The sequence below is a fragment of the Centruroides vittatus genome, unplaced genomic scaffold, assembly GCF_030686945.1.
Source record: "Centruroides vittatus isolate TY-2023 unplaced genomic scaffold, ASM3068694v2 contig_461, whole genome shotgun sequence".
NCBI classification, from domain to species: domain Eukaryota; kingdom Metazoa; phylum Arthropoda; class Arachnida; order Scorpiones; family Buthidae; genus Centruroides; species Centruroides vittatus.
Genome location: NW_027122257.1, coordinates 2,050,293 through 2,122,381, shown reverse-complemented (window position 1 = coordinate 2,122,381; position 72,089 = coordinate 2,050,293). Strand labels below are relative to the sequence as shown.

Sequence of the window (72,089 nt, the reverse complement as noted above, 5' to 3'; positions counted from 1 at the left end):
TACAACGTAAAGTATATATCTACAAATACTGTGAAGTTTTTTGAGACAGAAATGCTCTTCGTTGTGTGATAACGCCGGGAGGTAGGACGGAGTCGTACCTCCTTTTTTTTTCGGCGAACAGGTCGGCAAGACCCACCCCACTGTCGCGGATGGCTAAAATTTAATGATATCCCGACTTGTCGGGATTGGGTAAGTATTGGTCAGGTCGAGTGGAGGAAGCGTGTGGGTTCGTCGATAAGGTTAAGGCGATATTCGAAATAACGGAACCATGGTGAAAACAAATAACGATTTATTTAGACAGATAAACAAAATACAGAAAATAGATCTACTCTAACGCGTCCGGTTCCTAACCGCGGGGGAGAGAGAGAGTTTACAAATTTCGGGGTCATACCTCTTCCTAGGATGTATCGGCTGGAGTAATCGGCTGGAGTAATCGCTGGTAATGATAAGCAGGAGGATCGGTCGTTCTCCGGTCGTTGAGGTTGGCAGGAGGATTGGTCGTGGCGGCTCGTCTCCGGCGGGCTTCGGAATCCTCGGATTTCGGCCTTCGATTCTCGATTCGGATCAGACGGGACGTGCGTCTTATTCGGACTTTCAGCGACCCCGTTATCAGCCTTTTCCCCCTTATATACTACGTTACATTATCTTCGATCACCAATCGCGATAGTTGGTGAATCGCTGATGATTCGATCTCCGTGACTAAAAGTTTGGATCCGGAGAGAAAGGAAGTGCTTTCCGGCGGCGGAAGGCTGAACATCCTTTGAATTTCGACCTTTTCTACAATTTCCCACGAGGGGGTTTGAACAAAAAAAAAAAAGATTTTGGGCCGGGTTAAACCCGGTCCTCACAGTTGCATGACACCACGGATATCAGCGCGATAGTCTGATTCATTCCACACATGACACATGTTTGAGTCAATTGTGGAAATTGTCGTGTTAATGCAATTCCCTGGTTTGTTGAAAGTGAGTGTTAATGGCGACATACAGACGTGATTTTTTACTTAGCTTCACAAGAAGAAATCACAGAGCGTCAGATGGGGGGATCTGGCAGGCCATGACATCAGAGCGTTATCGTTTGCTGCCACGTTCGATCCATCTCTGCGGGAGTGTTTGGCTGAGGTACTCTCTCCTGTTGGTAAGTGGACTTATTGATGTCAGCCTGTAGTCGAGGCATGAGCCACTGCTTCAACTTATCGAGCCTGTGACTATAACTCTTATGGACAAGAAGAAGAAGGCCCACCAGTGGCCGAGTAGATAAAACAACCGAACACTGGTAGATGGTCGTGCGTTGGCGCCAGGTCAACGAGCTGGCTACGTGGAATTTTTCCGGTTTTCTTTATGTTCTTAACACGTAAATAGGGACCAGTTTCCTTTAGAATGTCTTTCTCTTGAGACATATCCCCCTTCGACAGACCACCGACGTGTCCGTTGCCATATACAAATAAACTAATCCACGAAGAATATAGGCCATGCACTTTGGCCAGTAACACTGCATAGAAAATGTATAGTTTCGGCGAATCTGTCGTAAGGCTTTATTTCGTGGAATTACAGGACACAAAATGTTTTCTCCTCCCGGACACCACCACGCTGCATTGCACTCTTCTAACGGCGAAGTGTGGAACCAGTGATGTGCGAGAATATTTGTATAAAAACTTTTGCACACAATACAGCTAGGAGACGGTCAACCGGACGATTCACAATGGGCGACAGAAATTTAAAAATTTTTGAACGCTTAACAAGCATACGATTTAGCGGACATTTTTTTTTCTTTTTTGTAAATATTGGCAAAATACAGTATACGTATATAGATACGGTTTTTTTTAACTCTTTCTGCCCTGTGGGCACTAAGAGGGTCTCTTTTAGAAGGCCCATTATGGGTTCGGCCAGGCCCACAATGGGGCGACCGGGTGGTGAGGGACGGGGCCCGACATATCCGAACGGACCACCCCCCGAAAAATTCCTGGGGATTATTCGACCCGATCGGATGCGATCCCGGGTCCCCAGAGCGGTAGTCTGCCACCTTGACCGCTCGGCCATCCGGCCGTAGTATATATATAGATACGGTTAAGACCTGTAAGTTATATTTCCTACTTAGAAAAAGAAAACGTTTTGGAACAACGTACTGCACTGTAGCATAGTTAATTATTGTATAACAAAGCAGATAAAAGGAAAGTAGTTCTTCGAAAACAGTCTTTCAGACTTTTATACTTTCAATTGTAAAAGCTTTTTCTAATATTATTGTTAATTGTCTACTTGGACTTTACTTATTAATAGGACTTTTTATAAGTCCTATTAATAAGTAAAGTCCAAGTAGACAATTAACAATAATATTTTATACTTTTAGTTTAAATATACTGCCAACTTCGGGTTTTGAACAATTCGGTGCATGGACAAAATTTTGAACTTATATTTGTCCAGGCTGCCGAACAAGATACTCGATAAGAGTCGGCCACACGCGGTCAACTCTCTATACTTCCTATTAGGGTTTCTCAAACGAAATTCCGGTTGTTTTTATAACCCGGGAAATCCCGCAAATTTCTTAAAAATTCACTTTTTTCTTATTTTATGTTAAGGCTGAGGAAATTTTGCAAATAGAAAGTATAATTAATTCATAAACTGTCAGAATACATTTGTATTTATTAATTTTAAACATACTTATTAGTTTTTTTTCTTTTCAATTTTTGCTCGTTATGGCACGTCACAAATGGTCAATAATCAATACGTAGCTTATCTGTGGCAGGACTCAAAATCCTTTACCAGTAATATCTGGAATAATTGTGCTTATGCTGTCTTAATTTTTAACCATGCCCAGTAGCTTCAATCGAGGGGGTGCACGTGACGTCACATGACTCCGCTTACTTATACAGGCGCCATATTGATTGCTGATTTCAAGTTACCCTGCTTGATCACTTTACTATGTCAACGTGGAAGAAAGGAATTTTACTGGCTTTGCAGCCGATTTAAAAGGTAATGATTTGATAAAATATAAAGAAAAAACTTCTTTTATTGAATTGGATCCATAAGAAATGAAACAAACGGATTTTTCATCCAACGATTTAACCACGTGGCCAACTATAGAACATGGAGACAGTAAATTATTTGGTTTTAACAACTAACGCTGTCACACTGGATTAGATGAAGGCATACAAATCACTCGATTCTCATAATTATATGACAAGCGAATTTATTCCTTGTGATATTTTATTCGTAATGATTTAATTTTGCTTGTAGGAAAGGTACGTATCTTCGTATGAGACTTTCCATTACTCATAACATAATTGCGTTAATATAAAGATGAATGTAATTGTATATTTAGTCACATTTTAAGTTAAGTTGTATTTATAATTACCATTAAATGTTTTTTCTTTTGCCAATATGGTTTTGTGTTGGGCAAGTCTCTAACAACCTATTACTAAGATTAGATTAAATTAATTAGCCTAATAAATATGGCTATAATAAATTGGAGGGCTTATCATATCAGGGACTGACTGGAGAAAAGTAGACTAAATTTTTACAAAAATTAGCCTTTAATTAACCACAATCAAATTTTAATTAGAATGCATTTCGGGCACAAAAACTTATTTGCTTATATACACCCATACAGTATAAACACAAATATCTATCAAGACCAGCATAACATAAATAGCAATTCCAGACTGGAATTCCATTCTGGAATTGGCTGATCAGGAGTTTTTGTGTAAAGAAGTTTCCAAATAATTTACTGTGTCTCCGTGTTCTATAGTTGGCCACGTGGTTAAATCGATGGATGAAAAGTCCATTTGTTTCATTTCTTATGGATCCAATTCAATAAAAAAAGTTTTCTCTTTATATTTTATCAAATCATTACCTTTTGAATCGGCTGCAATGGCAGTAAAATTCCTTTCTTCCACGTTGACGTAATAAAGTGATCAAGCAGGGTAACGTGAAATCAGCAACCAATATGGCGATGATTGTTTTGTTGGGCAGAGGCGATGACGTTATATCACGTGACTGCACCCCCTCTATAAATGCGTAACGACAAGTTGTGCAAATGTTGTTGTTGTATGCAGTTTTCAGCAAACTTTAATAAATTTTTTCTATTTGTGAAAATTTCTACGTAATTCAAAGGTAATTTTTAATATAAATCTTACAAAGCATTATTAATATGATTTTGGAGGTTACAGAACGTATTAAATTACTTTAAAAAGCGAAAAATAATTATATCATTTGATTTCATGATATTTTGTATATCTTAAAAATAATTAATTTTGTCCCGGGATTTCCCGGAATCCCGGGAAAACAGTTCACTTTTATCCCGGAATTCCGGGACAAGAAAAAGACCGGGAAATGAGAAACCCTACTTCCTATGTTAAAGAAAGTCGACGACCCGACCAATCAACGACGGGGACAACCGATTCGGAAGTTAGTGGCACCGAGATCGTCCGCGCCATTAGACGTCACCACATTGATGACTTTGCTATTTAAATTAGATTTCGATGCGTATGCGGAAAAGATGCTATTTCCGTTTTTCGGTACGCGCCGAAGTTTATTCTAAATCAATTTAATTAGTACAAACAGCGTTAATCGACATTCACGTATTATAAATGGCACCCAAGAATTCGTATTTAAATATGCTTACTTTAATAAATTTTTGTTATTTAATTTAAAGTAATAATAATTACATTTAAAAATAATAAAGTAATAATTAATTAATTAATTCAAATTAAAATCAAATGAATTGAAACACAATATTTCGGAATGTGTGGGTAAAGTACTTCTGTGTCTTCATTGATTTGGTTATATTTCATCCAGACAGTCGGAATAGTGTGTCTATTTATAGCACTTTGTGATATGATTGTTTCGGTTTCGGTTTCGGTTGGCGGTGAGGGAACATTTTACTTTTAATATATATATATATATATATATAGAAGAGATATATATATATGAAGAATATAGATATTATATTGCATTTCTAGGTGTTTTCATGCAAAAAATACAGCTAAACAGGTAAAACAGGCTTTGTTTTGGGGATCGGGAACAGATTAATTTATTTTATATTCTTTCATATGGGAAGTTTTGTTTCGGTTTTAAAACAAGTCGGTTTTTGAACAATCTTTAGGAACGAATTATGTTCGAAAACCAAGCTTTTACTGTATGTACAAATATATTTGTTAATTACAAAATCGTTCTTTTACTCGTTTCATATACGATATTATTTAAATTTTTTTGGTAGTAGATCAATAGAAAAAAAAATGGTGATTTTAATAAAGAAAACAATAAAAATTTTACATTTTGTTTATTACTGATCCTTATCTTGTCGCCTGGATGTTGACAATAGTTCAGATAACCATCGCGGTATTTCCACGAAATTGTTTTCAAAAATAGAGATGACCAGAATGAATATTACAAATGTAGGACATACCGCTAGACCACATTTGGAATAGAAAAGTACTCCATACATACATTGTAAAAATTAATTAACTACAGTATGCCAAAATAATTTTTGTGTATTAAATTCCACAATTTAAATTTCAGCGCACGGAACCGAAGTAGGTCGTGCAAATTCAGTTTTTATTTATATTTTGAAATATTACAATTTCTGAAAGTTTCTAAATTTTCTTAAAGACTAATTCGTGATGACGAAACGTCGGCAATTACATCGTTGGCATTATTCTCAACACTTCTTTGTAGACGTAATCAGGTGCATCCTTTCCGATCAAGAAGTCGAATGCGCACATGTGGGCAGACTGACTTGGTAAGACTCAACCAGATTTTTCAGATTCATACTAAGGAGAGTCACATCCAAGGGATCTGCCAGAAAGTCGTTTAATCCGTGAAAAAGCCAGACGGGAGTTACAATATTCCGTAAATTGTACTCCGGTGGGGTGGTCTATAACAGAAAACACTTGTATCGATGGAAAGGATGACGGATATATATTCTCAATTAACAGAGAAAAGAAATTTTATCTTACCCTATTGTAGTTTTTCATGTTTTCGGTTATTCCATGATCTTACTTCGGTGATTCCATGATCATACGATCATTCTGAAAATCATACGATTCTGAAAATTTCCGGAATTCACCATCTAAAAATAATATATATATATATTATAGTCGAATTTCTTGTCACTTAGATTCTCCAACCTCTTCCCTCCTCCTCGATTCTTTCAACTTCAATCTCACCTGAGCGAAATGCATGACGTTTTGGGTGGAAGTTCCGGCGGGAAAATGCGCAGTGTAGACTTCCAGACGAGTCAGAAAGACACGTCTCGTTATTCTTTACTTTATTTTTGTGTGAAGAATTGTCCCCAAGTTTACCTTATTTAATTGAGAAGTGTTCAATCCACCGATTAGCAATGCGACGTTTTCGCACAAGAATTGTAATTCTCGGTTGCCACAGAAAAAGCGAGCCAACAATTTCATGGGCAAGTCCTTGGGCAAAAACTCGTCAAATTTAAAAAAACTGGAACAAGGGCTGAAAGAAACTTTTATAGAAATTAAATAGAAGAAGTCTTTATGAATTTTTCGTCGCCACTCACGTCTAATATGGGAGCGAAAGGAGCCAAATAACGGATGGGACTGGTGATGTAACCCACCGTGGCAACGGGTCCAAGAGCCACGACGACTTTTATCTGCAAAAAAGGTAGAAGTTACAACGTAAACGTATCCTCCCGACGTTTTCCTCACCTTATCGTATTCTGGTCTTTCCGAAAGAAGAGCAAACGCCACCGTGGTGCCTTCGGAATGCCCCACGTAATATAATTGACTTTGATTGGTGACGTTCAGAACGAAGTCAATCATGGCGGAAGATCGTACTTGGCAGATTCGTCGAAACTGAAAAGAAGGAAGTCGTCCGATTTCTGTCCCCACAGGGAACCAACTTACTTGAGTCCTAATCTGACCTGAATTGCCAGAATTCTTTGTCTCGTGGCGAGTACTTGACGTATATCCTGGAGTAAGTGTTTCCTCTTTGGTTTCCCAACCACACATCGTAACCGGCATCGGCTAAGATAAAACCTGAAGTAAATAATAAGTGTAAAAACCGAAATACGGATTTGACATTTTTTTTAAAAAAGCAGAACCAACAAAATGGAAGTGTCGTTTAAGTTTCATACAGATAAGAAGGCGCGAGTTTAACAATGATAGAATAAAATAAGTTGTATAATACGTGTATAAACAACGATATCAGATGAAAGTTAATAGTTTTGTTTTTGCTCTGCTTAAAATCATCGTGTCGAAATCACTTACCTAGACTATTATTAGGAAAATTCATCACCCAATCTGCGGAAGAAGAGAGGAGTCCGTGTTGAAGGAACACCACCAGACGAGTTTTCGAGGACGGTTCCGGATCGGATCGTCCTCGGGGTATTCTCTGAACACCCAAAATGTATCCGTCTTCGGTTTGGACCCAATATTCTTCGACAGGGTAACCTTTGCTGGTTATGAGTTGGCTCTACAAAACATCAACGTAAACAAATGAAGAAATTCAATCGAACATTCGGAAAATGGTGACTCACGACATTTCTATTAGAATCCGGATCCACTTTAACTCCAGGCAGTAGGTTAGAAGAGTTAAAAGGAAAAGCTGGAACGAAACACAAGAAGAATACACAGACGATGTAATATGGCTTGTCGATAATCAGGCTTAACCAGGTAATCTCGTCAGTCGTTTAAACGACAATAACGGTAGCATGTCAATTTTCTATTATTATACTTTAATAATAATTCCTTTACTTGTTTGACGTAATATCCTATTCTGCGCATTACTATAATAATAGTAAAGCGCAGAATAGGATATTACGTCAAACAAAAGTAAAGGAATCAATGTTTATAAAGAGAAAATCGCAGAGATAATAGAAACGAGATAATATTTAAACAGTTCCCAAGATGGCGATGTTTCAAACAGCTATAAAATGGGAAGTTTATCCAGTTCCCAAGATAGCCAATGCAAATAAAAGCTTATTTTGTCGTTAAACTGTTGATAATACCGCCATGCGGAGCTAAACGTGTTCGTTTCGTTTCTTGACGATCCCGTTTAGCTGTTTAGCAACGACGTTGTTGTGTGGACAGTGCGATTCTACGCTTTTGTAAAATTGAGTTTGGGTTTCTCATGTAAATGTTCAGGTTTTGAAATGCGTGGTTGACGATGAAAGAAGTTTCGAGATAAAAACATTCTTTGTATACGTTACTCATATTTTTTGTTTGTATTCCTAACACATGTCTGAGAAAATTAAATACTGTGGGCCATTCGGAAACTTACAAAAATATTTAAAAGAGTCCTTCTGTTCTTTCTATTTGGAAATCATACGTCGTTTTACTTCTCCAAAAACGAACACATAATTGTCTATTTGTTAGACAAACGAATCGAAACAGACGTTTGAAAAGTAAAGTTAATTCAATTTCAATTCTCGCTAATTTACGAGTGTAGTTTCCAGTGGCGAAGCGCCTCACAGGCTTTTGAGGCTATGCCTACTGTACTCAATTGTTAAACTTCATTACATAAATGAAAATTTTAAGTAAGCATAACAGATAAATGGACAAAACTCGCAAATTCTGGCCATAGAAGGCAGGCATCTAAGACGTGAGGCTAATCTTCGATAACCTCATGTTTGACGTGCAATTTTATACGCATGCAGAGTTTTCGATATTTTGTGGTCCAAACTAATCTAATAAAGCCCAGAATCGGATGAATCAGAACTTTATAATTATTATTAGTCTACTAATACAATGTAATCAAGACAGCATTTGGCATAGTAAAGTATTTACTGAATGCATTTTAAAAGTTTTTCGCCGTTATTTCTATTAATTCGCATATAATTTATAAAAAAAATTATTATGTTTTTTATATTATATATTATTTGATTAGTGAATATGTATATGATGCGATTTAAAAAACAAGTATAATTAAGTATACGCTGAACCTGGCAGAATATTTGTACAGATGTTGTTTTCACGCAACTGGAAATTCTTTATGTCGTATTACTCCTATTTGTTCATCAGTTCACATGCTGTTGTTTATTCTATCTCTAAGAATAACATTTCAGAGGTCTCTGACAATTTAACAGCACTGATTTTAACGTGATCAAAATTAAACATTTTTAATTAAAAATTTAGGTTATTCAAAGGTCTAAAGTTATTCAAAAAGGTTTTCTTGGTTTTATCAGAGAAGAAGAATTTATACCAAGAATACTCAGAACAGAAAAACTCGATCATTTATTTATCAAATAATCAAACTATGAATTTCGGGTAATTTTTTCGTAGGCCCTACATCGTGAATTAATTGATGGTGTAGAAACTCGAAGAAATTCCCAAAATTAATAAATAATTATATGGATATAAGATTTGTGTTATTGTCCTTATTTTCCATTTAAGTCTTTTAGAACGGTTTATTAACGCTATGATTATTTGGCTTGGCCAAAGCAAAACAGATATTTGTCCAGTAGGACCTTAGAATAAGGCCTTAGAAGCCAACACCTTAGAATAAAGCCTGTATAGATGTGCATTTCGAAACAGATTCGTGCTCTAGCCACTGCGTAAGATCTAATTGCAAGATACGACTCGTGATGCTCTACGGGGTAGGTATGTCGTCATCTGGCTAGAACTTCTCACCGTAGCTAAGTCTGCAGTGTGAGAAGTGACTTTCCGAGTGTCGCGTGATATTCCGTTACATTCGACTCTTCTCACGCAACTAAAATCTGGAAAAATACCCGTGGTAGAACTTTTTGCACCCATTTGGCATATAGGCCTAAAGGTGTTTATGGCACATAGGCCTAAAGGTATTTATGGCACAGCTAAGCCGTTTCACAGATATAGTAGCTCAAAGTGGCACTTGATCTATGCTAGTGTTTCTCAACCTCTAACGAATCGTCGCCCCCTTCAATAAAACGGTTACGTAGTATCACCCTTTGTTCGGCGTTAGCCTCGGTCCTCAAATTCGTATTGCATTAAATAGACTAGTGACTAGTATAATGTTATTTGTTTAATTATTGTGCGATATAACGAATAAATTATCTAATTATGTTTAATATAATGTTTTACTATATCTCCCAGAAAATTGTTTTTAGCCCCCCAAAATATAAATTATTACTAATCGCCTCCCAACATGGAAAATCGCCCCCGTTGAGAAACACTGGTCTACGCATACTACCACAGATAGTGGCGCTTTTGGAGAGAGTTTCGTGACACCGGGTAACACGTGCTACTTCCTTGTGGATTCTGCTACTTTAAAAAAATTCCGTGCTACTTTTAGAGTATCTGACCTGGAAACTATGGCAATCGAGCGGACTTGCGAATTAGTTGATATTCGATTTGAACTTACGATAGTGAGTTGAGTAGATGGTAACGTCACCAAATGTCGTTGGGCAACTCACACGACAGACTAAAGCCCCTGAACTTATTTTACTAGTTATTTAATGAAGCTTTGACTTTTTGCAATTAAATAAATCAGAAAATGAAATCGTGAAATGCTCAATAATTTATAAAATGCCTCTCTAGACTCGATTCATTCTTTCGTTAGTCGTTTGGAGACTTCCACTCAAAATTGAAATTTCAGAAATTTTAAATTATTTTTAACAATTTGAGGTAAAAGAAACAAGCAAAACAAAAGTAATCCGTGCTGCGATGAGACACACGAACTACAGGACTTTGACAGAAACATTTTCTACCATGCACGGGAATAATTTAAGTACTTTTCACTAGATGGCGTAATGTGCAAGGGCTGCGTGCAGTGGGTACATATATACAGTGTAGCCATATTCCTTCCACTTTCGTATTGTTACCTACGTTCATTAACTTATTTTGTTCATTAATTAATAACAAAACGAGTATGCATTATGACGTATGCACGTATCTAATAAATTTCACTAAACATTTTCAGGTGTTTCAGGAAAACGGTTATAACTTTTTAAATTATTTGATTTTGCATTTGTAACAGAACTGTATATTATTGATGTGTTTTGTCACGTTGCTTCAATAAATAAGAATAAAATCGCGTATTTGTTACATAGCAGTTTATGGCCAATTATTAATTTCTAATGACACGTTAGGTTCGGAAACAGTGTCATAATGACGAATATATAATTTCCTTCCTTCCCGGAACGTCAGTCAAAATTTTATATTCAATATTAAATTTATTTGTTAAGTTTTTACGTTTTTTAATTAATAAAAATTTTTTTCTTGTTTATTGCTTGTTTTTGTATAAAGTAACGCTTTTATTTGTTTGTTTTCGTCACTGTCTGCAGTCTTTCAAAATTTTTTTAAAATTTGCTGATTTATCTAGAAAGTATAAAATAAATAATGATGTACACAAATTTCGGTAAAAGCGCGTGTTCCTATGTCGTTACGAAACAAAACCTATCGTGACGACATAGCAGTTTCTACAATCTTCCTAAGACGTATTCGCGTATCAAATAAATTTTAATTGATTTCCATCATTTTAAAACGCCAGTTTAGTGAATAAATTTATTTTATATCGTTGTTATATTGTTTAGCTCATTTTAAATTAAATTTAAATATATTAAAGTAATAAATGATTAAATTTAATAATAACAATGTCTTCAGTATAAAAATATAAATATTAACGGTAATTAAAATAACGTAACTTTCGGTTTGCACCAGACATTCGTATATAGTTAGTCGGGACCTCCTTCCCCTGTGCTTTCTATATCTTGCCTTGGTGTTCATCTGTCTAACTTCCTTCTCGAGATTCAGGGTAGACAGACAGATGGACAACAGCGGGAATTTATAGGTATACAATTTTTTCAAATTGCAGCCCAATAAATAACTTGTTATCGTATTTAGTTTCAGTATCCATTAAAAGAATGACAAACTTGTATTTAATTAAATTTACATTTTAAATCGCATCTTAAGAGCATGTTTGTACAGATACGCACCGTATTTTTACGTGTGTTATTTTGAGAAAATTCCTATTAGGCTATTCCTATTAGGCTATTCCTATTTGTTTATCGGAGTTTATGTTCATACCTAATTTATTCTACTTCAAAACTAAAATTTCCAAGGCCGGCCACACTACAACAATACAGATTTTAACGTGATGGAAATTAGATAATTCCCGTAAAGTAATTAAAGATTAATTTTGAATTTATTTATGTTTTTGTAGTAAAACTAATTACGGGGGAGAAAAACAAAACAAGTGGTTAAAATTAGAATATTTAAAGATTTTCTGAAGTCTCTCGGTACCTCATTAACAAGTAAATGCCTCAATTTGACTTCAGTCCATTCTATGAATCGACTTTCGATAAGAGCTTTAACTGAAATACAGTATTTTTTTTAGAATTTTTGTAAAAGTAATTATTAGCGATGAATTCATCCCAATAAACAATAATCTGTCATTTGATCATGCAAATTAAATTTTTTCCCTTTCCGTGTTGCAGAGAAGCAGAAAAATGAGGCGTGTGTGCAAAGTGTGCAATGAGGATATTACTGAAGCTCTGATTTATTGCAGTTTAAAGAACAATAAAATAAAATTGTGAAATGAGCAGTAATTTTTTAAAAATGTTTCTCTATACTCAATCTTTTTCGTTAGTATTAAAACACAGTAAATGCTAACAAGTAAAATTTTCAGTAAGTCTGACCCGTGGCGAGATACGACACGTGACCGCCCTCTATCTCTCCATCTCCACGATCTTCCACCACCAATATTTAATATCATCAAAGCCTTTTATATACAAGCGACCGTGACAATTTTCGTTTCTTTATCTTCATCCGGTCCTGAAATATTAAGCGAAATAGACGCCAACACACACACGTACATATCCACGGAATTTTATTGGACTTTTTTGGATTCAGGAGGTCTGAAAACGTGGAGATTTACAAGAAACTCGGGGACGGTCAAGTTTGACACGATTCATTACTTTCATTTGTTACGTACACGTAACAGCCGGGAAAGTGAAAGTAAAGTCGCGTGTGTAGCAACCGGCAACGGGAATAGTAAAATTTCTAAGAGTGATTTAACTGTTATTCGATAGATGGCATAATGAGAGAGTAGTCATACAAGGAACGCTTTTCTATTGGCAGTTTGTGACCACGTGAACTTAAGACGCCATTATTCTTTCATACAATGTGTTAGCGAGGTGGGAACGAAAGCTTCGTGGATAAATTTTATCGTCTCCACGTTCGTTGTCTGCAAACAAATAAAAATTAATCAAAGGTTAGTGATATTAAGAATATGTGGTCAATATTCCGGATGGCGATGTAATATTTATTCGTAATCTTAAGTTTTTGAGTTTTATGCCAGTTGTTTTATAGGCCTACTGATATTTGTTGGTTAAGTAAGAAGTTAAATTAAACAATAAGTTTTATAACACTTTAATAATACTTAGAGTAAGTATGACCGGATGTGTCACTTTCGGATTTTGATTAATGTTACCTTAGGTTCCAAGATGGCGGCTCGTTTCTGATTCCAGCAAGGAAACAGTGGGAACGCACGTTTTCCTAAACCTGACCTATTCTAATAAATTACACTGTTTCCTTGCTGGAATCGGAGACGAGCCGCCATCTTGGAACCTAAGGTAACATTAACCCTGATGGTTGATGAAAGTTATTCCTGCAAGTCGTAAACTTTGGAAAACAAAAGTGAAAAGAGAAAACTAGAAAGCAACCGACAGTACTTATTTGTCAGGTATGTAAAGTATTAACAATTATTTGTTTATGTAAAATTTTTTATTTTATATTAGGATAATATATTCATTCATAAAACAGTCTAAATTGCTTAAAATTTAAATTAAAAAGATCAGTATACATAATTTTGAGTATTGATATAGTTTAATATTTATAATATGTGATATATTGATACAATACCAGACATGAAAGTCCCTAATTATACAAATTACTTTATTTTAATATAAGTATTGTAAATTACAGAAGATTTGTAATTTTTTACAACATAAAATATATAAAATAGAATTTGATATTGAAATGATGGGTGAATTGTAAATATATTTTAATTATACAGTATTTATCATAAACCATTTATAATAAATTATTAATTTAGTTTGATAAATAATAATAATAATATATAAGCATGATGTGTATTGTGCAGGAATTAAGTTGTTTTATGAATACATTTCACAGTAGAATGCATTTAATATTCTATAAACATATATATACATGCGTGTGTGTATATATATTATTTAATTGCATGGAACTTATAAAATAATTATTCAATAACATAAGTAAAAATTATCTTATAACAAGTAGTCTCATATTAGTAATATATCAATCTATTTCTTAGCAATAACATATATATATTACTAATATGAAATTCTTTACTTGTTATAACATAAGTAACATATATAAGTAAAAATTATGTTAAGGTTTGCAATTGAATAAGAACCATGACAACCAATTCCTTTAAAAGCCTGTAAAATTTCAAAAGATGATTCAAGTTCTGTTGAACAAGCATCAAGTTATGAACCAGCAACAAATAATTTTCAACATAATTCTACAACATTTCAGTTCTGAAAAATGCAAAGATAAAATAACTGATGAGTTAAAAAGCATAATATTCAAAAAGGATAAAATAATTTCTAAATTACACACTTAAATTAATCAATCTCCATAAAAGATTAGTTAGGAATAGAATACAAAAATTTAGTTTGCCAAAATGATAAGTTAACACAGCTGTACAAAACACACTTAAAGAGGATCAACTAGCCTACGTTTCTCAAAGATCAATGTGTTTTAAAAAATGGTCCAATGAAACAGTACATACAGCATTAGGATTGAGATTTAGCTGTGGTTCAAAATGTTATGGCAGCTTTGCAATCTGCTTTATCCATCTTTAAGAACTTTACGTAGACGACTGGAGAACTTAAAATTTGAAAGTGGAATAGTTTACAAAATGTTTGATTTTCTAAAAATAAAAGTCGATGGTATGGAAACAGATAAAGAAAAGCAATGTCCTTTAATTTTGGATGAAACGTCACTAAATCCATGCACTGATTATGACACAAGTACTAATACATATTATGGCGAGGTAACATTACCAAATCATACAGGCTTGGCGATTCATGTTAAGTGGTATATTTACAAACTGGAAATGGACTGTCGCGTGCTACTATATTATTATGCTAGCAACACAACAGACAGTTCTGTTTTAAAAACTATAATTCTTGATATAAAATTAAATGTAGTGAAGATGTGGAATTGTCAGTGCTAAAACATCTGACATAGATCTAAAATCAGGCAATGTGGAATGTCTTTGGCATTGTTAGTAGAAAATTTAGTAAATGTGTATATTTCTTACACCCTCATCGTTCAGAAAAAACCATTGAGTTTATTGCTGATCCAGTGTATCTTTTTAAAAATATTAAAAATGTGGATATTTTATGCCTTTTCGAATTTACAAAATGAAATGAAAATTTTATATTTGTTTAAATATATGTCTATATATATATATATATATATATATATATATATAAATGAGGATGTATGTATGTATGTTTGTTCGCCATACATGCCTAGGCCGTTCGACCAGATGCTACGAAACTCGGCAGTTACGTTGAAATGCTTCTAACTTACGACCATGTTGTAGGTCCCACCTCAAATTATTGATTGGATTTCGATATATCGATTAATTTCTGTCTACATTTGATTGCTGACTTTACACTTAGCGCCATCTATTAGAAAAAAATTTAAAATAATTAACTAAATATAATTCTTACCAAAAAGGATATAATTTTGAAAAATATGTATTATATGCACCAAATTACTACGACAATGATATATCGCGAAATAGACGCGCCATTACTCCACTACTGTAACATGTAGCACATTTCACTTGCCTGCGTGGAGCAGTGGCGTAGCGTAGTGGGGGCGGCAGGGGCGGCCCGCCCCGGGCGGCACTTATAGGGGGCGGCAAAATTTCACAATAAATAATAATATCTTGTAAAAATACCTAAATAAGGGGGCGGCGAAATTTTCCTCCGCCCCGGGCGACTGACACCCACGCTACGCCACTGGTTAAAACATGAATATCTACGTTACCCAAATTATCAAAACACATTCATGCGTCACTATTCATTTAATTTCATTAGATTTGGAAGTAGTTCAACGCAACGTTTATTCGTATAAATTTCTGCTGTGAAGTTTGACATCAGCATTCTGAGCAGCCTTGGTTACTCACCACATAATGGAAAATGTTTACTTAATCGTACCACCATGATCTTTCTCAAATTAATACAATACATTCTATGTTTCTGTTTTTACCTGAATAAAGCAATAGATTCAACACATTTACTGCTTTGTGTTTTAGCGTAATTGACAAAAAAACTGCTTGAAAAAAATTGTACTTAAAAACATTTCAAATTTCTGTCGGGTGTTCTTAGTCTGTGGAAAAATTATCTTTAGAACTTCGATAAAATTTTCACACATTAAGCCACAAAGCCACGTCAAGGCGACACCCATTTTGTGGTAGTTTTTTGATTTCCAGAAACTGACCCCGATTGCTCGACAGAATAACAATCGAGGAATAAAACTGGATATTCGTTGCTATTCGATTCATTCGGCAAACTAAAATAAACTACGAAAATTTAATTTTTATGTCATTTTCATCAAACTTTCCTATTAAAGGATGTGAAGTTTCAATACAGATTTTTCATATAAAAATCAATATAGCAACGAATAAAAAAATTACGTTCAAAATATAAATAACTACAAATTATAAAAATTGCATATAAAACATATACTAAAAAGTTATTATATTGTAACAAAGATGCTGTTCCTTAAAACCCCTTTGCTACCAATTTTTGTGTAGTGAAACTGTTTTTATACAGAAAAATAAATTAGAACGAAAAATATTACGATATTTATTGTGTATCGATTGAATGTTTCATGTAATCATAGCGCCAAATATTTAAGACACGTGTTATCTATCTATCGCGAGAATAGTTTTAAAGAGAAATAAACTTGTGTATCGATTGAATGTTTCATGTAATCATAGCGCCAAATATTTAAGACACGTGTTATCTATCTATCGTGAGAATAGTTTTAAAGAGAAATAAACTTGTGTATCGATTGAATGTTTCATGTAATCATAGCGCTATATATTTAAGATATATGTTATGTATTAGTATAGTTTTTAAAAAGTATATCGAGTGAATTTTATATAAAATTAGAATGTGAAATATTACTAAAATTTTAGCTTATATAATAATCGGAATAAGAAAAAACCTGGTTGTTACTTATCAAAATCCTTAAATTAAATATTACGATATTAAATTAAAAGAAGGTGTAAAAATCATGCTACTTATCGTGATTCTACCGTCTGGTGTCGGGAAGAAAATTGTCCAAGTTAAATTTTAATTTGAAAGTCGTTAATCTGAAAGTAATATTTTTGTAAAAATTTTTGTATTTTGCGTAAAAAATTATAATGTACATAAAATATATTAAGAGAACTAAGATTATTTATTTCAACTGATTCCTGTCTAAACTATTGCACATTTACCGCACCTTCATTTTAATAATTTGAGAGTTAATCTTAATTTGAACGAAAATAAGCTGGAATATAACAAAAATCTGTATATAAATCAATCTCGCTAATTTAATTCAGCAATAATTTGTATAAATATCTCAACTTGAAGACAAATATGTTTCGGGTCGATGCTCTATTAGAATTTATACTCAATATTAATTATATAAACAAAAACTAAGGATTACTTACGTCGGTGAGACTTGCCGAAACAGAATTCAGTTGAAAAACTTCTGAAAAGAAACAACAATAAAAATTAAATACAAACAATATGAAAAAGAAAAATTGTAAAGTATTGTTAGTTGAGTATTACTTCGCATCAAGCGCGTCACTTATTATGTCGAAATTTTTAAGATAAACTATTTAAGTCATTACTACAAATATTCAATAAGCTTTTAATTTCGTATAATTCAGATACGAGGGATTATCTGTGCGCGACATTTCAATTATGTTTACAGTTCGTAACGTCGTAAGGAATAGCGTAACGATAATTTTACGTCCCTTCTGTTAAAAAGTTGTAGGGAATGCACCGGTCAAAGGCGATAAAAGCGTAATTTTGTTTCAGAAAGTTACGAAATCACCGAAAACAAAAAAAAAGAAAGAAAAAATTGTTGGCGTCGGACTGTTCGGAGTTCGAAAGATTTCGGGAAATACGGGTAAAGTTCACACTACTATTTCCTCGGTCACACTACTATTTCGGTACTTAGTCACGGTGTTGATTTGCGCCCGTTTACAGGCGCAAATCAACACTGTGACTAAGTACCGAAATAGGTAAAAAAGGTTTCGAAATAGTAGTGTGACGGAATGTCGTCCTGCAACACACATCGTGGTACACACTGTGACTAAGTACCGAAATAGGTAAAAAAGGTTTCGAAATAGTAGTGTGACGGAATGTCATCCTGCAACACACATCGTGGTACACATATTGTCCGATAGAAAACATAAAGAGATCGTAATTGGAAGATAGTAATGAATTTGCGAGAAAATGTCAGTGTGAGTGGTGAATTCGTGGAAAAATCGTGTGCATTATAGAAAATTACAAAAATATCTATGAAATTTTGTTTCAAATATAAGTTACGTAGTTATATTGGAGGAGCTCAGAATTAGTGGCGTAGCCTAGTGGGGGCGGCAGGAGTTCCCCACCCCGGGCGGCACTTATAGGGGGCGGCAAAATTTCACAAGAAATAATATCTTGTAAAAATACCTAAATAAGGGGGCGGCGAAATTTTCCTCCGCCCCGGGCGGCTGACACCCACGCTACGCCACTGGCGTGGAGTGTAATAATGTTTTTGCCCTCGTACCGTACTGAACACCATACATTTACTGTTAGAAATAGAGTCGTATTGGTTATGTATCTTACAACGTTCGGGGAAAAATTTTTGAATTTAAATGACGGGATTCGCGGTACAAATTGGAAGTTCGTATATAGTTAGGGTCGATTTACACACAACAGTGACGTGCCGGTACATGGACCATAAACATCGACAAATATCACACACAGCCAATCAGAGTTTTATCTACGACACGTGATCTGTATTCTGTCAATCATACAAGTGTCGTACATGAAATTCTGATTGGCTATGTGTGATATTTATCGATGCTTACTGCACTGTGCAGGTACGTCACTGTTGTGTGTAAATCGACCCATAATCTGGTTTTCTTTCTCTTCCGATTTTTGTCAGGCCTCGACTTTTTTCTATCAAGCTCCGTTCTCCAGATTAAGAAAAGACCAGAGATAGATAGACAAAAGTGGGAATTTATAGCTTTACAGTTTTTCAAATTGCAGCACAATAAGTACTCTCCAGGAACCGATCAGAGAAAACCACTGAACACCGTTACTCGGTGGTGGGTTCGAGTATGGCCAACGAACTGACCACGTGGTGTTCTCTGGGTTTTCTTCGCGTTTAAACATAAATTTGGGCCAGCTTTACGTAAAATAAAAGTCTTCCCGTGATGCATTCCCCTCGGCAGATCAACGATCACTTTTGGTCGAATTACTTCGACTTCCTCAGCAGTCTCTTCTTTCTATAGACCAGCGGTATGCTGACATTCGAATAAGAAAATTACATAATACAAGGTTACCGTCGAGTACAAAATACGTTTTAAGCGGTTTTCGAGGGTGCCTAGTTTAAATATTTGGTCCATTATTTTGCGAACTTTGATTGGTTGGCAGATTACCGTTTGATATTCGGCTGTAAATGGTACAGTTCTTAGAGTTAACATTAGGAAATGTTATTATATCTAAAAAATTGAAGATATATTTTCAATTTTCGTCTACTCGACCATTGAATCTGCCATTTTTTACCATCCGAGTATCGTGATAAACGTAACAATGGTAGGCTGAAATAACCAAACTCTTCCTATGGTTTTCGTTTTAATGTTTGTTATATTATAGTATTTATTTATATAACTACGAAGGTTATCTTACGTAAGGGTTTATCGCACCGTGTGAACAATCTAACACGTTTTAAATATTCTTTATTCCTTTACTGTACTCAATTTTAAAAAAATTTTGAATGCCTGATAAGTACTTGGTTTGATAAACTTTTACGTAATATAATTTTTGTAAATATACATAAAAAAAACTATAATATGGCATAACATAAGGGTTAAAAGTACGAAATAATGTAATAATCTTAGTTTTGCTGCTGTTATTCTTTGCCCGAGCAACGCGGGGTCCACCTGCTAGTTATTTTTTTCCCTATCGTAAAAAGTAACTAAATCTACATAGATAGGATAAAAAGTGGTAGATAGGTGAGTAAAGTTAAAGTAATTTAATAAATTTTACACATTATTGTTGGGTATAAAATAGTTATAATAAGTTTTATAAATTTCTTGTTATAGATTATTATTATTGTAAACCTGCTGAAGAGGGCCTTAAGGTCCTAAACACAAAAACAGTGTGTACGGGTGAAAAATAAAGATTTTGTTGTTCTGAATAAGATCTCTATTTGCAAAAGATGAAACAACACCAGTATAATAAGTTCTATTAATCTACTAAGTCCAACGTAGAGAATGATATAATAAAAAATTTAGGACGGTAAAGAGATAGAGGCAAAAGAATTAAATAATAACTGCCGTTTTCAGTTTTTACTATTATTTTCTTCTGCCCGAATTTTCATTTAAATATGTGCTAGATTATTTTCATTTCTGAACTAAGTTTAATATGTGGCTGCGACTAAATAAGCAGTTTGGAAAAGACATGGCGGCAGCTATCTGTATGACCACTCTCTCAATTTAGGCTTTCTAGGTGACGGGGCTGTGGCCAGAGTCTCTTCCCGGGCTAGGCCATTATTCCTCGTTGAAAATTTTCTTGGCGATTCATCGATTCCCGGAGCCGTCTTTTCCGTTTTGTTTTATCTCCTAGCTTTTACTTGTCGCCAGAACGCCTTAGTAAGATTTGTTTGCGTTCTGTCCTGAAACAAGTTGAGTTGCCTCGGACGAAGTATTGGTTGGCTAATTGTTCAAGGAACTGAACGGATTTTGACAATTTGTTAAAACATGTTAACAGTGTTTGTTTATTAAAGTTAAATAATTTTGATAATTATATTTTGAAGTTGAATCATGGTATACTATTAATTCTTATTGTGAGTGGTATAAGAGTTTGAACAAACCCTTTTTTGATTGTTCTATTTATAATAGTAATTTTTCTTTTAATGTGATAGCCGTATTAATGCAAGTAAGATGTAATTCATTAATTCATCAGTGTGGTGAATTAAACTAATTATTTGCTGAGCACGTATCTGCTTTATGTAATTCATTAAGTTTTTTTATGCAATTACAGAAGGGACATTTGCATGTGTGGTGTGGCTGACTCGCCATTGGATGCGTTTCATATTATCGCTGTTTGTATTTTTTTTGTCAAAATTACGCGAGGAGACTTTTGTGGTCCCGTTTGTCATTTAATCAGTTTAAAAGTTATTTTTGATTCTGATTTATTTTTTATAAAGAAGGTTAAATTGTTCATTTCATAATGTTTATGGTATATTTTGATTTTTTTCTGTTTTATTGTTTTAGGCTTAAAGCGTAAGTTGTGGTTATTTTTTGTAAATTACGTCTGGGGGCATGGTCTGCCTACTATTTAACCTGTGGTTGCTTGGACTGTTTGGGAGACTATCCGATCTTTTTTTTTTTTTTTGAATAAGTGATTTAAACTGCTGTTTTTCTTTTCTATAGGTAAGTTTTAACCTAGTTGGTTGTTAATTTGTTTCGGAGAGTTCTCCCATGTAGTTCTTTAAGTTTTGTCTTTATGATTAAATTTATGAATTTTGAATTATGAGTTTATGAATTTTGTAAATCATTCTAATTATTAATTTTTTTATTATTACAACTGATGAGTATATCTGTGGAATATGTTTGTATTATTTTGTAAGATCGCGTATACTTAAGTTTTGTTTTTTTTTTTGTTCTATCCCCGCATCAGTGTCTCTGTACCAGAATGATAAATAAATAAACTCGTTACCAATATTTTCCGTCAGACGAAACAAAATAGATATTATTTCCAAATATATTACAGTTGTTTAAAACATTCGACAGATGGCTCCGGCAATAAAATACGACACTAATTTTAATTTCAAAATTTTACTGATATTTTAAGAATTTGTTAGTTCAGAGCCTAACTAATTCGTTCCAGATAACAACACATTTTTATACATTTTACTATTATTTATAGTTAATATAATTATGTATATTCTCTCCCGGATGAAGGCATCTCCTCGTTACACTTCTATTCTTTTCCTGCAATTCTTTTATTTCGTTTTTCCAGTTTTCTTCTACTTTCCAGTCGAGTATGATCCGGTCCATCTGTTGCAGTATCTTTAACACGTCCAGTCCATTTCTTATCCGCGTATTCCTCTTTCTTGCCAAGTGTTGTTTCCGTCCTTGATCGTTCCGTGTTATTATTTGGGCTCTATCTATTTTTGGGTTATCGGATTCCATGTTTCTGCCGCACCTGTTTATACAGGGAGATTACATTGGTCCACTGCTTTTCTTTTGTTATTTAAGGATAAAGCATGCTTCGTCTAAAATGTTTATCTGATAGTTAAGGATTGAAATGTGAAGAAACACACGAACAAATGGGCGGAAAACAATTTTTACACATTTCTTTTTAGTTAGCTTTTTTTTCTGCTACAGATTTTAAGACCAGATAAGCAGGTTTCTGAAATGACGAATTTTCCAGGGCGAGTTGTTTTTAGTTATCTGATTATTTACGCGGCGAAAAGTCTTCGCATGGAATTATCTGTTTTGATTATTCAACAAGCAGCCATACTTAAACCTATGCAAGTATTTAATACAAATGTGATTGTCTAGAGAAACTATTCTAGTGCTATCTAGTGTGAACGAATGGAACTATATTGTTCAGATTATCCGAAAAGTACATCTAATATTTTAATTCGTGTTTACAATACAGTTGTTAGTTGCTGCAGAAAATTCGTATCCATAGCAATAAAGATTAAGAATATTTTTTTACTCGCTCGTAAATCGGGGTCTGGTTTAATTCGATAAGAATTGACATTTATCTCGAACTAAAAAACAGGAAATAACCGAGGTGATAGTGATTTGGACATTTTTGTGACAAGAATATCATAGATAAGATTAGGAAGTGACTAGAGAAAAGACAAAGTCTCATACTCCCGGTGTTACTTAAAAAGTAAATGTAAGAAAAATATGGAGCATAGGTCGATCCAAAATATCTTGTTCCTCACTGGCATTCTCTGTTTCTAATTGTAAACAAATAATAAAAGGCGTAATGTTTAAATCCTATATTTAAAAAAGAAATTATTCTAGTGTAATAAATAACGGCCGAATAAGAGAAAGTCACAAATGACAACGACGTATAAGAATTTAAAGGATCCAAATATTCGGCTTTCTTCATCTAAATTTTATATTTACGTTTAGATACAAAGAAACCATAATACAAGAGGACGGAATGGAGACAAATCTCGTGCTTAGAACAGTATGCGTAAGTCTATCAACGACTACTTCGTATTATTGATCGAAATGCCATAAATTATTCCTTTTGAGGTCGATGGCTTAACGCCACCCCACGTACAGTACAATGCATATTAAAATTGCGCGACCGGTTAGAATCACTTTCGATGCGAGAGGGCTCGACCCGCGATAAACCACGATTTTATTGTTTTTGGTAGATCCCGCTTTACGACGCTGTAAACCGAAGAGATGCTAAAAGCCAAGTCCATTTTATAATTTGGCATAAATCGTACAATGGAGAGAAATAATTATTCGAGTAGCTCGATTCGTCACGTTTTCTTCGGATCAAAAACAAACAAAATTCATAGTTTATATTAAAGTATTTGTTAGTAGAAATAATATCGGTGACCCAAGCAGTTCGATAAGTTTGTTTTCGTTATCGATAAATAATCCACGACATTAGGTCATTGTTTGTAATTCTAAATCGGGTAATTTAAACAACGAACGAATGTTTAAAAGTTAATGGAAACGAATGTTTTATAAAATACATTTATAACGAACTTTGTTTTTCTGGAAAATTCGTAAAACGTCTTTCGAGTAGATTCCGGAATTCGATATTAATTTTAAAAACTTAAAATTTTTATTAGTCTAATTTTTAATCGATATTATTTATTATAAGTCAAACTTTTATATTTAAAAAAAAAAAAAAAAAATAGAATTAGGGTCAATTAGGTTCCAGTTAAAGTAGCCAAAGTGCGCCATCTGGTGGGTTTAAGAGTAACCTAACCGGTGGAGAACTGTGGCTTCCAATCTTAGACTGCATTGGTCGAGCGAAGACGACGAGAGGGACGGTGGCCCAATAGGCCGGTAGTATTTTTTAAACCGAAGTTAAAATATCACGTGGTTAGTACAACGACGCAACGCCAAACATGTGATCGATAACATTGGCGATTACGTTGGACGATCGACCGTGGACATGTATTATTTTTTCTCCGTTCTGGTGTTGGCTTTCTTATGTTTAGCAGATTGTTCGAAGTTTAGGAGTGGCGCCAGTTCAGATCCGGACTGTTACAGAAATGTGGTAAGTGTAAGACCGGAATTCGGACTTTTCTTTCTATTCTAATATGTTTATTAAACACGACTCGGTAATATTTTGCAGAGCCAACTCATCAGCAGTAAGGGTTATCCCGTAGAAGAATATTGGGTTCTGACCGAAGACGGATACATTCTGGGCGTTCAGAGGATACCCTACGGCACGTCGAAATTGGGGAGGACGGCCAAGGATCGGCCGGTGGTGTTCCTTCAACACGGTCTCTTGGCTTCTTCCGCAGATTGGGTGATGAATTTTCCTGATCAGAGCCTGGGTGAGAATTTCTTAAATGGAGGTCAAACGGTGACCTAAATTTCGTTCCCAACAATTCATAACTTACAACGTTTCTCCCGCGGTCGGTCTGGCAGCATCCATTGATGATACAACGAAATGCTATTTTATTAATGAATTAGTAATTAGATTCGGAAAGGATTAAAGTTTCACTTCTGTTTAGACCAAAACGACAAAATTGAATTATGTCAGCGTCACACTGTCGTGCTAATTTCCCGTTTATGGTCATTTATATTAGGTTTCATCCTCGCCGATGCCGGTTACGACGTTTGGCTGGGAAACCAGAGAGGAAACACTTATTCGAGAAGACACGTGAAGTACTCCCCGCGGGATAGACTGTTCTGGGAATTTAGGTAAGTTTATATTTCCAGATTTAGTCATTCGTAACTAAGAGGAAGAAAGTGTAGGTGGATACGTTTGTGAAATTGGAATAGGTTACGGGGTAAAATTACCATTCTGTTCGAATATCGATGCACGAAACAGGTCTTTTTGTTATAATAATTTGCAGGTTACGTTAGGAGGAAGGTTTGTCCGTGGCAATGTATATTTGGTTCGTAACATCGACATTTCGTTGTTTTCTCTCCAATTGTAGTGTAAAACGCAAAAGAACGATGCATTTACCGGATTCGTGTCTTATCCCTAATAATGACTGAAACGACACTACTTCTATGTGATAAGAAATATAAATGCGCTGCTCGGAAAATAATTGAGTGGTCGTATTTAGTGCCGACAAGAAGGGAAATTCTAGAAATCGATTAAGTACGTGGGCAGTAAAATTTAAACTCTAGTAATACGTAGTATTTTTCTAAAAAAGTTTATGATGATAAACTGAGGCATGTTTAAATGGTAATTGTACACGGAAATTTACTAGTAGTTCGTCATCGATGCTTACTTTTAAGATGATTCTACATACTTTTAGTTGGCAAAAAAAGCAAATAAACACAATGATATTGATTTTATTAACCATTCAAAACTGGTTTAGCAAAAACCAGTTTTATTCACGATTACATTATTCCTCTCCTTAGTATTGACGAGTATGCTGCATACGACATTCCCGCCATGGTAGAATTTGCTCTGAACGTCACCGGAAAACCTCAGTTATATTACGTAGGACATTCCGAAGGCACCACAGTTGCCTTTGCTCTTCTTTCGGACAGACCCAAATACGACAAGGTGAAGTTTGCTTTGTGTGTTTTGTACTAGAATGTGTTATTTTGAAAATGTGATGGTATGTTTGTCTGCAGATTAAAGCGGTGATGGCCCTGGGACCGGTGGCAACGGTGGGTTACATAACCAGTCCAATCCGCTATCTCGCACCTTTCTGTCGTGAAATAAATGTAAGTATTGTATTTAATCGAACAAATGGTTTTGTATAAAATTCTAATTTAAATTTCCTTCAGTTTCTCTTTCGTCTTTTAGGATTTTACGAGTTCTTACCAAACAACTTCCTTATGAAAATACTGTCTCATCTTTTCTGTAGAAACAATGAATTAAAATTTTTATGTGAAAATGCCTTTTTTCTGATGAGTGGATTTGATCCGTCTCAACTAAATAAGGTTAGATGAAAGTATTTCCAAATAACCTGTGAAATTTCAACTAATGTCGAGGGATTTACAGACTAGGTTGGATGTCTATGTGTCTCACGATCCAGCAGGCACATCTACGCAGAATGTAGTTCATTTTGCACAGGTAAGTCTAAGTAGAGAATACGGCGGTGCCTCGTACTTTGAATTTAATTTGTTTGCAATCCAAATCAAATTTTCCCATTAGAAAAAACGGAAACTGAATTAATCCATTCTCAGACCCTATACAATACCCATTTTGATAAAGCATATAATTTAAGATAACATAAATCATCTTTGTGCTTTTTCCCTCTTTACAAATTAAAGACTGGAATGTTGACCCCCCCCCATAATCTCCATTTCGGCTTCAGTCTTTCCCACTTACTCCTCCCTACCGGTCTTAATCTGCATGTACAGTACATACTTATAGGACCCACCTCGACTGTTTCTCTTTTGTAATCATTCCTAGTTCTGTCCTTTGTCACCCCACACGCCTGTCTCTGCATTCTTGTCTTTTCCTGAGCTCTTGTCATTGCAGGTCTTACCATGGTTTTGTATAATTTTCCTTTCACAAAGCACCCCATTCTGAACTCAATGTTGGATTTCTGCACTAGTTCCTCCATCACTTGCTACATATGATCAAAGATTGGAAGTTGTTATCAACTTTTCACCTTGGAGTTGTATGTAACTCTCATCCCTCCACCAGATGTCATAGCTTATATACTGTCTTTACTTTGCTGATCATCACATGCCTCTCTCTTCCAGCACTTTGTTTTCTATTCCTATAGCTGCTTCTCTACCTTATCTTGTGATGTTGTCTGCAAACATACTCCATGGTGCCTTGCTCTTTGCATCTTCCATCACCAAATCAAATAGAAATAGATTATGGACTGAACTCTGGTGTAGTCCAACTCTCACAGTGAATCCCTCTGTCATACCTACAGTACTCTTTGAGTCATTGCACCCTTATACATTTCCGGTATTCCCTTTACTCTTGTACATCACCATACCTTCTGTCTAAGCACCCTGTCTTATGCTTTCTCCAGGTCTATGAATACAGTCTACAGAGAGATACAGGAAGAACTGCACCTTTCTGTTGGCTGCTTTAGAGGAAAGGTCACATCTGTTGTTCCTATTCTTGGCACAAAAACAAACTGTTCTCTGTAGCTGTCTCTTGTCTTAACCTTCCTTCCACAATTCTTTCCCAGATCTTCATTGAGTGCGGCATCAATTTAATTCCTCTATTTCTTACATTCGTTTCCCTTTATAAATTGGCACCAAAATATTTTCCTTCGCTTGTCTCGTAGCCTCTCTTGCTGCCACAGCTTTTTCATACAATGCCATACAATATTAACATTCTCTTTGCCCAAACATCCGTATACCACGGCCAGGATCTGATTGGTTCCTGTTGATTTCCCATTCTTCATTTTTATAAGTGCCCTTTCCACCTCCTTGCTTGTATCTACTGCCACTCCTTTACCTTGCTGTCCTCACATAATACTCTTGGATTTTCCTCATTCAGTAGTTTCCTAAAATAATTCTTCAATCTTTCTTTTATCTTCTCTTGGTCTTTTAACACTTAAAACAGATAAAATACAAGAATGGTATTGATGTGAAAGCGAGGAACAAGACATTAGAGGATTTCACAATTCTTACCAGCTGCCTACCCCATCTTTTCTTTCCAGTTTCTCCATAGACTTATCCACTGCTTTTGCCTTTTAATTTTCTTTATCTTCCCTGATCCCATCTTTTCTTTTATTGAAAATTGCACCTTCCCATTCCACCATTAAGCCTCTTTTCCATAGGGTGGCCCAATACCTTCTCTCCAACTTTCCTTATAATATGACTATGAAAGAATAAAATTACTGGAATGTTTAAAACATATTTTCCTCAAACTCTCTATTCAGGTCCCCTCCTCTTTCCTCTCATTGGACAGGTAGCCGATGACTGTGTGTCACTTATGGGATATGCCCAAATTCTTGTATATTCTCTCTTATGTGACAAAACCAAATGGAATAATGGATAAGTTTTATGGTCAGATGCCCTTCCTGACACCAACCGTTATTGTTAACTGGGCTTAGGGACAGGCATCTAATGAGCAAGCTCGTCCCCTCAGTGGCTGGTATTTAAAATTACATAAGACAGTTACTATGGAACTAGGCCTGAAATCAAATGTTCTTGTCCACTTGAAAAATAACACAATTAAATGAACCAAAATAATAAATTAAAACAAGTAAATTGCACTTGGGACATCACCACTACTCACTTAGAGTGCTTATTTCCACACTGGAAGGAGTTTTTCCATATCAAGACATAGTGTTGATCTTCATGAAATCACATATCACAATCTTTAGCCATATTTATTGCTTTTACTTCTTCCATATTCTTAAGATTGATGTACACTATCGACTTCAGCATCTTAAACACAGCCACCAATTTGCCACGCATGTACTGCATTTCATGTTTCATAAGTTCCTTTTTCATCTCAATCATTAATACTACAATCTTCCTCTTAGCCATGGTTAATAGGTAGGGGGTTAGTTATATATAAGTTAAATCCTTTACAGATGATACCTGCACATTTTTTTAGTTTGAGTTTAACACATGCAAGATAAGGCACTTTTGTAAGATTCACTGCTGAAAATAGTTTCAAATGCAAAATGAAGACCCAATTACTGTTATCAGACAAAAGTCCACTTTACAGTTATGTTTGCACCAAAAGACTTGTCTACAAAATTTGGCACATGACTTTATATGATTCTTTTAAAACTTTTAGGACAGCCTGTATATATAACCAAGCACTAAAAACATATAATTGTGAGACATGAGTTGTGTGCAGAACAGATGGTATTTATGCAGTGGGTATATTTTTTCACTGCATGCACTGTTCAAAGTATGGGACACCACTGTATTCAAAAATTGCTAATTTACTATATAATTACAGATGGTGAATTCAAGAAAGTTTCAAAAGTATGATTTTGGAAAGAAAACAAATCTAATAAAGTACAATCAGGTATATGCCATAACTTTGATTTTTTTCCATATGAAAAAACAGTAACATCAAATGTAATAATAGTTTAGACAGACTTTAATTTGAAATATAAAAGTCAGTCCCCCCACATGACAGACAATAATGACATATTTCAGCACAAAATAAGGTAGAGAGTTATGCATATAACTGCACTGGCTGAACTTTAAACATATCAATGACTTACACCAACATAGTCACTTGATAGAAAAATGACCTAAAAGAAAAGAAATCAAGCCCTAAGTTCTGTATGACTTCTTTTTTTATAACTTCCAAAGAGCAAATAAAGCTATAGAATGATGTTCTTCACTGAGTTTGTGAAAATCAACAGCCAACTTTTTGAAATTGGGTGTTTAGGGTGTTAGTTTATTTGACCATCTAAAGCCCACAAAGAAGAAATGATGATTGGGATGTCGTGACAAGCAGCTATTCTGTAAATGTCAACACGGAGAAAGACTAGTAATGGTATGGGCAGTATCAAGAGATATTATACACACATCTTGTGACAATTCATTACTTAGCCAGTCCAACTTTTGAGGGCTTTCTATTATGTAGTCATGATTTTAACCCAATAGAAAATGTCTGGGAGGTGTTTGCTAGGGCTGTGTACAGCAAACTTTATAACATGCAATTGCACCTAATTCAGACTATTGTTAATTTTATGTTACTGTTTTGAGTACAACTACATTTATGAAATATATTTTAAATAAAAATTTTCTTGCTAGAGTACTCCTCCTGAATATACTGTAGAGAACATCCGCACGCCAATTGCACTCTTCTGGGGATTAAACGATGCCCTGGCAGATCCTGTTGATGTGGATCTTTTAAAAACAAAGATCAAAAATCTAATCGAAAGCTATAGAGTAAGCCCATCTACTTGGGCTCACATAGATTTCATATTTGGAATAGATGCACCTAAATATGTTTATAAAGAATTGCTAAATGTATTAAAAAAGGTTTAAAGTTAGAATCATATACATAATTTTTATTTCTTTATTACAAAAATGAATGTATTGCATTATGGTTCTGTGCAATCAATAAAAATATGATATTACAATTAACAAACCTTTGATTTATAATAATAATTTACATGTGGAATGTTTGCAGAAATCACCAATTTTCTATATCTATTTCATTCCCATTCTTTTGTAACCTCTGTATAGTCTTTAGCTGTGATGAACGGAATGTCAATGCTCCTAAACATAATGTAGCAATTAGTCAAGTCATACGATAACAAATTACGTACATAAATTTACACGCACCTGATCATGATATCGCCACAATATAAACATTCCGATCCCACTATTTTGTCCAGATTAGCCTGAAATTCACAAAATTTATTAGAATGTACAGATTTATCACTGCAATATTCATTTTCTGCATACCATAAGTTTTTCTCGGTTATTAGAAGTGCTTCCCGATGCGGATGAATTTGCATCTTCCCTTGAACTCATGGATGTCAACTGTCCCCGAATGTCATCTACCGCAGTCTTTTTTGAAGGAATGAGATAAACGTATGCCTACCAAATATATAATGAATTTATTGTTTGCATGAAAATAACCATAAAACAATATCTAAATACCTACTTCATCTACAAGACAATCCAAATGGAACATGTGCTGACAGGGAAATAAGTAGAAAGCCTGTGTCATTATGGGATAATTACAAATACAGCACTTGTCTTGAGCACTAACCATTGCATATCTAATAAGATTGAATTTTAATCACTCATATATTTGTATTATTTATTTTCTTTGTAGCTTCTTCAAAAAAATAAAACGTTATACCGTATACAAGACATATAGTATCTATTTTTATTAATGAATTACTTACTTATTACGCAAAACTTGTATTTCTTCTCTTATTTCCTTTGCACTCTGTGCAGCTTCTTCCATTTCTTCTTGTAGACTCTCAATGTGCTGGTTATACTCTTTTAATGATTGACATATATCATCCTATTTAATAAATAAAATTGACTAAATGGATAAAATAATTATTAAAGCTTTATATAGTGGTATATAATAGTAAGGTGGAAAGATATGAGTGATATTAAATATATCAGACTCTGGTAAAAATTGAAATAACAGAATCTTCACAATTAGGAATGAAGCTAAACCAAGAGATCTGGTAATCACACTGACATAGGTGTCCACAAGGGACTGGAGGAAAATACGAGGCGTGTTTTTAAAGTAAGTACCATTTTAATATAACGCCGCTGGAGCACTGCAGTCGGTACTTAGTGCATGCGCGCTGTGTACCTACATCTGTTGGGAAGCCACAAACGCCATTACGGAGCCAGTCGACTGTGTTTACTGTTGTTTTCGTGTTATTGAAATGCTGCTGCTCATTGAGAATCCCGCCGACTGCGAAGTGCGTGCCGTTATTCGTTTTCTCAGTGCTAAAGGCTCAAAAGTGGCTGAAATTCATCGCCAAATCAGTGAAGTTTATGGTGAAAGCGTTATGAGTGATGGAATGGTACGAAAATGGGTTAGGGCCTTCAGTAATGGCCGCACAAACATTCACGATGAGGAACGAAGTGGGCGACCTTTAGTCATTATCGACGATTTGATTGAAAAAGTGGACTGTAGAGTGAAAGAGAACAGATGATTCACGATTTCATCTTTATCTAAAGAGTTCCCTGTAGTTTCAAGAAGTGTTCTCTATGAAATTGTGACTGGACGATTAAATTATCGGAAGTTGTGTTCCTGTTGGAGGCCGAAAATGTTGACGGAGGAGCACAAAACCAAACGTTTGGCCAGTGCATTGACTTTTATTGAGCGCTACAGTGACGAGGGAGATGATTTTTTAAACCGTATTGTTACAGGCGATGAAACGTGGGTAGTCTACGTTACACCAGAATCGAAGCAACACTCCATGGAATGGCGACATTCATCATCTCCAAGGAAAGTCAAGTTCAAGCAAACAATTTCTGCTCAGAAAATCATGTGCACGGTGTTTTGGGACAGATACAGAGTGTTGCTTGTTGATTTTTTGCCTCATGGTGAAACGATCAATTCAGCTGCATACTGTGAGACTTTAAAAAAACTGCGCCGTGCAGTACAAAACAAAAGGCAGGGCTTACTGAGCAAGGTGTCATTTTGCTCCACGATAATGCTCGTCCACATACGGCAAATCAAACTCAAGACCTAATCACATCATTTGGCTGGGAACAATTAGACCACCTTCCATACAGTCCCGATCTAGCACCGAGTGACTATCATTTGTTTCTGCATTTAAAGAAGCATCTGGCAGGACAGGGCAGTGCCATAACAATCACGACAAAGTCAAAATGACCGTTCTGCAGTGGTTCTCACATCAGGCGGCAACATTCTTTGAGGATGGAATAGAAAAGCTGGTCCCACGATACGATAAGTGTCTCAATATTAATGGGAATTATGTAGAAAAGTAGTGTAAAATATGGGCTTTCACATAAATAAAAGTTTTGTTTAAAATGTTTGCTTGTTTTTTTTATATTTCAAAACGGTACTTACTTTAAAAACACGCCTCGTATTAAAGAAGCATACAGATTGGGTACCAGGAACAGCAGAAGTCTATCAATGTTGTTTCTCAAATCATGTGTTGGTAACTAAAAGATATTTTTTGGAGTTATTCTGTGCACACTAAGAAGATACCAACTCAATGATTAAGAAATTGTGGTCCAAATCTATATCCACATATTTAAAATATAAAAAATTCTTCCAATAAAAAAAAAAAAAGATAAAATGCAAAAGTGTATGGTGAGACTTTATTATTATTTATCTGAATAAATTTTTCTAACATCTGATCAAAAAGAGGAATAGATGGATGTAGAGGACATCCAGGAATGAAATAAAATGTTAAAAGGTAAGATTTACTTTGAATACAGCAAAAAGACAAAAAAATTAAAGGAAGAATAAAATCAAGTTCTCATCTAAATATATTCATTAATTTAGATTCTGCTTCTGAAGAGATTATAAACAATATTTTAAAATGAAAGGAAATTTTTGGTATACAATGGTTACTATTAAACTGATGGTATTCAGATGTTCATGGACCCAGCTGTACTGAACCAAATCCAATTAAACTTGATATACTTGCAATAGAGATCATGGAGAAGAGATTTAAGAGTGCCTGAGTACCTTGCATCATAATAGTTATTTTTCTACATGGATACATACATATCTAACTGAATATCAAAACATATATTTAGATCTGTTGACAAAAATTGCAATATTTTGATCAGAAAATAAAGTTTCTAAAATACAGAAGTAGAGAAATTTAATTGGTAATTTTTGAGGATTTATTAAACACAAACTAAATGTAACAGTATGACAATAAATATCATTTTTGATGTTTTTGAATTACCATAAAAAGTAGTTTTCTTTCCTAAATAGTAAACAGTTATTCATTAAGATATCTGATGATTTCAAACCAATTCTTTTCACTACAACTTACATAAATGCAATGATTAATTTAAAATTATAGAAAAATAAACAATGCTTACATTTTAACACTATTTTTTTTTATAGGTACAAATATTCAATATTACAATTACTGTACATATTAAAAGTGCCAAGAATAAGAAAAATATATATAAGTTTATAAGTATCAAATTTTATGATAGGCACTGCATCAATGCAACACAACATACTGTACTGTTTATAAATTTCATACTTTATGCTCACTAAAATTTGTTTATTAATGTTAGAATTTTTAGAAATTTCTGGTAAATATGTTTTTGAGTTTTTCATATGAAGTTACATTTCATTATTGTTTTTGTCTATCAATGCTAATAGCTGAATAAATAAATACAGGCATCCTTCATCAACTGTGAAATAAATCAGTTCTTCATAGAAGTTGCATTAATACATTACGAAAAGTTTTTATTTTTGTCATCATTAAATGATTATTATACTAAAAATTATATCCTAAATGAAAAATGTGTTATTTTATAAATGTCAATTTAGTTACAGAACAATTTTCAACAAGGATTAGAGATGTGTTATCATTAGTGCTCTGAAAAATAATCTAGTCTGTGATTCTTAGGTTTTCAGGAAGAGTTATCATGTTCCTCGCCCATTATTTCAATCTGTTTAATAAATGATAAAAATCAAAAATTATTCCAGAATTTCCGAAAAAGTTTTATTATACTGTGATTCTTTGATATATTGGGACCTTGAATAAGTTCTCGCTGTTTTTTTGTAAAAATTAATGCTTTATTTAAAAAAAGTCATAAAAAACATGTCACTGAAAGTATTGTCCATCACTAGCCACTACTTTCTCCCATCGTTCTGGCAGCATTTGAATTCCACGTCGAAAAAATGATATGTCTTTTGAGGCTATCCAAGAATCAACCCAATTTTTGGCATCTTCATAACAATGGAAGTGCTGCTCAGCCAGGCCATGTGCCATCGATCGGAACAAGTGATAATCGGAAGGGGCAATGTCTGGTGAATACGGTGGATGGGGTAGGACTTCCCATTTAAGTGTTTCCAAGTAGGTTTTCACCGGTTGTGCAACATGTGGCCAAGCATTGTCATGTCACTGCTCGTACAGTGGCTGTTTTTCTTTTAATGCTTGGCTCAAACACATCAACTGTAGTCGATAGCGATCTCCTGTGATGGTTTCATTCGGTTTGAGCAGCTCATAATAAACTACACCTAGCTGATCCCACCAAATGCAGAGCAGAAGCTTTGAGCCATGGATATTCGGCTTTGCCGATGATGTTGATGCATGGCCAGGCTTACCCCACGATTTTCTACGCTTAGGATTATCGTAGTGAATCCACTTTTCATCCCCAGTCATGATACGATGCAGAAAACCTTTCCTTTTCTGCCATTGAAGCAGCTGTTCACACGTGAAAAGATGCCATTCGACGTCTCTCGGCTTTAACTCGTACGGCACCCAATGTCCTTGCTTTTGAATCATTCCTAATCCTTTCAAACGTTTTGAAACTGTTGTATGATCAACTCCTAATGATTCTGCAAGTTCAGCTAGCGTCTGACATGAGTCTTCATGAAGTAATGCCTCCAATTCCTCGTCTTCAAACTTTTTTCGGTGCGCCAGAACGTTTTTTATCTTCAATGTCAAAATCATTATTTTTGAAACATCTAAACCAATCTCTGCATGTTGTTTCCAACAGAGCATGGTCACCGTAAGTCTCAACAAGAATTCTGTATGCTTCAGCTGCAATTTTTTTTGAATAAAATAGTGCAATAAAATTCCCCGCAAATACTCTTTTTTTGGCACAAAATGCAACATTTTTAACACCATGAGAAAAACAGTTGTTAACACTTCGGCGAAATGACATACACTGATTTTCAAGGTCGCTTATTGTACTTCCTTCCAGATGCATCACCATCTAAAAATACACGCACACAGTTCTAGTAACGCCACCTGCTGTAAAACAGCGAGAACTTATTCAAGGTCCCAATACATTGTATAATAAAAAATTAATTTTATACTCAGTATTGTGGTTATCCTTTTTTCTCTAGTACAACAGTTTTCAACTGGAGTGCCACAAAATATAGTGCCAAGCAGTGTCACAATACTTCTTACAAGTATTATTGTATTTTTCATACTTTTAGTAACTACACTGATAAAGAAGTACGAATGCCATTATTACAAAAGGTTAAAAAATGCCACCTAGCTTCTTACTATCAACAGAATTTATTGTTTTGGAACATAGCCAAGGTTGGCAAGGGAATTCCGTATTATAATTTGATTGACGATTATTGAATTTTGGAGACATTTCTTATGATGCAATATTAAATGATACTGTTGTGAAAAATGTAAAAAGGGACCAATTCAAGATTGCTTGAAGAACAATACAATAAATTATACTGTAAATTTCAACAAATAAGAAATAATGTTTGAAGTGGTTAATCACTTTTTAATGAACTTTCTGGACCTTATTCTAAATTTACAAAGTGATCATTGCACTTGAAATTTTAATTAGTTAATTGACAAAAGATGCCAAAAATGAAAGTGAAGAATGTTTCTCTTCATTCATTTTTCTATACCATCACTATCACTTTATAAATTTATATTCTCTTTAAGCATCTTTTATCTAATAAATATTCTAGTAGAATATTATCAAGTTAATTTCTAACACTTACTTTGAAGTGATTAATAGTCACAAAATTATCAAAAAATGGTAGGATGTCTTCAATCTTCAATAGTTCACATTTTTTCAGGAACTCCATGGCTTTTGTGATATCATTCTGTTTCTTGACTACGTGCTTGGCTTTTGATCAAAGTTAATTATTAAAAAATTTATAAGTAGAACCTAAAAATTATGAAGATCTTTACCAATTTTTAGCCAGAGTTTTTTCTTTAACTCTTCGTCATTTTCTGGTTTATCTGCATTTTTCATTGCCAGTTCCACATCTTCCTAAAAATAAAACTTATTAAGAAATAATAAAAAATAAGTTACACAACTGTCTATTGGTGTTATGGAAAAATACATTTAATTCATAAGTACTTGTGTACTAAACATTTTCAGTAACACTGATAGATAGTTATGTAACTTATCTTCTATTATTAGTATTTGGCATCTGTTGTTGTTTATTTTAAGAAAACAATCATTTGATTATATTCATTCAAATATATCCTACTCTTTCTAAAGCTAAGTCCACCGCCTCTTCATAGAGACCCATAGTTGTATATATGTGCACACGTGCTTCATCCAATCCTAATTCCGTACAGAGACGAAGTGCGTAATTGCAATCATAGGGCACTATTGGTTCTTTCTGTAACAAAATTAATTTTTAATAATCAGTTGTGATTATCAAAATGTATAGTATTATACAATACCTGATTTTCTAGGTAACTTAATAACATTTCAGGCTGTAGTCGGGCATACAGTGCAAGCAGATAATTATGAATGGCTGGATCCTGATTTTTTAGTTCTTCTATGCAAAATCTTAGATAATGAATGGCTTCATTAACCTGTACAGATTCAAAGCAGTTATTATATATAAAACATATGTACATAAAATTTCAGATAAAATATAAATAATTTATTAAAATTTTACTTGTTCAAAGTTTTCATTAACATTATATTGCACTAGAGTAGGAATCAGATGTATGGGATTCAGTTTCTGTGACCGCAGCTTCCAGGCATCTACTGTATCTTTTGGTATGACTTGCATTAGAAGGGGTGAAAACCGATAAAATAACTCCGTCCTATTCTGTAGAGTTTAAAAAATATAAAAAACTATTTGAACAAACATACATAGAATAGAATTTGACCTACTTGTTTTTTTAGAACTTCTAATGCATCTTTGTATTTCTGATGTTGTAGATTGTAAGCAATAATTCTTTCAAAATCTACAAAACTTGTCATTAGTAAAAGTAAAATCACTTTACAGAACTAGTATAGAAAAGAGAATGTACCTTTCATTAGATTAGTAAAATAAATAAGGTTCTCCTCATCTCCATGACTAGATATCAAGTTGTAGACTGCACCTTTGTTATCAGTAAGGCACTCCTAAAATTTTCACAACAATTAGTTGAGTTATTTGATGGAAAAATATATTTCATCTAATAACTCACTTTGACATTAGACTGAGTTAAAAATTGTTGAAAAGACATCTGAAGAGTTTTATATTCGTCATCTTTATCAATTTTATCATCGCTATGTTTCAGAGCATTTCTTTTCTGTCCCATTTCATTCAGATAGATCTCCAATAGCCAAAGAATAATCATAGTGATTTGTGTCTTGTTGTGATGTTTCAGGCTTTTCAATTTTTCTTGAAGAAACACTTTAAGGGCACTCTCTTGTTCAAATTTCAAAAATTTCAGAGCTACTTCTTCAAAGGAATTGTGTGTTATCGCATACAATACAGCACTTTCTTTGTAACTACAAAAACAAACGTCTTTCAGACGGCAAATAATTTGTGTGTGTCTAAATAAAACTAAAATAATAAATTAATTTACTTTTCATTGTTAAAATAATCTTCCGCTTGTTTAGAATACACTTTGTCTAACTTTGATGGATCATCCTAAAAAGTGGAATAGATATTAGATATTAATTTTCAACTAAACTTAGTATATTTAAAAGTTTTATAAGACTAACCTGACAATACTTCTTTGCTAAATCATATTCTTTTTGTTGAAGGAAAACTTCCCAAACATTTCTAAAAATTGAAAACAAAAGCAATAGCAATCAATAAAAATATTTCTAAATTTAAAAAGTTTTACAAAAATAAACTTAAGATATGTAATTAAACAAATATTTAAATTATAATACTAAGTAAACTTCCAAAATTAGTACTTTTTCCATTATATTAGTGACAAACACCCATAAACCCAATTTTTAGATTAATGCCAAATAATTATCAGGTTATATTGGGCTATATTAATGTTACTAACTACTAATTAAATGTTAACTACTCAATAATTTGGCCTAGAGGTAGTTGTTAAGTTACCATCTCTTGATAAGTTTAATATTCATAAATTAAATTATTATATAATAATTAATTTAGAAGATCTTAGGAGAAAAGATTGATGTGTATATTTTTGTCTATATATATACAAAAATATAAACATCAATCTTTTCTCCTAAGACTTTCTAAATTAATTGCATGGTGTATATATATACCATGCAAGGGTAAAGTGAGATCTGGTTGAGTGTTACAAGATCTTGGACACTGAAGTCATTCTCAGTCAGTGTCCTGAGTAATTGGTATCTAAATTGATAGTTCTGAAAGCAGAGATCAGACAGAGATCTGGGTAGTGTGACTGGCAATACTTCTACATGGCAAGCACATGTTGTGGGTTCAAGTTCCATTTTGATCAGATTCTTTTCTTTCAGAACCTTCTAAATTAATTACAGTAGAGAGTCGTTTATCCGAATCAATTGGGGACTGGGGTTGTTCGGATAACCAATTATGTACAAAAAAATATTTTAACCTACCGATGTTGAAATTTTTCTCCATTGAGTGTCGCTTTGTGTTGAATTTTCGTCTATTTTAAGCCTAACAAAAATTTTTATAATAATAATCGAGGCTATTGTATCGATAAGAATTATTTCTTTATTTTATATAAACAAAATAAATATATTGAAAAATATAAAAACATAAAAATTATACTTTAGAAGTAAATCTAGTATCAAAAAAGTTCGATTCAGCACGACACAGTCCGACTGGAAAGCATTCGGATAACCGGCGTTTGGATAAACGACTCTCTACTGTATTAAATATTAATTTAATTATAATTATTAAATTTATCAAGAGATGACACCTAATGACTACCTCAGCCAAATTACTCGACTCTTAATTAGTAACATTAATATAGCCTGATGTAATCCAGCAATTTATGTAATCATTTGCCATTTTAGCAAATTGTATTTTTTATCATTTTGAACTGATATTCAAATTTTTCAAAAATTGGCATTCAAATATTCTGTCTGTACTTTCATAGGATTAATGCAATGTTGAGAAGTAAGTAAAGCCTCCTCATTAACAAGGGTGTCGCCAGGGGGACAGGAGGGGCAGCTGCCCTCCCCTAGAAATTCAAAAAAATTATTTAAATGCTAAGTTTTAATTAAAATAATCTTCATAGGCTTCTTGTAAGTTAAAAAAATGTTTTAATTAAGATATTTCTTTTCCGGTACATAGTAAATGATTAAAACTTTATGAATCGTTTTTATTTTACCTACATGCAATTCATATCCTCTATTAATTTACATCATCTTGCCCCCCTGGCCCATTGGCTGGCGTCGTCCTTGCTCATTAATATAACAAAACAGTAACAATAACAAAATAATAATAAAGGCAAACTACATATAGAGTAAAAGTAAGACACATTAAATCAGAACAATAATATCAGAGGCAGATTTACTCTTATTGTGCAACATACTAGAGTCCCTTCCTCCTCCACTAAATAATACTGGGCAATATGTAAAAACTGTCTTTGATAATAGAACAAGACTAAGCTATAGCTTATTGTTTACCATGTACCGGTACATAAATCTGGCTCCAAATAAAATTATGACAAAAGTGCATAACAAATTAAAAGATATCTACACAATAATAAAATTTCATGTATGACATTAAATATAAATAAAATCTAGCAATTAATTATTGTGACATGGTTGCAATTTTTAATCATATTTTTAATTTAAAATATTCAATATATGCTCTCCATCTCAAATTAGTAGTGGCTTGCCCCTGTACATCATACTTTTCCTTTAACAATAGAGTCGTGCTGGTCATCTATCTAATACCTTTTGGGGAAAATTTTTAAATAGGAATAACATGACTTCCAGTTTGCATCAGTACTCCTTATATGGTTAATAATCAGGGACTTCTGCTGCTAACATTTTCATATCTGGTCTTGTTTCTCATCTATCTAACTGCATTCTTGAGATTAAGGAAAGACAGACAGGCAGATGGACAACAGTGGGAATTTATAGGTCTACAATTTTTTCAAATTGCAGCCCAATAATAATCCATATGTAATAAATGAAGTACATATTAGTAAAATAATCTTAAAAATACATTAAAATGATATCACAAATCTTATTTTTACAAATAAATTTGTGTTTAGAAAATTCAAGATGCAAAAAGTTCTCAAAGTTTTTCATATGGTCTATAGCAGGGGTGGCCAACTTTTGTGTACGTGAGATCTACTTTTTATCTTAAAAATATATCGCGATCGACTTGCTGTCATAGGCATAGTCTAAATGGGGAGGGGGAGGTGTGAAATACATACTATGTTTATACACTGTGTTTCAGTACAAGGTGCACTCTTTTGCTAATCTATCAATAGTTCGCGGGAGTGCACCTCGTACTAAAACACCCTGTATATCTACCTACGTAAAAACAACATAATTATTTAACGGGCAAAAAATCTCACATCCAGGGGAATTAAAACATCAATTATTAACAATATTTATTAATTCAAAATAGCTACAGATAAAGACAGATTTAGAATTTATTTTATTATCTTAACATTAATGGGAGGACTGAGTTTGCACGTCTCTAATCAAGTAGTCATAATTAGGTGTATATCCTGACAAAGATAATAATAATGAGTCTTCAATACGGGAATCAGTCAGGACAGAACGTTGTTTAGTCTTCGTTAACTTTAAGTATGAAAATGCCGATTCACACAGGTATGTAGATCTGAAACAAGAATAAATATATTCGCTATATATTTGGTGATACTGGGCTGTCTTTCTCGGTTGACGCATTTCCAAAAATCTTCAAATTTTCTGGCTTGTAAGATTAAGTCAGTTTGTAAAATTATAATTTCTTTTTCTAATGCCTTTTGCTCATACGAAATATGTCTGAAATTTTTTGGCTAATACGTTTCACACAAATCCTTCTTAAAAGGAAAAGATATAAATTCCACAATTTCCTTTTTCAAGAAAAGAAGCTACTGTATGACAGTACCAAATATTCAAGCTAAATGGCTTTGTTTTTCTGAGTCAAGTCATAACTGCATGCATACTGTTGCGTTCGATTACAAGTGTAACACATTAAGTGAAGACATAGCGAGCGATCGACCGGTTGATCGCGATCGACTTGTTGGCCACCCCTGGTCTATAGTTCCATAGTAAAAGATTTATTCAAAATACTTAAATGATGTGGAAATCTACTGTATGTTTTAAACAAAAGTGATTTCTAGTAGAGAGAACTGAAATGCAAAGATATATATTATCAGGTACAATAAACCATTGTAAATTTTGTAGAATAAAATTTGGTTCAAATAGATTATTCTGTCATTAATACTGGAAAGCTCTTGAAAGTTTGACAAAATCAATTTATGGTAAATTTCTTCAGTAAAAGAAAAAACTTTTGCAAGACTTTTGAAACATTATACAAGTATATCAAAGGAGCAGCTGAAGACTATATTGGAAGACAGCAATCTGTGACTGACTAAAAGTCTGTAAAAAAAAATTGCAGACAAAACAGTTTAACAAAGTCACTAGAATATTCCTTGTCTAATTGCAAGGTTTATAATAAGTTTATCTCTATGAAATTCAAAGGTAAGTTTATAGTCATACATCACACCTAAATCATTAATTTAAATGTAAGAAATGTTATTGATCTCCAAATTGTACTAAGAATTTACAAAGTTTCTATTAAACTATATTTGATATGAGATTTACAAAACTAATTTTTATGTTAGAAACAAATTCATTAATTGATACTAACCTTTCCTCTTTAACAATTTTATATCTGTAGATAGCACCTTCAGAATATGCCCATACAGTTAGCTTCACAGGATCTTTAACAATGTCTATCATTGGTCCATACATCTAAAATAAACAGAAAAAGTTAAGATAATCTTTAAGTTTTCCTCATCCTTTAATTGATCACATAAATGCATTATTTATGCTTTCTTTTAATGGTATATCTAATAAAAATAAAAGCAGACATTTGTGTGAATTAGTAACCTAACATGAGTAAAATAAGTGAACATATATTTCTATATCTTTGTATATCAATCCTGACATAAATCTATTGAATTATAATAAAATACAATATCAATATTTTATCATCATTGAAATATTTCAATACAGAAAGCAATCCATATCCTTAGTCTTAAGTCCTCCTGTGACAAGAGGCATGCTGAGCAACCAGCTGTCCAGCAAATTCAGTCAGCTGCAATGGTTTCAGCATCATCCCATGGAATGCTAATCTTCTTTATATGTAGACCACCAAGTTGTTTATGGTCTATCTCGTTTCCTATTTTCATATGTTTTCCATTGCAAGGCTACTTTTGGTAAGCATTCCTCCAACAGATGAAGTACAGTACATGCCCTGCAAAATGCATTCTATGCTCTATAACAATGTCCTGTAATTTGCACAGGCCATTTCTTCTGAGGATTCCCTCGTTTGTGATGTGGTTATGATATCTAATTCTAAGTATAAGTATAACAAAATTGAGGGGACCATCAAAATATATTTGTTATATTTCATTACATTGAAATACAGTCAAGAATGCAAAGATAAAGAAATTTATTGATGATTAAAAAAAATCTCTTACATTTTGTAGTAAGAAAGTTTTTAAAAATGAAATCTATCTATTAGTATTTATATGGAATCGAATTTTACATTTTCACAATGTAAGTTATATTAAATACAGAATAAAAATTAATCTTCAATAAAAAATTATCAAAAAAGATCACGAGCAAACAACTAAAATAACAATATAGTAGTATACCAATTAGTTGGAATCCTCCCTCGTTAATTGTTATTTCTACTTGAAGCTGTTATTTTCTACTAAATGAAGTCTAATTTTTGTGTGTGCTGTTTCTTTAAAGCTTTTTTGATTAAATCCAGTAATGTGACACAACATTCCAGTAGGTCATCGAACACATCGTTTTGTTTAATTCCTGTTTGTATGTCATCTAATATTTTATTTTCTTCCAAAGAAAATTGCTTTTGTTTTTTGTTTTTCTCTATTTTATCTCATAAACTTGAAAAGAAATAAACTGTAGAGTAATAGCATCAAAATGAAATGGTAACTAAGGATTAAAATTAGTGTTGCCAGACTTTTTGAAATAATATTCATCATTTATTAATAACTAATGATTTATGCATTTATAGATTTCGTTATAATGGTATTCATTAAACTAAAACATTTTTGCATTGAGCCAAATAGAAAATTGGCAGGGGATTCAAGATATATTCATTATACCAAAAATTTTGTTATACTGGTGTTCATTATACCAACATTTCACCATATCCTTCAAAGATAGTGTTGATTGAATACGTTGAATTTCTGAGTAATTTTCCATGTTTTACAGGTGTAGATTGCAGTTGGAATGACAATGGTGTTGTAGAGGCATATCTTAGATGTTGTACTGATTGCTCATGTGGACTAGATTGAGCATAATCTCTGAAAGACAGCTGACATCTCAAAATGATGGCCTCAGCAGCTGTTGATACAGATATAATCAATTTTGTTGTTTGTGTTGCCATCAGATGAACACCAAGTTTTCTTATGTATACATTTATGTGCAAAATATGTATTTCCAATGAACAAATTGCTCGTGCTGCAGAACAGCAATAGACATTTCCATTATCATTTATTTGTACAGCAGAGCATGTGGTCCATACTCCAAACCTATCCTATTACTGCCTAACTGAGCATTCACATTGCCCATAAGCAGTTTCATGTTGTGATTAGCAATCTCATTTAGTACATCCTGCAGCTGGTTATAGAACACACCTTTATCCATCTCATCAGCATCTTCAGTGGATGCATATGCCTGGATTACAGTAGTTCTTGTCACAATTGGAATTGAGCTATTATAATCCAGTCATTGACAGGTTTATGGCCAATCAGCACTCATGCTGCCTCCTTTGACAGGACAAGCCCACTCCTCTTATGTGATCTTCATCATGGCCAGAATACAAGATGGTTTTACCTTCACTAGTAGTTTTTCCATTTCCTGTCTGTCTATCCTCACTAATTTCAAGGATTTGCATGTTGTATTTATTAAATTCCCTGAGAAACTGGCCATGATGGCCAGTTTCTCAGGGACTGGCCATCATGGTTCATCAGGGACTGGCCATCAGAAACTGGCGCTACTCTGGTTCAATGTCTGTACATCCATGTTCCAATTTTAGTTATGCTATTAGTGCTTATTATTGAATTCTGCATAGGGCAAAGGACATCCTCATGGTTTGTTCCTGCATTGTCGTAGGGATGATGAGTCAAAAGTTTCATGCTGAGAGTTGTGATTTTGCTTCTTGTTTGTTTAATGGTGACAGTTTTTACAGGGTGGAGTTGCTGGCCCCAGTCCCAACTCTCCTTTCCCATCTGGGCTTGGGATCAACAATGGAGGAGTAAAATAGTTCTGTATAATGCTTACAAATTGAACTATTGCAAATAGAATGTTTCAAATCCAAATCCAGAAATTATTAACCAAGTACATTGCTACATTCTATAGGAATTTTTCCATGCAATTCTTATGCTACAGTTTTAATAACCAGTTTCTTGCATATAACATGCACTGGTGAATATTTCACAGAAAATTCCTAGAAAAAAAATAAAATCACCACCTGACCTACACTGTCAGATACTCACATCACCAAATCAGTAGATAAAGTTATAAAATAAATAAAATGGAAGAAGTAGAATATTTGAGACAGAACAATCTAAACAGTATTTTGTTAAAACTACAAAACTGTGCCAAATAAAATTTTTAAAACTATTTCATATAATTTCTGTTTTTGTATTTTTTTTAATTATAATTTTATAAACAATATAATATGCTAAAATAACCTTGAAAAAATTAAACAGTTTAATTCAAAGTAATTACTTAATGATTGTTTTCAGGAATCACATCGGATGAATATTGATCTGAGCATTATACACTAAATTTAAGTTTTCATTCAGATAAAATATCCATAAATATTATATTTGCTATTTTAATTTATATTTTAAAGTAAATAAAACTCTTCTAGCAAATTAATATAAAATTTTTTGAGCTCTTGCAAAGATCAAGTGAATTTTAATCAACTTTATATTGGTATATAGAAATTAGTCTTCTAGTAACAAGCAGATAAAAACATAACATTCAGCATACAAAACTCAAACATTTTCAAACTGTAAATTGCAAGTGTATATTTGCAATTGTAACTCTGAATGAGTATTAAAATCTCCGTTTTTGCATGTACTTCTTTTTCTATTAATAAAGCCATCCTGAAAAAACATTTTTAATGTCCAAAACACTGAAAAGTATAGAAGTATCTATCTTTAATGTATATGATTTTTATCTGCTTCTTCCACAATTAAAAAATAGATTTCTGTTTACTGATATCACTAAATATGATGTATGCCATTTTACAAATTCAGTTATTAACTCTATTACATTTGCTTTAAGTTAATAAACTTCATTAAATAAAAGAAATGAGATGTTAAAACAACTTACAGAATTACTGGAATGTATACTTCACACTTGAAAACCTTAAGAGTCCAGTAATCACACTTTAATGGAAAACTAACATTTTCGACCATACCCCGGTCTTCCTCAGGTTTTTAAACCAGAGATTCAAAATGAAATGTTTTTTATCAATCTGCATTTCTTATATTACAGAACACTATAATGTTGCATTCAACATATAAAATGATCAAAACAAAAAATTTACTTGTTAAGGATTAGACAATGATATTGTAAGCCGAAGATGCCCGTTACCCCTCTACTATCGGCTGCGAGAAACATTCGATTCTGGAAGATGTATTTACTATGAACTCGAGGAATAATATTTGAAATTCCCTGTTGCATCAGTAAAAACTATTCCTCACAAGTAAACTTTTCATCAAAAAATGATATAGTATAATGTGTATAATAATAAATTTAAAACTTTCCTTACATAATTTATTGAAACAAAAACACAGATGATAATTATTTAAAATATTGCTTACCACAGTAAATACATCTTCAAAGACTAGTTGTTCATTGAGCACACATATGGCTTTCATCCTATAAAAAAATTTTACATTATTATGAGAGCTAATCTCAAACTTTAATCACCTAATAGTAACAATTTTTTGAAAGTTTTTATTTCTTCAATAAAAATTATCATATGTAACAATTTAAATATTTTAAAGTATAGGAGAACAGAAAAAAATCGTCAAGAAAAAATATGCTTTAATGTTTGATATTACAGATGATAGCAATATTAATGTTAATTTTTCTCACACTACACCAGCATTTTCTGTCATTGAACAGATGAAACAAAAATCAGCAAGAAGAATTGCATGATAATCGAAGACTTGTTGTGTTATTATTAAGATAACAAAGAAATTGACTGCATATTTATTATTAAATCTTTTATAAAAATTTTCCATAACAGGTAGTAGTCATAATTAATTAGTAATTCATTTTTATAAAATTTAATGTCAGTTTAATGTGTTAATAAAGCAACTCTTTAACATTATTATTATATAAATTCAAGTTTATCATCATTTGAGGAAAAATATAAATTACATCAAAAGTGAGATTAAAAAACATTGATTTATTTCCCTATTTTAAGTCATAGTGATTACTATGAATTAAAATTTAATACCACTTGTAGTTTATCTTTTCATTTTATTTTTCTAAACTTGTACATAAAATAAAATGAATAATTCTTTTTGCATCAGTTTAAAACAAAACTTTGCCTAAGTGAACAAAACTTCAAAATAAAGTTATTTTCTGTATTAAATTTACTGTTAGCTGGAAACCTGGAAGAAATAGAAAAGGATTTTGGGTTTAAAGAATGCAATTTAACTTGAAAAAACAGAGAATTAGATTCTGTTCATTGTGGACAAATAAGTGAAATTGCTTCTGGGTATAATGGTTATTACATAGTGTGACAAGCAATATTCAAAGAACAAGCTTGAACTGTTTCAGAAAACTAAAGAGTACATCGTGAGGGATCTAAGGACACAACAACTTCGTTTTGAGTGGATGTTTCTGCAGGTGTGTCTCCAGTTGGCACTGTATTAACCGTTGATGCTTATACATTAAACTTTGTTTTATTGTCTTGTTGAATTAAATGCTTTTAACAATTGAGAACTTCAAGATATGAATGAGTTTACAACAATCAAGTTCTCAAGTACAAGCAAAGAATGTAATTTCTCAAAAACAGCATTGTGTTTGTGGACTAGTTACTAGCTAATACAAAGTATTCTTGGTATTAGTTAGTAATTGATAATTGCAGCAATTGAATTTCATAATTAATTGGCGTACTAAAATTCCTTGAGAAGATCAAAGAATAACTTGGTCTTTTTTATATTATAACATGATTTGAATTTCCAATGCAGAATGAGATGCTAGCTCTTGGCTCTCAAATTGTCTTATTTGCTGTTGCGCGAGCTAATAAGAATGATATCTGAGAATTCTTGATATTCAAAAATATCTAATGCAAGTTCTTGGGAACAAGAACTTTTTAGCACCGAATAGTTCTCAATTCTTGTATTTGAATAAAGCCAGGTCTCCAATTATGTTAGTAGAAAAGCAAATGCATATCATCTTAGTGGAACACTTGACAGATTACAAATACACTATTCAAAAATTAGCAGGCAGGTTACCGGAAATTATGTTAATGGATGATGAACACATCACAGTGCTGGATTTTGCATTGCTATTTTCATCTATTTGTTTACAACCTTGTTTTTATACTCTACAAGATTTTCTAGTTACGTATACCCAAGTGATGAATCTACATCACAAACAAGTGGATACTTCTAATGGTTCTGGATAGTCCTAATTGCTATGCTATATGACTTTTTAAATAATGAAACATACCTACAAAAACCAGGAGTCTCAATAGGCAGCCCACTGTCAGGAGACTTATGCAAATTGGTAGCTAGACAATTTGAAAATATTCTACAGGAATTCCTGCTGAATATTATACTTTACACCAGGTGTATTGATGATATAATGAACATATGGAAATCTAAACCAAACAACACTAAATTTTTAAAAGCTTTTAATAATAATCCATAAGGTCTGACTAAATCTAGAGCAATGTAGCAACACAACATCCCATTTTCTAGACATAGAAATTACACTCCTAAAGGGTATGTTAATTTAGATGTTATACAAATCTGATGATCATCTGTTATTCATACCATCAATGTCATAAAATAGTGGCATTCAGAGCTTTAATCAAAATAGCCTACATTTACTGCTCAGATACCACAAACACCTTATCAGTGTTCAAGCATATAGAAAGAATAGCTGTAACACATGGTTACAGTAAAAAACTAATACAGAACCGTCCACACCCAGAGAACATCAACACACAATCACTAGCTACATCCAATAGGTGAATAACTATAGATTACAACTATAGACTCTCAGCCAGTTACAAACAAATAGCTAAATATTTAGAAGCTAAACTTTGCTTCCATAGAATTCCCACAGTATACAAGTTTCTACATAACAATAAGGATGATATAGCACAGTACACAACTAAACCCAATATTTGGCAAAATGAAGCTAAGATTATAAAACCAGACTTTGATGAACATCATTTAAAAACACTTGAAACACAGGAAACTTACAAAGCAACATTAAAACAAAATCTAGCAACAAGTTGCTTAACTTTCCCAGCAAAAATATTTAAAATTGCATGTAGCACCATCTGTTTTATTTTATTATAAAAAAGGTAAAACACTTAATTTTGAAGGTAGGGATGAGTTTTATAAAAAATTGTAAATGCTAACAACAAGTAAAATCTTCATTAACCTTTAACTACCAAATTTAACAGCATCGATGTCCCTAATACCCAAACATGCCTAAACAATTTCTGAAATTTTTGACAAAAAGCACAGGAGTTATTAAGGTTCAAAGAAAGTGAACAAAATCATGCTTCCCCCACACACAAACAAACACATACAGAAAAACCCACTAAAGTTTTTGCATTTTCTTTCAAGATCCAGAGTCCAAAAATGTCAAAATCTTGAGGGGGCCATTTTTTGACCAATTGCCATGCATATCTAACGAGGAACATTAGATATAACAGAGCTGGGAAAGTAAAAATGAAATCATTAGCTATAGAAACTCTAATTCTCTTTCCAGTGCCAGGAGGCCATTCTTCAATAACTCTCAACAAACAAGGGGCAACTTTATATTTAGAGAAATAATTAAGGCACAATCTATTAATTATATTCAATAATAATTTTTGAATATCTTTAAGTTACACTTTGCAATTTAATAGTATAGTTATTCTTATTGTATGAATGTTTTAAATTTAAACATTGTCATAGAATGTTTTTAAACATTCTGTAATGGTATTTCAAAACATTGTATTTTTCAAATGCTAAACCTGAATCAGGTTTATGAAATAAACCAAAAACATTTATTTGTTTATATCTTATATAAACCACTTGCTGGAAAAGTGTGAAAAGTATTGATTTGAAAGTATCTGTAACTGTGTAATACTTATCGGTATAGATTAAAGATAAAAAAAAATAAAATTCTCAAAATGAAAACCTGCCAAAACAAAAATCATTTGATTCTGGTTTACACAGATTTCATTGTATTAACAACAATAATAATAATGTATTTAGAACAAGTATCTAATTGGCTGCAAGTTATAAGAAAACATGATGAATAATAAATTTATCAATACATCATAGACTGATACATATTTATTTTTCTCAAATTAAATAAAATAAATACATATATAAACAATGTTAATAATAAAATAAATATTTTATAAGTCAACATATTTTGATTTTACATCCAATTACATTAAAATATAAAAACTTACCTATCAGGATAAAGGACCAAAACGTGAAATTCAGTTAGAACGATACCTAATGGACATTTCTTTTGATTTTTATCTTCTTGCATGCTTATTTTTGTTTTATCCTTGTCCTCTTGAGTACTGATTTATTAAGGATTATACATTAAACACTAAAAATATTTTAGAATTAAAAAAAAAAAAAAAAATGAAAAGGATACAGTATCAGAGTTGATTCCGTAATCACCGAATCAACTCCCGCTTGACCATCACAACTGATATTTCCATACAGAATTCCAGGTTCTATTCATAATTTTTTTCTTTAATAATGTAAATTGTTTAAATGTTACAAATAAAATGACTGTATTTACCTGTTAGCCAAGTAAAGTGTTTTGGAAGACCCCTGTGATTTGGATAATAAAATTGTAATTTACTATAATCTAAATTTCCAGGAATTTCTGTAAATCTTTCTGTAAACAAAGAAAAAAATCATTATGAGATGAAAACATTCTACATTATTGTATATATTCATTTTAGATTAAAATTTACCAGGAATATCTGTATAATTATTGAAGATGTGCATCAATATAGGCATTTCTCCAGTGGTTGGTACATTTCCCACAAATTGGTACAGACGACTGTAGGGAAAGATAAGTTAAACAACTATAACCATTATAAGAAGTTATCAAAAGAGCACAAACAATTACTTGGGTGTTGTTGCTATAATAAAATATTTTTGTTCTGTAATCCTACTTGGTATTCTGTGAAATTCTAAACCAGTTATTTTTGTGGCATTTTTTTGTCCAATATCAAAAACCTGAAAAAGAATAATTAAAGAATTAATACTAAAAGTAAACGATTGTTCATTCTGTTTAATATTAGATATTGAGTATAAGTAATTGTAATAATATACCTGCTTCCAATACTGTTCGGGGCTCTGATTCTGGAAAAAGAATTTCTCATCTGCAGATGTTAATTCCGTTTCAAATATTAAACCTAACAAACAAACGCTTTATAATTATTAAACCTGGAATTCAAAAATTATGCCAAATTGATAAAATATTGTATATTTCAATTTCATATCTTTAAAATAAAGAAAATATCAATAATAAAAATGTTTACATTTAACTTTATTTGGTTAATAAATCTACTGCTATTTAACTAGTTTGGTTTAAATACAACCAACAACAGATTTATCATGTACTAGCCTATATTTATTTAACAATTAAAACTTTGCAACAAGTAAAACTCCAGTATGCATTTTTGACAACAAAAAGAGAACACTGTCTTCCCCAGTTGGTTTTAATTTACAGCCCTTTTAACTGACACACAACACCATAAAACAACAATTATTTTTTACTATTTTCCTTTTTATACAATATTACATAGGTATAAAACATGATCCTAAAATTAACATAGATATAAATCAGGGGTCACCAACCCTATGCCCGCGGGCACCATAGTGCCCGTCGATCGTTTTACGTGTGTCCGCCGCTGTGCAACCACGATAAAAATAAAAATATTTCAGTTTTCAATAAAATGCTATGTAAAAGTTTTTTCGTTTTTAATGATTAACCACTCAAAAGTAGAAATGGCGTCCAACACAGATAAAACCACAAAGCGAAATGCGACCGATCTCTTTTTCCCCTCACGCCAAATCTTCACCAACCAAATTTCCCATACCTGAAATGAAATAAACCAGTCCATTCTGAATATAATAAAATCAAAGTACAGATCACGACTTACAGATGAACACGTTGACGATTGCTTACGAGCAGGAATATCATCATACTCTCCTAATTACGAAGCAATGGCCAATGAAATGCAATGCCAAAAATCACATTTACTTTCAGATTTATATTTTTTATAAAGAATTTTTATACTTTGTAGATTTTGTATGCATTGTTTAGTAATTACTTGTTTTGTAAAAATTATTGTTAATAGTCTTGTGTATGTTTTATTACATTTTTGGAATTAAATGTTTTCTGTACATTATGTGTATGTATTATTAACTATGTCCAAATATAAATTCACCTTGAAAAAATAAATGGTGCCCGCCGTCTGGCCGGTATTCTAGAATGTGCTCTTAGGTACAAAAAGGTTGGGGACCCCTGATAAAAATGATATATTACATAATAATTTTTCACAAAATATGTTCCATCAATTCCATTAATGTCTAAGTTTCCTTTACTTGCTGCTGGCATTCGAAGTACTTGGTCTTTGGGCTTGTTCCAATCTATGTGATTAGTGTATAGGGGCCCTCAAGGACGTAGTGCCTCATGTCGCCGCACGGACACCCATAGGAGCAGCAACCATCTCCATGACTGAACTTGGACTTGACGTGGGGAAACATCCCATGTCCCATAAGAACTTAGGTCAGCATCCAATTACAGTTGATTTGAATGCTGAACTTGGCCAACTTCAGGCATGAAGGTTGACCTACCTACTGTACTGAGGTTTCAGTGCTCTTGCCAGTATGTCATCGATTGTTGCAGTAGAGTACCTTTTATGTAACTTCCTGGAGGTTCTACCTTCTCCATTATAAATGGACCCTTGGCTGCAATACGTGGCATTCCACTTTTAAAAATTAAAGCATTCTGTACAAATATCATTCTACATTCAAAAGATTATAAAACTTGAAGATGAGGGCTTAAGATCACTGAAAATATTTGTTCAACATCATAAATATTTCACACTGCTGCTGGAGTTTGGGGTGTATTGTGTAAGTTTAAAGTAATACAAAAAGTTTAAATTAATAATATAAAAATTAATTCTATGCTATCTGTCAGTGCAAAGCTAAATGATAATGGAATGTGTTACAAGAAGTTAAAAAATCTATAAAATTGTATACCGAATACATTAAAATTGAATAAATAAATATCTTCTTTCTCAGCTGTAACTTCTTAAAAATAAAATTTTGATCATTTTAACTTTTTCCGAGTATTTATTAATTTATTCTTGCTATAATTAAGATCTGTTTTGATAGCAAGGATGAACAAACTTTATTCTCATATGAATGATATATCTTAATTACAGGTTTAACTATAACATTTACAGGCAAATCTGTTCTGTAATACAGTTGGCTATCATAAATGAGGTATCAGGGAATAAGGCACCAATCCATACTTGTATTGGTGCCTTATATTGGATTTGAATCTGGTTCCTTTATAGCAATAAACAATAACATTATCACATAGGATTTATAGATGACATTTTGGTAGTTACAGGAACTATAGAACTTGAAGATAAAAAGAAGATTCAACAAACGTCACAAATTTAAGAATTTAAGAAGACAACCAACTATTGGTACAGTTTCTGAAAGTTGTTAGTTGAATCTATTATCTGAAACCAGTCTTTTATTATCTTTGATGATTTGATAATATAATTTTCACTTAATAAAATATTTTCAAGAATTTTAAATCTTTCATTAGTTCATCAAATTACACATATATTTTATTATGTTACATATTAATTTAATTTAGATTTGTACTATTTCTTTTTATCATGTCTTGTAAAGGTTTTACCATTTTATAATAGTTCTTTTGTTCATTTTTTGGTTTTATTTATTTATTTTTGTATTGTGGTTTTAACTTTGAGGAAATTTTTGTTCTTGTTATTTGTGGGAAGTTAATCACTTTGCCTTTATGCATTACCTATTGTGTAAATAATTATATGTTATCAGAAGATTTAGATTTAGAGATAAAAAGTTCTACTTCTACCTGATACATGGGAAATGTATTAGAAATAACTGGATATAGAAAATATTTGATAAAATATGTGAATACAAGGAAGAAATGTAAATTTTGATTTATAAGTATATACTTTATACCTTTAGTTGTTCCGACTAGAATGTTGCTACTTGTGCTTTCGTTAGAATTCAGAAAATTCCAGCCGACTGCACTAATCACATGCCCCTAAAAAATACTTACATTTATAAACAAATGTCAAATTGTAAACTTATTCAAAGTTAATTTATAGTTGACTCACCTTCATCTTACTGGCCTGATAAACTTTGTGAGAGCCATTGTAATAATAGAGATTATCCAGCGGACCTAGATTTTCCGAACTATGGAGACTTATTAGTAGATGTTTTCCGTTGGGATCTAGATACATGTTATATATTCTACTGTGGTAATAATTCTTATCACCTAAGCTTCTAGATAATTCTATTTCTAAATGAGAAAAATTCTTTATATCATTGATTTTCAAAATAATTCCAGAATATCTTCAGATATTTATACCTTCGGGTTGTTGTGGCTTCTTTAGGTCTATCCATAAGAGAACTTTGTTTTTCATAGCAATTACAGCTTTTTGATTGCATACTACAAAGTGAGTAATTGACTCGACTGGACTGAGGGGAAAAAAGGTTTTGTTTAGTTTTAATTAATTATATTATCATCATAATAAGCACTTCTAGACATATCAATAACCAACAAAAATGGATATATTTTATTTAATTATTTAATTTATTGTATATACGAAAGGAAATGTCCTAAAACAATTGATATCATCTCTTGAAAATAACACCTGTAACAAAAGATTAAAATACAAATAACAAAGAATAAATATCAATAGATATGATAAAATATATGTATCTATTGATATTTATTCTTTGTAATTTGTATTTTAATCTTTTGTTACAGGTGTTATTTTCATGGGAGGATATCAATTGTTTTATGACATTTCCTTTTGTATATGAAATAAATTAATTAATTTAATTAAATATATCCATTTTTGTTAGTCAATATATATATACTTAAAAAAAACATAAGATTATATTATATTCTTTACAAATGTGCTTAAAATGTAGAAATCTTCATTTAGAGATTTCTCCATACAACCCATATTCTGAATAGACTGATAGAAAAAGAATCTGAATGAAATGGAAAGCCTAAAAGATGGGGTAAAAAACAAGTTTGGTTACAAGTAATGCATGGCGGAACTCTTAGATACAGCCAATCAGAATGAATGGAACCATGAAAGTATTCGTATAAAAGTAAACAGACAAAGTATTTGATACGTTACGTTCGATAAAGCTGGGAATTCCCAATCTGGACTTAGCCATATTAGTATTGGGATAAAAGGAAGGTTGGAGAGTTTATTTAGAAGAATAAATATTTTATCTAATTTTTAAAAATTTTTCTGTAAATGAGATGAGGCAGCCATAGCCCATATTGGCAAACAATAATCCAGGAGAGACTGAATAGTGGCAAAATAGATGGATGTTTTTGAGGAAATAGTTTTGCAAAAATGCCAAGGTATTCCACGACAAATAGCAAGAGGTTTAATAATCTCATCAATGTGTCCTTTGAAAGTAAGTTTAGAATCAAAAATGATTCAGAGGTCATTGTAAGAATTAACATATTTTATAGAAATACTGTAAATATAGAATGTAGGCAACTGAGGATTATGAATAAGTGAAAAAAAACATGATTACAGTCTTTTGTATATTAATTTTTAAATTAGCTTTTTCTAAAAGGAAAGATGAATGGAGTAGATCAGACTGAAGTACACGTGGGTCACAGTTAATGAATTTGATATTGTCAGCCTAGGACAATATAGGTAAAGCAATATGACCAAGTACGTTGTTTAAAGAAACAACAAGTAAGAGAAACGACATAGGCTGCTTAAAGTGGAACCTTGCTAAATTTTCTGTAAGGGACAGAAATCCAAAAATTTGAAATTGCCAAGTTTAATTCTACAGGTATGAAGGAGGTGGTAATTATTACGTGAGGATTGATAAGCAGGATCAATTTTGAAGTGATCTCTGAGAATTATGAGAAGGAGATTGGGATTGGGAATCAAAGGCTGGGCTAATATCTATATAAATTATGAAGACAGATTGCTTTCTTTCAAAATTTTGAAGGATTACTGATATAGTTTCCAAAAGATTGGTGGTGGTGGAATGATGCTGTAGGCCAAAGTGCTAAATTGGTATTAATTTAGAAGAAATTGTTGAGTATAGTCTATGGTATAAACAAATTTTGAAAACTTTCATTGTGGCAGATAAACAGAAATGGAATGGAAAGAGTTTTTGTCTTTTTAGGTACAGCTATAATGTTGGGAGAGAGCCATTGTTTAGGGATAAAACTATTTTGAACAAAGATGGAAAATAATCTGAAAAGGATAACTGCAGATATTATCCTTTAAGAATTTACAAAAAATAGCAGAAATTAGATCTGAACTATTATAATTATTTAAGGCAGCGTTTCACAAAGTGGGCAATAACATCCCCTTGTGGGCGGTGAGTAAATCTAGGGGGCGCTGGAGGCAGGGTACTGAACGGTGATCAAAGGTAAAAGTTCCCTTTCCTCTGTCAAACGGATAAGAGGAAACATTGCATTTAATGGTTTCCAGATGTCGAGAACAATGTACGGTAAGGGCACATAGTGTGAGATTCATAGAAAAGTTTTCCTGAGAATATTTCCAATCCTTTCTCACACGGGGGGCGTTGGGTATAACTTTATGGAACAAAGGGGGCGGTGGATCGAAAAAGTTTGAGAATCACTGATTTAAGGTATCTATGGCATTAAGAACTTCATTAAAGGAGAATGAAAGCTTATATGAATAAAAGTAAGAGAATAATGGAGAAAATATGGCATTAGGAAGAATTATAGTAGATCTTTTTTAAAAATTATTATACATATTATAAACATTATCATCTTGAACAAGAATTAATTTACTTGGTATTCTTTTAACTCACAAGAAAAATGTGGTATAAAAGATCAAAAGTGCATGAGTTGGATGAAAAAAATCCTATTACCTTATTAAAATAGTTTGGAAAAAAAGTATGGCATTCATAGTAGTGCTTTTTTTGGATGATATGGTGTATGTAAAGATCACTGGGGTTATTAGATTTTCTCCATTTGTTCCAGTGTTTTCAAAATAAAGTACAGTAAGACCCCACTTAATGCTGCCTCTCTTAACACTGATTTGATATAATGCAGTCTGCTCAACGACTTAAAAACACCTCAAAATTAATGCTGATTTTAATTTTTGTGGCATTTCATTGATTTGTACATAATACGATTATTTACAAACACGAACCAATCAGCAAAAGGTGGCAAAAAGATGTACTTTCTTTAAATCAATATTTGTTTGGTGCAATTTTGGAAAAAATATAACATCATGGATGCCATAGAAAATATCAACTTGGCTTGGCAAGAATTAACTGATAAATGTGTGAACAGAGTATGGATGAAGTTATGGCCAAAGGTATGCAAGAATTCTCAACGAGAAGAGCCTATCGCTTTATCATTAGGTTGACCAAATTCAACCTAATCGATATAGCATGACTAGGAGATTTGTACGAGCAGGTTATTGAGAAGTTACTGCAGGTTTCTGGAGTTCAAATTAATGAGGATTTCTTGTACTATGTTTTACAAGTATTGTGGTAGTGACTGTAATATTAATATCTAATGAATTATCCAATAATTAATATCTAATGAATTACCAATTTATTTATATTATATTAATATCTATCCACATAACTATAACAAACATCACAAAGAGTATATAATATAACACCTTATACCGATCCAAGTTAGACACTATATTACATGCAAGTGCGCAGTTTTGAATGTGAATAAATGAGCAATGATTTTTGTTCTTATATCAAAGAAAAATCTCCAATTTAACACTTTCAGATTGAATACCACTTAAAACAAATCTAGTTTTAGAATAACAAAAGTGTAACTTATATGGCAACTACTAATACATGAATTCAAACTGCAGATCTTTGATAAATGTGAAATAATATAATGACTGCCAATGAATCTAAATATTAGTTTTAAAGCATTATTAAAGCAATAATAATAATCAGCTATTGATAATTTTAATAATTAGATACCATATATTTCCGCAGATAAGACAACAGTTGAATCATAAAAAAAGACCCCCAAAATCCGAGGTCGTCTTATAGGACAGATACAAAAAAAAATTAGATTGAAATTTATATAAATTAAAACCATTTTTAAAAAACGGACAAACCACGATTATTTACTAGTAGAGAGTAGGGTATGTCCATAAAATAGAATAACCCATACGATGATTTAGTGAATAGTCAAGGTCGCCCGAATCAGTGCAAATGTTTGCAACAATCGCAAGGCAGTGATGAAAGAAAATAAAATTTGTTCATTCGAAAAATTACAAATAGGACACAATTCCGTATATGCTATACAGTATTATTATCCAGATGATGATTGCTGATCTAAGCTAAATTTGTAGCCGTTGATAGTTTGGGGGTTGTCTTATAGGACAGATATATGCTAAAACTATAAAACGTTGATAAAAATTTATACCTCATCTTATCTGTGGAAATATACAGTAAGTATTAAATACATTTAGGAAAATTCAGAAAATATTAGCATAAAACAAAATTTAAACTCACAATTCTAAAAATTAATTAAAAATAAATAAATCTTTTAAACTAGTCATCAGAAATATGCAAAAAACAATAAACTATAATTTCCTATGGACAATCTCTATATTATCTGTAATTAAAAGTCAATTTGAAAGCTGATGCAGCTTACGTAATAATGTGGATTATCAATTGATTTTAACTTTCTATTATGAACCCATCAAACAGCTTTTCTTTGTCTAAAACAGTCAGGTTCAACCCGTGGACTTTGAGACCCTAATATGCAGCCCATGGGACTTTGGCAACAATATTTTATTTTCCTATTTTTTGCTGTTACCATTATGCAACCCTAATTATTGTGCCAATATTCGTAATGAAGAAAACTCAAACTAAACTCAACGTAATGAAGAAAACTCAAAGTACAAAGATAAGAACAAAATATGTATTAATAGTCTGCATATCATTAGCATATATTATTTTAGTACCTGATGTATTGGAGGCTTTGAAGTATATTTGTATTTGGCAAGCTTAAAGCCTATAACTGTAATAAAAAATGCATGCATGCTCTAGAAACTACAAAGTTTATTTGCAACCTGCATCCAGAAAGATTGCTCATCAGTAGTCTAATCTAGTGATGTGCAAATTGTGGGTCACGACCAGTAGTGATATTCGAAATATTTAACAAGGGGTTCGCTAGCAGAAAATTTTTCCCTGACAATCACCAACAAATGAAATGGAAGTTTTGAATAGAAATAAATACAACACCTTTTCTTGCAACCGTATATCTAACAATCAGTGGCGTACTTGGAACGTAACAAGCCATGGGTGAAGGGCAGGTAACAATAGTATTTTAGAGCTGTCAACCTTTTTTTTTTTTTTTTAGGCAGGAGTAATCTTTACCGCGAAATCGTGCTTCTCGAAATACACACGTGTCATCATCTCTCGAGATACATTATACTTTTTCTTTCACTGTCCATAGCCCGACACATGTTCGACAGCCATCTTGTATTATCTCGCGCGCGTGGCATTCTGGGATCTCTCTTATGACTGGATCTACTTTCAAGAACTCTCTTGAATCAATCGCGATTAAACCTCGATTGAAACGGTCGAGAGAGATCGCACCAAGACATACTCCCTGACCTTGTTCACAATCTAGATTGAAATGCTCGGTACGAACGGGGTATAAGGCTCTAGTTTAGTAGTATTACAGAGTATAATATGCATATGTTAATATATTTTTAAAAAAAAAACAAACCCACTGAGAAATGTTCCGTGTGTTTAACAAGGTTCGGGAAACTGAAAATTTTAACAACGGGTTCGGCCGAACCTGTGCGAACCCGCCGAATATCACCACTGGTCACGACACCTCTGGGGTTGCGAGAAAATTTTTCAGAGTCACCAAATTCAAAGAAATTTATTTGACAATAAAAAGTATAAGGCTTTTCTTCAACAAGTATCAAATACCAGTAAAATAGTGAAATGAAATTATATTATTTATAAAAATAGAACTATACTTTTTTTACAAAAACAACTGTCTGTATTAGGTACTAATACAGACAGAGGATGACTTATGGCTTGTGATTTTCTAATACGGGTCCAAACATAGAAGCAATCACGAGCTCTTCTCAAGCGCATACCTCACATCAAATTCTTATGATGTAAAGATTTTAAAAGTCTTTTTCATTAAATAAATATTTATATCCATATGAATGAATAAAACCATTGTTTCATAAAATTATGTGTTTTATTCAGACTTCTAATAAGGCAGAAGCATACGTGCAAATCCAAGAAAAATTTTCACTTTAACTACGTTGACAATTAAAAAAGTCTACTGTCTATTCAGGGGTTGCAACAAAATTTTACACAAAATGGAGGGGTCAGAAATGAAAATAGTTTGTGCACCACTAGTCTAAACTATGAGTAAAACCTGTTTACCTTCCAATGTTGTATTATTTCCTCTCGTATAATGAGACACACATTCTTCAATCTTTGTGCCTTTGTCCACTTTTTTGCATGATTGGTCACCTCCATTTCAACTACCCACAGATCACTGTTGAACAAAAAATCTTCAGCCATACCTACTTGAACCCCACATTTATAAGCTCTTTTGACCAATCCTGAAGTTGGAAATAGTCATCAGCCCATTTTGAGATCATCACCCCACATACAGAGTGCTAATTCACACATTTCTCTGTCCCTTAAGGCTGACTCATGTCCAGCAGAAAACAACTATGTCTGGTACAATTAACAATACATAATGTTAATTGACCATGCTAATGACAACATATGGTAAAACTGTAATCCTGACAGATTCATAAAACATACAAGAAACTAAAACCAAATTCATATTCAATGGCTAAATGGCAAAAACAATTAAGGCATGTGCATGGCAGTTCTGCATAAATCAAGTTCAAGTTGGACCTGTTTCTTTTTTCAGGTTTGATTCTTTCTACCATGTAGGCACAAAGAAGACCTTTTTCTGTGCCATCATGAGTTTGGCTGAACTCTCAATGAAGATGAGGATTTGACATATCTATCTGAAATGTTTGAACATCTGTGAAAAATTCCTTAAGTTCCCCATCTGAGTTTGATCCTGGATTCCCAAAAGTGGTAGGCTAATGTCTTAAACGCCTTGGCCATCAGATTATCCAAAGTTGCCTCTCTCTGGAAATACTTAGGGATGGTCTGACAAGGTTATGTAAGGTTTTGTCTCTCCCCATCTAACACTCACTTAAATCTGGCAAATTCTTGACAGGTCTCAAAAATAAAGGGCCATCCTTATTGAAGCAAGCAGCCACATAGCAGAGAAACTGATATAGCTTAACTATTATTATTATTTTTTGTTTGATAATATGACTGTTAAAATATATATTAAATTAACTGGCTTTCTTCAATTTCAAATTATTTAGAATTTTGTAAACCAATATCAAATGTAAAATTTGTTTTAAAACATATGTAAACACACAAACAAAAGTATAAATATGGAGGCTGTTCAAGATAGAGTTGCATGAATATTTTTTATTAGGTTAAACTCACCTGACTTAAATATTATTGTGGTCTTTTTCAAAGTACTTCCCATTGGAAGCAATGCACTTATCCCAGCGCCACTGCCATTCATCATTTTCTGCTTCTTTAAAACTGCATCCATTGCTTTTAGAATTTCTGCTGTTGAGTTAAATCTATAATCTGTTTTTTCCACAGTTGGAAACAAGCAAAAGTTGCATAGAGCCAAATCCAAAGTATATAATAAATGTAGAACAGTTATGATTTGTTTTCTGGCCAAGAAGCTTGACACACTGTGTGCTATCTGCAGACAGGCATTGTCATGGTGCAATTTCCACCCCAGTGCATAAAGATGTGGACACTTTCTGCTGTGCAATTCCAAAGGTCATTACTGGTTTCACCATCTGCCTGTTTCAGCATACTGTAGACTTTCAGATTAATTTCCCCAACCAAATCAAAATTTCAAAACCATGTGCTGTTCCATTAAAATTTCCATGATTGTAAAAGCAAATGAAGGCAGATATTACTTTTCCACATTTTTGCGAAGTAGAAATCAGCAATAGGATGCAGGATTGTCCCATTTCAATGGACACTGGCCATCTACAGGATTACAGCTTATTTGATTATGTCATTCTTTAAACCCAGAAAAACCCTGCAAGTCTTTCTCAAACCACCTCATATAAAAGCAATTTCTCAAGTTATAGTCTTTCTCAGTTACACAAATTATAGAAACTATAAATTTTTAAACACATAACTTGTATTATTTATTATTGTAATCTAGATATAAATTTACAAAAAACAACATTAAAAGAAATCAATACTTGAAATTAATTTTCTCTTTAATAAAAATTGGTGACTGATCTTCTAATCTTGCATTGATGAATCCAGCAGTAGTCTAAAAAATAATTTAAAATTTATAATAATTAAAAACGATTAATATAAGGCATTAATGTTATCATTACATAGACTAGGGATGGTGAACAATAACACGTCAGAGAAATCATCTGGCACGTAACATATCATATGATGTTGGTTTATTATCTGATCATCCTTTTTTCAATCAGCTTCTTTACATTTATTCTAATTAAAGCATATTCATTTCATTTATTTGAATATTGTTATTCAAAGTATAAAACTTTAGCATGTATAAACAGTTTTAATATATGCATGCTTATTATATAGCACACAGATTCAAAAAGGTTCACCATCCCTGACACAGTCTATTAAACTGTTATTAGTAGATTTTGATGTGCTTAAAGTACTTTTGACAAAAATTAAACATAGAAATAGAAGCATGGATTATTTTAAAAATTAATTTATAATTAAATTATGTAAAGTTAATTAAAAACTTTTGAGTGTACTAATAAAAACTGAAACTTTTCATATTAATTGGATAAAAATTTAAAATTTTTTCAGAAATTGTATTACTATTTTTTATTTTCTCTCTATATATTTAATAATGTAATAATACATTAAGAAAATTTGTTTGCATTTCTTCTACAGTTCAATTCTCTTTTGTTATTTCAAGAAATCTAACAGACATTATGTTTAGAAGAAAGATAAACTTTCTAAAAAGAAGTTTTTCCTTTCCTCTATTTCCTTATTTAGTTAATAACATTATTTAAGAAAAAAGAAAAGGAAAAGGAGAAATAATGATAAAATAACCATCTACTTCTAATTTTATAATGTTATTTATTTCACAGAAACCTTATCATCTAATTAGAATTGTTTTTTTTTTTTATTATTTTGAATTTACTAGTGTGTGTTGTTTTGTTATTTAGAGAAAAAACTGGAAAAAGCTATTTGTCCCTCAATCTTGAAATTAAATCAAGTTTATTTTTTATTTGAAGCGGCGTCTCATTAAGCTAAATACCATTACATATGAACCAACTTTGTTCATTTTCCACTAAATACAAGAAACTGCAGATTATTTTTTAAATTACAATGAATCCATAAAATTATTACTGCACATTTTTGACATAAATATATGTATGATATATTGTAAAAATTTTTTAAATTTATATGCTATTTACTTCTTTTTCTTCATATATAACTCCACTAATCTAAACCATTCAACATTTAACTTGAGTTAATGAGAGTTCACTCTACACTAAGTTTTTGAGTATGAATTATTATTTCTCAACTGTCATCTCAACAGTTAATTTTCATATTTGAACTAATATTAAATTGGCATTGCATTCCACAAATTAATAAATCTTTAACTTAACTGATAATGTTTATAATACACAGAATTTATGAATTTAATGATAAAATACAATAGTAATTTTTAAAAAATTTCATAATGTGTAAAATTATATAAACAGTCTCTATTGTCAGTAGCATTCATAAAAAACAATTGTATAATCAATTGAATAAACTAATTAATTATATTAGACAGTAGTAAGTGGTTTAGATTTTGGATTTATTGTGGAGCTTGATATTGTTTTTTGTTATGTTCTTTAATAGAAGGGTATACGCTTGAGAGATGTTGCTTAAAGGTAAGAAAAGCCTCCTGTGTCATCCCACGCTACTAAGATGTCGTCTACATAGCGTAGCATCCAGCAGGTACTTACGAGATGCACTCGTTTTTGTCACTGAGCATAACTACTTCTGTTTCAACCAGAGAAGTTATGTTCTTTTTCTCTTAATTAGATTACTGTTAATTACCACAACTGTAATTGTTTTACTAATAAATAATTGTTCTCATAAATGTTATAATTAAAATATTTAATAAAAATTACATAATCAGAGACTCCTACATTTGCAAATGATTACTTTAAAGATCTTAATTCTTTTTAATAAATTCTAACGTAAGAATGATTTTATTTATACGCTATGTCTCTTTATATAGATTAAACTTTTCAAACAAAAACAATCACAGTCGAGAGCAGGCTGAAAAGTCAATGGACAAAACCACTAATTCCAACTACTTCATGAATGTTCAATATGTATTAATAATGACAAACTTATTAAAATGATAAATGGCACAATAAGATACCTCATCACAACTAATGAATCATTAGGCTACTCTTCAGATTTAAAACCGCTATTTAAATATCAGTCCGTAGTTTATGTCGAAATGGTAGTTGGTACATCTTTACTGACCATCCAAAATTGCTTCTAAGTATGATTCCACAACCCTATAAGAGGTCACTACTTACTCAAAAAATTAAAAACAAACCACTGTAAGAAAAACATTTTAAGTCAGTTCATGAAGCAAAACATATAAAAATTGCATGATAAATCAAATTTAAAGAAGATTTTGTGTAAAAGATTTTTTAAAGCTAAACAAACTAGTTTAACATTCATAAAAATCTAGTGAATTTAATCATTTAACAGTGACTGTAACAAATAAAAGTTATGTAACAACAATGAAAAGAAGCGATAGAAAAATTTATATATTCCTAAAATTTTTTTAAGAATCCTCATGCATTCCAAATGATATTTCAGAAAAAATATTTGAAAAAGTTAGATAATAACTTGAATACTCTACATAAATTAATATATAATTTAATTTAAAATGCATAATAATCTAAAAATTCACTTTAACTTCCATCAAGTTTTAAGCTTGCTTCAACAAGTTTTCAACATAAAAGAGAGTTTATAAAAGTTTTATTTTTGCACATCCAATCATTGATTATCATACTTAAATGTATAGGCATGTATTTTATTCCTTTATTCCTCTCTGTTTATTTGTAAATGTTACATATTAACAAAGAGGAATAAAAATTATTAATTATTGGATTTATTAACAGAAATTTTTATTTTATTGAACGAAGAGGAAAAAATTTTATATTAATATATTAAAATATATCTTTTTTTTATTACTTTAATTTGATCTTGAGTGTATTAAGCACACATGAGATTAATCAAATCTTCAATTTAATTAAGCGTAATTTGTTTTTCAATAACATCTATAAATATTTTTTCATTTATAAGGTCAGAATAACTATTTTATAGGAAATCAAACCTACCATATAAGTTTAATGTTACAGGCTAACATGCAAATTAGTCTTCAGTTTGAAAATATGTGTTGATGAGACAGTTTGTAGAAAATGGATTATTCATTCACTTTTTTGGAGTTTGTCTAATCTGAAGTTGTTGTCATTCATATTCTGCATGAATATAATGTATTACATTTGAAAAGCTTTTGCAGAAGATATATCAAAATGGAATTATAAGTAGGATGAAAATTCAATATCCAGGTGTGCTGTTGATATGTAGACAAATGGATGGAAATGGAATAAATTTAACTTAATATAAAAGTACAAAAGCACATCATACTCAATATGAAACATACAGAAAACAATTAAATTGATATAGTGCTGAATTTATATGGAGATGAATATTTCAAAATGAAAATTACTTGAATAAAGGAAAAACTTTTATGTACTACTAAATGGCATGAACTATTGATAAAAATAATAGCCAGACTATGAAACAAGTCCTAAGTGAAGGAAAATAGGTTGTATTACTTTAAAACTTGATTCAAGAAGTAATAATTAAAAGTTTTAATGTAACAATAACAACCATTAACTGTACTTTTTTAGCAATCATTTTGACAAATTTATATGAAATTTGTCAAAATGATTTTGCTAAAACAGAATAGAATAACATGATATTTTGTCTCTAACATGAAACAATACTATGCAACACAGCATGTGGGAAGATAACCCACAAATACCTAAATTTGGAGTAGACATCTGTAAATTGATGCTATTTTACCTTTTTAAAGAGATATTAAATGAAATAATCTAAGAAACTAAAGAACCCTGTTTATTAATAGAATAAATAAAGTCTAATGACTAATGAAGTATTATTTAATCATTCATTATCATGAATGATTAAATATTACTTTATATACTTAAATGGATTATGTTATATTTTGATTTAAGACAGAACTTACCAATGCTTTCATTATTTTATATTAGAAATGTCATTAGATAAATGTATCTCTGATAAATGTATCACTCCAAATTTTTTTGATAGTTATAACAAATGATTAAAAAGTAGATTTTTATTTATGGAACTCCAATGGTGGAACTTCTGGTTGCCATCTTGCTTCCAAACATGACATCCACAAGCAGGATGATGCCCAGCACCAGTACTATCTATCTATGGCAGTAATTAAAATGAATTAAATTCTACTCATCAAAAACATATGCCCAAACTTGTTTCTTCTTTCTCTTTGGAACAGCACTGGATGTACAGTACAGGCTTATTCTGATTCTTCCAAACTCCGCACAAATTTTCTGGCTGTTTTTTCTGTGCTCCGAACACATTTCTTGGTCCAGGTTTTCCTTCCATCAATTACATTTCTTGGCTGAAGATTTTGGAACTGTTGGAACAGTCTCTGGCTCCTGCCAGACTGCAGTATGCCCCACTCTTGGGAACTTCTTCTGCATGCTGGACAAACACATCGAAATGTTCACCTAGTTTTAACTGCTCCCATCACAAAAGTTTTTCATACATAAGAGCTTATAGATATGAATCAGACATATCCTCTGTGAAATGCATTGCCAGAACCACTAATTTTCATTCAAACTAAATTAAAAACGAAAACCATAACAATGTGCCATACGAAATTTGCCCAATCCACAGCAGCGCAATGACTCACTTCTACTGCTGCACATGCCACAGTTGACGGACACTCAATTCAAATTAGATGCCACACAAATGACAAAGTGGTCCTCCAAGAAATTTTTCCAAAATTACCTCTAACAGTGCCGTAGAATGTCAGCATAAACACCTCAAACTTACAGCATCAAAAAGAAAGAGACTCCCGGTCCTTCCAAAACACTATTTTCTGATGACCTCGACACCTTTTACAAACTGCTTCCATCAACAGCAATCCCAACTGAACTGCAAACTTCATACTCAACAAAATTTGCCAATCAACATCAATACAATGTCAGGAAACGATATAAAGATACACATCATTGTCAACAAATCTCTCGGACAGGTTTGTACAACTCCATCAAAACACAAAGTAATTAAAACATATCAAACAAATAACGTGACCGGACATCACAACACAACAGAATGCACACATGCTTTTAAAATTCACCATCATTACAAAACAAGATTGGTCCCATCCCCATCACCAGGGCCACGTTCAGTAACGCAGAACATCTAAGTTAGAATTCTGAGTGGCTTAGTGGGCAAAGCAAAGAATAGATAAAGGAAGCTAGTGTTGGAAGGAGTCAAGCAGTAGTTAGAAATGAGTTCAACATTGCAGCATAACTAGACTTAGCAAGAATTCTGCGTTACTGAACACGACCCAGAACAGAGCACATCATCTACTTGCAACATTAACAAAATTACAGACGTGCCATCATTATGGTTCCACAGGTAAAAGTCTACCAATTAAAATGTACTAAAAAGAATTGATTATTCAACAGATGTATGTTATTTTGTAATTACAAGTAGGATTTGTATGTATGTATATGGCGATAAAGATTTTCAAAAGTTTCGACATAGTCGTGTAAATTATCTGATTTCAGTTTTTTACAGGTCAAACTTGTGTTACTGTGTTGTTAAGTTTTAGGTAAATTTTAGTATTTACTTTTTACTGAGCATTTTATCATTAAGAGAGATAAGAACTGAAGTACTAAATGCTACTTACTGATACTTACCATCTCTAATAAATTTGCAGATCCAGCAACATATCCAGCTGCTGTGGATGTTGCTTGTTCGTATTGTTCGAACAAAGATGCCATTTTTTAACTAAAAGGTTAAAAAACAGAATGAATTTGATTACAATTTTACACATATTTAATATTTATACAATAAATTACTCATTAATGTAACGTATACTTACATTTTAATTATAAACGATGTAATTGAATTTTCTTACATTATAAATGGGCAAAAATAATAGAAAAAGGAATCAAAAGCCAAAAACTTTCATCTACTTCGTATAGTGACTAAAGACACCGCCATCTTGACACAATCGCCACCTGTCGGTTAGCAAATATTTCGTTCGCTCAATAATTAAATTTTATGATTATATTTTCTAAAATACATTCTTATACGTTACTATTTGAAAAATAACGGTATAAAATAAAAACATATTTACTATAAATAATCTTATACTTAATATATAATAATTATACGTTTTGCTACACGCTTCTACCTGTACTCCTCTTTTACTTGTACATTTATCTCGAATATTTAAAACAATTACGAATCATTTACTACAAACCAGTGGCGTAGCTAGGGGATGAGGTAGGTGCAGTCCGCACCGGGCCCCTCAAAAGCGATAGGCCCATGGGCCCCAAAATCACAGGGAAAAAGACTCGAAAAATTTTTCACGGCAACCACAAGAAAGCAAAATTTGGCATTTGGCTGCTCGAACTGATGGGGCCCTATTACATAGGAAAACCAGCAACTCAATTATACTCTAGTTATACACTATATACTCCACAAAAATATTTTAGTCCGTTTACGTAAACAAAATTTAAAAAATACTTAACGTATCATTCATCAAACGAAATAAATACGCCTTCTTAACGCCCGTAATTTTGCTGGATCCTGTTTCGGAAGTGGACCTTGAAATCGCCCCGGAAGAAACCGACAAAAAAGAATTTGCTCTTGAACAAAAACTGCTTCAAGACTTCGTTGCTGTATCTTTGGAACTTAACCTGATTTGTAAAGATGGGCCAATGGAGCTTGTGAATTTTATTCATCGATACAAATTGATCAATTCGGTACCGAATATTGAAATAGGTCTCCAAATCTTCTTAACGATCGGAGTTAGTGTTGCAACTTGTGAGAGAAGCTTTTCCAAGCTGAAGCTAATTAAAAACTACCTGAGATCGACAATGAGCAACATGAGATTGACGAACCTTGCCATTTTATCCATTGAACGTGAAGTTACTGATTCTATCGATTTCGATTCTGTTATTTCTGATTTTGAAAGCTCGTAAAGTAAATTTTTTAAAATTTAAATGTATCCTAATATTATTTGTTTTACCTCGCACAAAACGGAATAAATAAATTGAAAAGCCGAAAATTTACAGAAAAAATTACTTGTTTTTGTTTGGACGTTCTCGATTACCATTACGGAAAAAAAAACACCCCTGCCGAAATTTTTTTCGGAGGCCCACAAATCTGGTTTCGCACCGGTCTTGGAGAATCCTAGCTACGCCGCTGCTACAAACTTAAATAATTTACAATTAAATATTATTTAATTGTAAATTATTTCGATAGTACCAATTAAATATTATTTACGACACTAAAATTGTTTTAATTAGAAATTATTCAATTATCTGTATAACTTTGTTTTCATCTACCAGATGCCCGGTGATAAAGAACTATATAGGCACAAGTGCACAGAATCCCAACTGGGCATCCGCTAGCGGTATTCTCCGGGTTTTCTCCACGTCTGTAACACCTCGGTTTTCGTTGACTTCGGTTATCGTCGGTTTCGGGTTTCTTCGATTTTTTCGCGAAAAATTTGTTTCGGATTTCGTCGGCGTGCTCAAGTGACCTCGCTGCTAATTTTGCGAAAACAAAGTGCGATTCACGCGTTTTCCGGCGCAGTGTGGCGTTATTTCTCGTTGTGTGAATATTACCCCGCGACGGCCCACCATTGGCCTACGGTTCCGTTTCCTGAACACTGGGAGTTCGGTCGTGGTTCGCGTTTTGCCAGGGCAGGTTGGCCACGTAAAGTTCTCCGGGTTTTCTTCACGTCTGTAACGCCTGAATAGAGGCCAGTTACCCTTAAATGGATTTCCCGGAAGGCATTATTCCCCTCGATATGACTATCATAAACGCATACAACTACTATTACATGACAATTACGTCACACTTTAGCACGGGCGATATATTCTACGAAACAAGACATTACCCCGCGTGTCTAGCCGAACAATTCAATTGCCTACATCTTAATGCTAATTGCTAATTATCTTATCTTTAATCCTAATGCTTTTATCTTCATGCTAATTAGTCTTTTATGTTAATTTCTTATTGCTTTTAGTATTTAACGCTATATTAATTCTATAAAAAATGTGTTTTTGGTATGTATTTTGTAGTGTCTAGAAGGAATTAAATGGATTTACATTTATTCATATGGATTTCGTCGGTTTCGGATTTCGCTGATTGTTTTCGGATGGATTATCGACGAAAACCGAGGTATCACTGTATTTGAACACTTTTAAAAATTCATAATTTATATTAATTTCTGATAGTCCTGACATTGCGTACATCTATTTTAATATATAAGGTCACTCTTAAATTCTGAAATGTGTTTTAATTTTCGACTGCTTCCGCCCTGTGGGCAGTATTACGGCCTTTTTAATCATGCCTGCCATCTTCAACGCCTGGCCGGTCCACAATGAGGCAGCCAGATGGTGAAGGACAGGCCCGACATATCGAGGATGATCGTCCTCAAAATTTCTCTAGATTACCGAATTCGAACACGAAGTCCTGCTCCCATATAGCGGAATGCTGCATCTTTATCGTTTAGGTCAGTGTTATTTCCCTCAAAAACGTATATGATACTATTAACGGAATTACGTAATGCCACTAACCTATTGTCATTATTAAACAGACATCAGCATCTGTGAGAAAATTTATTTTACATATAATTTCTTAGAATACATAAAAATGCGTGGCTTGTAGTAAAGAATAAGACATCATCTTATTTCATTAGTGCGGCAAAGAATGAAATACAAGCATAAGAAACACAACAACCGTAATAAAAATATATAAATAAAATTTGAAATTAACAGAATATGTAAAACTTCACGTCACACCTTTCACCATGTGTGGGCACACCAGTTGCGGAACACTGGTTTAGGTCAGCAGCTATTTCGATAACAAGGTATTTTCTAGGAAGAAGACACTGAGCTCAGTGGCGTAGATTTTTCTGTTACTACTTGACACAAAGTCGGAGATTTGGCTGTATACTTCTAGCGTGCTGTCTAAAGCAGTTTAAATCTTGTAGGTATTTGTGGAGGAGACGTGCAAAAACGTAAAGTAAATGTTTGAAACACCCATATTTGCAACCAGCAGCCTATTAACTCCACAAACTTCGATCACAAACAAAACATTTTTTGACTCCGATCAATTAATTGAATCTTACAAAATGTCAGAAAATAATGATATTCATTTGACAGAGGTATTGAGTGAGATTCGATCGACTCATTAACATCTTCGTTGTGACGTCCAAGTT

General features: G+C 32.6%; 2 protein-coding genes and 1 pseudogene across 2 annotated transcripts; 1 reads left to right on the top strand and 2 right to left on the bottom strand.

Annotated features, from left to right (window-relative positions):
• Window positions 1-5,632: 5,632 nt before the first annotated feature.
• LOC136977633 (gastric triacylglycerol lipase-like) lies at window positions 5,633-9,709 on the bottom strand (annotated as a pseudogene).
• Window positions 9,710-24,157: 14,448 nt separating this feature from the next.
• LOC136977609 (gastric triacylglycerol lipase-like) lies at window positions 24,158-30,424 on the top strand. Its single transcript, XM_067273145.1, has 9 exons — window positions 24,158-24,477; window positions 24,556-24,760; window positions 25,016-25,130; window positions 25,803-25,950; window positions 26,022-26,114; window positions 26,178-26,333; window positions 26,395-26,466; window positions 29,284-29,352; window positions 30,093-30,424. Exons 1-9 carry the CDS (start codon window positions 24,373-24,375, stop codon window positions 30,327-30,329), a joined length of 1,200 nt encoding a protein of 399 aa, XP_067129246.1. The 5' UTR covers window positions 24,158-24,372; the 3' UTR covers window positions 30,330-30,424.
• On the bottom strand, window positions 30,347-68,860 carry dor (vacuolar protein sorting-associated protein 18 dor). The gene is made up of 29 exons (XM_067273131.1): window positions 68,733-68,860; window positions 68,548-68,638; window positions 62,734-62,807; window positions 54,792-54,901; window positions 54,538-54,722; window positions 54,380-54,464; window positions 51,464-51,546; window positions 51,258-51,367; window positions 51,100-51,188; window positions 50,922-51,020; window positions 50,772-50,853; window positions 50,578-50,694; window positions 46,739-46,796; window positions 42,514-42,617; window positions 38,427-38,487; window positions 38,288-38,352; window positions 37,904-38,210; window positions 37,745-37,838; window positions 37,605-37,678; window positions 37,384-37,539; window positions 37,163-37,297; window positions 36,964-37,098; window positions 36,659-36,740; window positions 36,466-36,593; window positions 31,202-31,323; window positions 30,955-31,072; window positions 30,753-30,887; window positions 30,630-30,688; window positions 30,347-30,563 (listed from the first exon to the last, which is right to left on the bottom strand). The coding sequence occupies exons 2-29, from the start codon at window positions 68,629-68,631 to the stop codon at window positions 30,500-30,502; spliced, it is 3,015 nt and encodes a 1,004-aa protein (XP_067129232.1). The 5' UTR covers window positions 68,632-68,638; window positions 68,733-68,860; the 3' UTR covers window positions 30,347-30,499.
• Between the last annotated feature and the right edge of the window lie 3,229 nt (window positions 68,861-72,089).

Excerpts from the sequence above, each read along its gene's own strand:
- LOC136977609 (XM_067273145.1), top strand. The coding sequence starts at position 24,373 with ATGTATTATTTTTTCTCCGTTCTGGTGTTGGCTTTCTTATGTTTAGCA. Across the intron at positions 25,131-25,802 it reads AGACTGTTCTGGGAATTTAG|TATTGACGAGTATGCTGCAT; the intron begins GTAAGTTTATAT and ends TCCTCTCCTTAG. Across the intron at positions 29,353-30,092 it reads ATCTAATAAAGTACAATCAG|AGTACTCCTCCTGAATATAC; the intron begins GTATATGCCATA and ends TTTTCTTGCTAG.
- dor (XM_067273131.1), bottom strand. The coding sequence starts at position 68,631 with ATGGCATCTTTGTTCGAACAATACGAACAAGCAACATCCACAGCAGCT. Across the intron at positions 46,797-50,577 it reads TTGGTCCTTTATCCTGATAG|GATGAAAGCCATATGTGTGC; the intron begins GTAAGTTTTTAT and ends ATTTTTTTATAG. Across the intron at positions 42,618-46,738 it reads TTGAAGATGTATTTACTGTG|ATGTATGGACCAATGATAGA; the intron begins GTAAGCAATATT and ends TGTTTATTTTAG.